This window comes from Haliotis cracherodii, unplaced genomic scaffold (assembly GCF_022045235.1).
Source record: "Haliotis cracherodii isolate W230 unplaced genomic scaffold, xgHalCrac1.p SCAF_1, whole genome shotgun sequence".
Classification (NCBI taxonomy): domain Eukaryota; kingdom Metazoa; phylum Mollusca; class Gastropoda; order Lepetellida; family Haliotidae; genus Haliotis; species Haliotis cracherodii.
In genome coordinates, this window is record NW_027266264.1 from 38,501,598 (window position 1) to 38,573,686 (window position 72,089).

Sequence of the window (72,089 nt, forward strand, 5' to 3'; positions counted from 1 at the left end):
ATATTACAGTTCAACAAACCACAGTCTCATGCATCTAACACTACTTCTGTGTCAATGCTTATACGCCCATCCTCCAACTCGACTTCCATTGGAGTTTTCTTTTTTGTTGCGTAAGCCACACAAACACGTGCTAACTTGTTCTAGAACTCCCTGTAATCTGAATAACACAAATCCTCTAGTTCCTGTAGTGTCATACGAGTGTGATCTCGCTTAGCCCACTGGAAGGCTTTATCAAGAATCCAACGTTGAGATATATAAATTCTGTAAAAGTAATTCTCACGAGATCATTTACATTTACACCAACATGTTTCGGCCTCACACATGTCGTTCCTTAACACATATAGATTGTCATTCCACCAATCTTTTTTTCAAATTTGGATAAATGTTCATAGTTTTCCCAGGGAGACTCCATTGCATTTCTTTAGTCACAGTATCAGCAAATACATCATATTACCCATGAACTAATGTTTGTTAACTCTGTTCAACACTCGACGCGTCTAGTTTCTGTATAACTTGGGCTAGTGTTTCTGCCTACCCGCGTGTGTATCCGGAACTGAGGATGTGTCTTACCTAATAAAGGATTTACCCGTGTATCTCTCTGACACTTCCGTATCCTGATAAGTAATATATTCTAAATCTACAGCCCAGTGGTCAAACGTCAACAGTGTGCCATCAAGGTGTCGTGCATGCATCGCCCAACGTAGTGGACACACCAGACGTTGATCTACACGCCCGAAATTAATTTTTTCAGACATTTATCATTTCAAATTAACTATCATTACACATTCACTACCATTCAATTCGCGTCCTTTATTTTATGTCGGTAATGTATATGTCCATACCCCTAATGCCTTGAAGGTTACAACATCAATACAACACTCCTTGTAATTAACCTTTTCATTGAACCAGTATGTGCTACTATATGTTCATCAATAGGGGAATAAATATATACATGACGCGGCATCAGCATAGTCCATGGCACCACGTTCTTCTGCCATTATACTTGGCTTCAAATCAATAGGTCACAGCTCCAAATCACAGCACTTCCTTTTCTTTGGTGGTTAGGCGACAGCGTATGGAATTTCGTTGAGTTTTCGTTCTGTTCTTAGAAAATATGTGATGATATGATTCACTTCAACACAGACCTGAAGTTGGAAGAAACTTATAGTGGAATTGCCGATTTGTCATAGTGCAAATGATAATTCTCAGCGGATGCTGCATATATCCCCCGAGTTGTGTCTTTATTTGAGTGAATTCGCAAACTATCTGCCACCCAAACACAATCCTTACAATCACTCCCTGTTTGGGTAAATTGATTCACTACCTACCACTCAAACACAATCCTTACAATCACTCCCTGTTTGAGTAATTTCACTCACTACCTACAACTCAAACACACTCCTTACAATCACTCCCTGTTTGAGTAAATTCACTCACTATCTGCCACTCAAACACAGTCCTTACAATCATTTTTCACCCACTATCTACCACTCAAACACAATCCTTACAATCACTCCCTGTTTGGATAAATTCACTCACTATCTACCACTCAAACACAATCCTTACAAGCACTCCCAATTTGGGTAATTTCACTTACTATCTGCCACTCAAACACAATCCTTACACTCACTCCCCGTTTGAGTAATTCCACTCAAACACAATCCTTACAATCACTCCCTGTTTGAGTAATTCCACTCAAACACAATCCTTACAATCTCTCCCTGTTTGAGTAGTTTCACTCACTACCTACAACTCAAACACAATCCTTACAATCACTCCCTGTTTGAGTAGTTTCACTAACTACCTACCACTCAAACACAATCCTTACAAGCACTCCCTGTTTGAGTAATTTCACTCACTACCTACCACTCAAACACAATCCTTACAATCACTCCCTGTTTGAGTAATTTCACTCACTACCTACAACTCAAACACAATCCTTACAATCACTCCCTGTTTGAGTAGTTTCACTAACTACCTACCACTCAAACACAATCCTTACAATCACTCCCTGTTTGAGTAATTTCACTAACTACCTACCACTCAAACACACTCCTTACAATCACTCCCTGTTTGAGTAGTTTCACTAACTACCTACCACTCAAACACAATCCTTACAATCACTCCCTGTTTGAGTAATTTCACTCACTACCTACCACTCAAACACAATCCTTACAATCACTCCCTGTTTGAGTAATTTCACTCACTACCTACAACTCAAACACAATCCTTACAATCACTCCCTGTTTGAGTAGTTTCACTAACTACCTACCACTCAAACACAATCCTTACAATCACTCCCTCTTTGAGTAATTTCACTCACTACCTACCACTCAAACACACTCCTTACAATCACTCCCTGTTTGAGTAGTTTCACTTACTACTTGAGTGAACGCCGTATCCTTATTTCTGCCATTCATTCACGCTCCCTATTTGTGAACTATTTCGTCACACTACCCAGTGTTCTTATCCCCAAACAACATCCTAATAACATCAAGCAATATATGAGGCTTTTCAGTGTAATCATAGTGGTAATTAAGGCCCCGCTCAACATGTGGCGTGCATACCTGTCGTTGCTGAATTTGCCGATCATTCAATGTTTGCCGAATGTGTGTTGTTCAATGTAAGTTCATAGATAGCTGTACATTCACAGAATGCTGTTAACTGTCACTGTGAGTCTAGGATATCGATCGTTTGTAATTTACATGCCTTCGTTTTGTTCACCGTTGTGGGTCATAACAAAGGTATCCCGACATTTTGTATGTTACAAACAAGAATTCAGTGTCAATAAATGTTCATAAGCAAGAAATGAATTTTTCAAACAGTTCCAAAATGACGGATAAAACACACTTCCTTGGCTTGAGATTGCTAGAAACGTTAAACATGAGGGTAAGGGAAACAATGAAGGCCCTGGAGTTTACATTTACTCCCAAACTCATGGAGGAGTGTTTATAAAATCTGTACTAATTGTGACCAAGACGAAAAGCATTTTCAAAATGATAATTATTGCTTTTGTCAATAATACACAAGATCCAAAAATGATACTATTAATGCAAAATGCTTCATCTTTCGACGATTTAGTCAAAACGTGATTTAGAAATGTTGCCCGTCGAAAATGCTTTTTAAACATTGTTCAGCCAAATAATGTTACCAAATTTCTTTTTAATAGCTATATCAAAAATATAGAAATAATGTGTAATATATATTTGTGTCTCCTCTGCCTACATTGGCCTTGCATAAAAATGTTTTATGATGTATATATTCATTCATTGTTAGTCTGACTTATAAAAAGACGAATAGCGATCAAGTATGTCTCAATAAATTTAGAATATAGGTCAAATATCCAACAAAAACAAATACTCTTGTTGTTTGTCCAATATATAGAAAAAGACACCGCCGGCGTTTAGTTAATTGCTCAGCGCAAGTGTCTTGTGTCAACAACGTCAGTCTTTTCGTTAATGTTTATTGAAGTAGTTGACGTATAAGAACATGCAATATATATAATAGTAACTGCCGTGTGCACGTACGTGATAATAAGGTAGATGGCAGCATTTTGACATTTTAGTAGTTTTGTAATTGGTACAATATCTTCAATAGACAATCCTATATTTAATGGAATTCTAAACAAACAAAGACATGCTTTTATACATTTCATTTTTACTGTTTGACATGAGATCTCTATATATCTAAATAAAGCGTCAAAACCCTTTCAAAATCCAATAGAAATCTCTGTATAAAGCAGAACCGATTTACAATTCCGACTATATCATGAGCATGTGTTTATGAATCACTATCAAATAGTAATGATACCAAGGGCGTACCCTGCACTGCCGGTGTCACCGTCACAAACACACGCAAAGGCAAGTGAACTGTTCACCCGAAAAAACAACAACATGGGAACATATGGTACAAGTCATAACAGAAAATAGCATCGGACACTGATGCGTCAAATTTGGAAATGTCCTCAACGTGTCTACCATAAAACTTTTTGAAAGCTTTACTAAGGCCTTGAATGTTGTAACCTTGATCAAACAACTTCTAAGCAAGAGTCGTATGTCGCTCTTTGAAATCTTAGTAGAAAGAGCATGCTTGGTTGTCTCTCAAAAGTTGCCAGATCTAAACACCAAAGGCTGGAGCTGCTGGAATATTGCGCGACATGAAGGGAAAGTTGAAGTCATCCCTCTATTCATACAGATATCATTTGATATACTAGTCCAGACTTGTGTTTGCCTACAAACAGCATCATTCACGTCTGTATGACTGAAAGCTATCAGAATACAAACTGCATCATTCACACCTGTATGAGTGAGAGCTATCAGCATACAACAACATCATTGACGTCTGTATGACTGAGAGCTATCAGGATGCAAACAGCATCATTCACACCTGTATGACTGAGAGTTATCAGCATACAAAAAGTATCATTCACGTCTGTATGACTGAAAGCTATCAGGATACAAACAGCACCATTCATGTCTGTATGACTGCGAGCTATCAGGATAAAAGCAGCATCATTCACGTCTGTATGACTGAAAGCTATCAGGATACAAACAGCATCATTCACGTCTGTATGACTAAGTGTGTGAGTGAGGTTGATTTAACGCCGCTTTTAACAGTATTCCAGTTACATCACGGCGTGTCAGCTTAATGTGGGAGGAAAGCCCGAAGTGATGCAGGTCTTAGACGTTTACCACTTCAGTGAAACCCACGAGCACGGGTATGGTGCTGACAAACCTAGAAACATAATTGGGGCGAACCGGGATTCGAACCGACAATCATAGGTTTCTGGCGTGTCCAAGGGACGCAACTCTGCACAGCGAATCGCGGCGCCTTAGACTACTGGGCCACCTGTGACCCCCCTGTATGACTAAGAGCTATCGGGATACAAACATCATCATTCACGTCTGTATGATTGAAAACTATCGGGATACAAACAGCATCATTCACGTCTGTATGACTGAAACCTATCAGAATACAAACTGCATCATTCACACCTGTATGAGTGAGAGCTATCAGCATACAACAACATCATTGACGTCTGTATGACTGAGAGCTATCAGGATGCAAACAGCATCATTCACACCTGTATGACTGAGAGTTATCAGCATACAAAAAGTATCATTCACGTCTGTATGACTGAAAGCTATCAGGATACAAACAGCATCATTCACGTCTGTATGACTGAAACCTATCAGGATACAAACGGCATCATTCACATCTGTATGACTGAAAGCTATCAGGATACAAACAGCATCATTCATGTCTGTATGACTGCGAGCTATCAGGATAAAAGCAGCATCATTCACGTCTGTATGACTGAAAGCTATCAGGATACAAACAGCATCATTCACGTCTGTATGACTAAGTGTGTGAGTGAGGTTGATTTAACGCCGCTTTTAACAGTATTCCAGTTACATCACGGCGTGTCAGCTTAATGTGGGAGAAAAGCCCGAAGTGATGCAGGTCTTAGACGTTTACCACTTCAGTGAAACCCACGAGCACGGGTATGGTGCTGACAAACCTAGAAACATAATTGGGGCGAACCAGGATTCGAACCGACAATCATAGGTTTCTGGCGTGTCCAAGGGACGCAACTCTGCACAGCGAATCGCGGCGCCTTAGACTACTGGGCCACCCGTGCCCCCCCCCCCCCCCCTGCATGACTAAGAGCTATCAGGATACAAACATCATCATTCACGTCTGTATGATTGAAAACTATCGGGATACAAACAGCATCATTCACGTCTGTATGACTGAGAGCTATCAGGATACAAACTGCATCATTCACGTCTGTATGACTGAAACCTATCAGGATACAAATGGCATCATTCACATATGTATGACTGAAAGCTATCAGGATACAAACATCATCATTAACGTCTGTATGACTAAAAGTATCAGGATACAAACAACACCATTGATTTCTGTATGACTAAGAGTATCCAGATACAAACAGCATAATTTATGTCTGTATGACTGAAAGCTATCAGGATACAAACAGCATCTTTCACGTCTGTATGACTGAAACCTATCAGGATACAAACGGCATCATTCAAATCTGTATGACTGAAAGCTATTAGGATACAAACATCATCATTTATGTCTGTATGACTGAAAGTATCAGGATACAAACAGAATGATTCACGTCTGTAAGACTGAGAGCTATCAGGTTACAAAGAGCATAATTCACGTCTGTATGACTGAAAGCTATCAGGATACAAACAACATCATTCACGCCTGTATGAGTGAGAGCTATCAGGATACAAACAGCATCATTCATGTCTGTATGACTGAAAGTATCAGGTTACAACCAGCATCATTCACGCCTGTATGACTGAGAGCTATCAGAATAAAAACAGCACCATTCACGTCTGTATGGCTTAAAGCTATCAGAATACAAACAGCATAATTCACGCCTGTATGACTGAAAGCTATCAGGATACAGCACCATCATTCACGTCTGTATGACTGACGTATCAGGATAAAAACAGCATCATTCACATCTGTAAGACTGAGAGCTATCAGGATACAAAGAGAATCATTCACGTCTGTATGACAGAAACCTATCAAGATACAAACAGCATCATTCATGCATGTATGAGTAAGAGCTATCAGGATACAAACAACATCATTCACGTCTCTATGACTGAAACTATCAGGATACAAACAGCATCATTCACATCTGTAAGACTGAGAGCTATCAAGATAGAAAGAGCATAATTCACCTCTGTACGACTGAAAGCTATCATAATACAAACAGCATCATTCACACCTGTATGAGTGAGAGCTATCAGCATACAACAACATCATTCACGCCTGTGTGACTGAGAGCTATCAGGATGCAAACAGCATCATTCACGTCTGTATGACTGAATGCTATCAGGATACAAACACCACCATTCACGTCTGTATGACTGAAAGCTATCAGGATACAAACAGCATCATTCACGTCTGTATGACTGAAAGTAGCAGGTTACAAAAAGCATAATTCACGTCTGTATGACTGAAAGCTATCAGAATACAAACAGCATCATTCACACCTGTATGAGTGAGAGCTATCAGCATACAACAACATCATTCACACCTGTATGACTGAGAGCTATCAGGATACAAACAGGATCATTCACGTCTGTATGATTGAAAGTATCAGGATATAAAGAGCATCATTCACGTCTGTAAGACTGAGAGCTATAGGGATACAAACAACATCATTCACGTCTTTATGACAGAAATCTATCAGGATACAAACAGCATCATTCACGCCTGTATGACTGAGAGCTATCAGCATACAAAAAGTATCATTCACGTCTGTGTGATTGAAAGCTATCAGGATAGAAACAGCACCATTCATGTCTGTATGACTGCGAGCTATCAGGATAAAAGCAGCATCATTCATGTCTGTATGACTGAAAGCTATCAGGATACAAACAGCATCATTCACGTCTGTATGACTAAGTGTGTGAGTGAGGTTGATTTAACGCCGCTTTTAACAGTATTCCAGTTACATCACGGCGTGTCAGCTTAATGTGGGAGGAAAGCCCGAAGTGATGCAGGTCTTAGACGTTTACCACTTCAGTGAGTGAGTGAGTGAGTTGGGTTTAACGCCGCTTTTAACAGTATTCCAGTTATATCACGGCGTGTCAGCTTAATGTGGGAGGAAAGCCCGAAGTGATGCAGGTCTCAGACGTTTACCACTTCGGTGAAACCCACGAGCACGGGTATGGTGCTGACAAACCTAGAAACATAATCGGGGTGAACCGGGATTCGAACCCACAATCATAGGTTTCTGGCGTGCCTAAGGGACGCAACTCTGCACAGCGAATCGCGGCGCCTTAGACGACTGGGCCACCCGTGCCCCCCAACTTCAGTGAAACCCACGAGCACGGGTATGGTGCTGACAAACCTAGAAACATAATTGGGGCGAACCGGGATTCGAACCGACAATCATAGGTTTCTGGCGTGACCAAGGGACGCAACTCTGCACAGCGAATCGCGGCGCCTTAGACTACTGGGCCACCCGTGCGCCCCCCCCCCCCCCCCCCCCCCCCCCCCCTGTATGACTAAGAGCTATCAGGATACAAACATCATCATTCACGTCTGTATGATTGAAACCTATCGGGATACAAACAGCATCATTCACGTCTGTATGACTGAAAGCTATCAGGATACAAACAGCATCATTCACGTCTGTATGACTGAAACCTATCAGGATACAAACGGCATCATTCACATCTGTATGACTGAAAGCTATCAGGATACAAACGGCATCATTCACATCTGTATGACTGAAAGCTATCAGAATACAAACAGCATCATTCACGTCTGTATGACTGAAAGTATCAGGATAAAAACAGCATCATTCACATCTGTAAGACTGAGAGCTATCAGGATACAAACAGCATCATTCACGTCTGTATGACTGAAACCTATCAAGATACAAACAGCATCATTCACGCCTGTATGAGTAAGAGCTATCAGGATACAAACAACATCATTCACGTCTTTATGACTGAAAGTATCAGGATACAAACAGCATCATTCACGTCTGTAAGACTGAGAGCTATCAAGATACAAAGAGCATAATTCACCTCTGTATGACTGAAAGCTATCATAATACAAACAGCATCATTCACACCTGTATGAGTGAGAGCTATCAGCATACAACAACATCATTCACGCCTGTGTGACTGAGAGCTATCAGGATGCAAACAGCATCATTCACGTCTGTATGATTGAAAGTATCAGGATACAAACAGCATCATTCACGTCTGTATGATTGAAAGTATCAGGATACAAACAGCATCATTCACGTCTATAAGACTGAGAGCTATCAGGATACAAAGATCATAATTCACGTCTGTATGACTGAAATCCAGCAGGATACAAACAGCATCATTCACGCCTGTATGACTGAGAGCTATCAGCATACAAAAAGTATCATTTACGTCTGTATGACTGAAAGCTATCAGGATACAAACAGCACCATTCACGTCTGTATGGCTTAAAGCTATCAGAATACAAACAGCATCATTAACGTCTGTATGACTGAAAGCTATCAGGATACAAATAGCATCATTCACGTCTGTATGACTGAAACCTATCAGGATACAAACGGCATCATTCACATCTGTATGACTGAAACCTATCAGAATACAAACAGCATCATTAACGTCTGTATGACTGAAAGCTATCAGGATACAAATAGCATCATTCATGTCTGTATGACTGAAAGTATAAGGATACAAACAACATCATTCACGTCTGTATGACTGAGAGCTATTAGGATACAAACAGCATAATTCACGCCTGTATGACTGAAAGCTATCAGGATACAGCACCATCATTCACGTCTGTATGACTGAAAGTATCAGGATAAAAACAGCATCATTCACATCTGTAAGACTGAGAGCTATCAGGATACAAACAGCATCATTCACGTCTGTATGACTGAAACCTATCAAGATACAAACAGCATCATTCACGCCTGTATGAGTAAGAGCTATCAGGATACAAACAACATCATTCACGTCTTTATGACTGAAAGTATCAGGATACAAACAGCATCATTCACGTCTGTAAGACTGAGAGCTATCAAGATACAAAGAGCATAATTCACCTCTGTATGACTGAAAGCTATCAGAATACAAACAGCATCATTCACACCTGTATGAGTGAGAGCTATCAGCATACAACAACATCATTCACGCCTGTGTGACTGAGAGCTATCAGGATGCAAACAGCATCATTCACGTCTGCATGACTGAAAGCTATCAGGATACTAACAGCACCATTCACGTCTTTATGACTGAAAGAATCAGGATACAAACAGCATCATTCACGTCTGTATGACTGAGAGCTATCAGGATACAAACAGCATCGTTCATATGTGTATGACTGAAAGCTATCAGGATACAAACAGCACCATTCATGTATGTATGAATACCAGCTATCAGGATACAAATAGCATCATTCACGTCTGTATGACTGAAAGCTATCAGGATACAAACAGCATCATTCACATCTGTATGATGGAAAGCTATCAGGATACAAAGAGCACCATACATGTCTGTATGAGTGAAATCTATCAGGATAAAACACCACTATTCACTTCTGTATGACTGAAAGTATCCGGATACAAACATCATCATTCACGTCTCTATGACTGAAAGCTATCAGGATAGAAAGAGCATCATTCACGTCTTTATGACAGAAAGCTATCAGGATACAAACAACATCATTCACGTCTTTATGACAGAAAGATCATGTTACAAAAAGCATCATTTACGTCTCTATGACTGAGAGATATCAGGATACAAACAGCATAATTCACGCCTGTATGACTGAAAGCTATCAGGATAGAAAGAGCATCATTCACGTCTTTATGACAGAAAGCTATCAGGATACAAACAACATCATTCACGTCTTTATGACAGAAAGATCATGTTACAAAAAGCATCATTTACGTCTCTATGACTGAGAGCTATTAGGATACAAACAGCATAATTCACGCCTGTATGACTGAAAGCTATCAGGATACAGCACCATCATTCACGTCTGTATGACTGAAAGTATCAGGATAAAAACAGCATCATTCACATCTGTAAGACTGAGAGCTATCAGGATACAAACAGCATCATTCACGTCTGTATGACTGAAACCTATCAAGATACAAACAGCATCATTCACGCCTGTATGAGTAAGAGCTATCAGGATACAAACAACATCATTCACGTCTGTATGACTGAAAGTATCAGGATACAAACAGCATCATTCACGTCTGTAAGACTGAGAGCTATCAAGATACAAAGAGCATAATTCACCTCTGTATGACTGAAAGCTATCAGAATACAAACAGCATCATTCACACCTGTATGAGTGAGAGCTATCAGCATACAACAACATCATTCACGCCTGTGTGACTGAGAGCTATCAGGATGCAAACAGCATCATTCACGTCTGCATGACTGAAAGCTATCAGGATACTAACAGCACCATTCACGTCTTTATGACTGAAAGAATCAGGATACAAACAGCATCATTCACGTCTGTATGACTGAGAGCTATCAGGATACAAACAGCATCGTTCATATGTGTATGACTGAAAGCTATCAGGATACAAACAGCACCATTCATGTATGTATGAATACCAGCTATCAGGATACAAATAGCATCATTCACGTCTGTATGACTGAAAGCTATCAGGATACAAACAGCATCATTCACATCTGTATGATGGAAAGCTATCAGGATACAAAGAGCACCATACATGTCTGTATGAGTGAAATCTATCAGGATAAAACACCACTATTCACTTCTGTATGACTGAAAGTATCCGGATACAAACATCATCATTCACGTCTCTATGACTGAAAGCTATCAGGATAGAAAGAGCATCATTCACGTCTTTATGACAGAAAGCTATCAGGATACAAACAACATCATTCACGTCTTTATGACAGAAAGATCATGTTACAAAAAGCATCATTTACGTCTCTATGACTGAGAGATATCAGGATACAAACAGCACAATTCATGTCTGTATGGCTGAAAGTATCGGGATACAAACAGCATCATTCACGCCTGTATGACTGAAAGCTATCAGGATACAAACACCATCATTCACTTCTGTATCACTGAAAGTATCTGGGTACAAACAGCATCATTCATGTCTGTATGACTGAAAGCTATCAGGATAGAAAGAGCACCATTCACGTCTGTATGACTGAAAGCTATCAAGACACAAACAACACTATTCACTTCTGTATTACTGAAAGCTATCAGGATACAATCAGCATCATTCATGTCTGTATGACTGAAAGTATCAGGATACAAACAGCACAATTCACGTCTGTATGACTGAGAGCTATCAGGATGCAAACAGCATCATTCATGTCTGTATGACTGAAAGCTATCAGGATACAAACAGCTTCTTTCCCGTATGTATGACTGAAAGCTATCAGGATACAAAGAGCACAATTCACGTCTGTATGACTGAAAGCTATCAGGATGCAAACAGCATCATTCACGCCTTTATGACTGAAAGTATCAGGATACAAACAGCACCATTTATGTCTGTATGACTGAAAGCTATACAAAGAGCATCATTCACGTCTGTATTACTGAAAACTATCAGGATACAAACGGCATCGTTCACATCTGTATGACTGAAAGCTATCAGGATACAAACAGCACCATTCACGTCTGTATGACTGAGAGCTATCAGAATAGAAAGAGCATCATTCATGTCTGTATGACAGAAAGCTATCAGGATACAAACAGCATCATTCACACCTGTATGACTGAAAGCATCAAATAACATCATTCACATCTCTGTGTCTGTATGTTGCCTATGTTCAAATAACATAATTTCCTCCTTTATGTATTAGTTATCAGCCGCATATGACTTATCGACTGTGTCACGATAACACGCACAACAGAACAGTTTCGTGAGAGACAATATTGTGAAATAATTATACGAAATCGTCATAGTGTTGAAATCGAATGCTAAACGTTTAGCTGCCAATTACTGCTGACAGTACACTGAACGCTGTCTCGTCAAACATGCATCCACAATTCACACATGATCATATGGTTTCATACCAGTTTCTTAGTGGTCAGCGCGCGAGTAATATGTGAATATAGTTTTATGCCGCTTCTAGAAATATCCCAGCAATATCACGGCGGGGGACACCAGAAATTGGCTTCATACAGTGTACCCACGCGCGAGTAATCCTTTCTTAATGATTTCTTTGTTTTGAACCATATTTGCATGGATATCTCATTTACACACTGTATGCGTATGTTCCTGTGTCTTAACAAAAGGTGGAAATTATGTTTTCTGTTATCCTGTATCACGTCCTACATACCAGTTATCATAATGCCAGTTGTCATATCAATGAGTATAGAAAAATTATTTGAGGAGTGAATTTTGCTGTCTGTACTTCTCAGTTTCATATATGTAAAGAATTTCTTAAGTACATTCTGTGTACACTCCTTGCATCTCGATATATAGATGGTAATGGCGATATATATATATATATACAAAAATGAGGTAAATGTTCACTCGGTGTACATGTAATATATAATAAAATAATACAGTCCACGTTAGGCCATCATCTTCTTTATATCAGTTTCATACATAGTACTTTCGCTGTCTCATGGCAGCTCTTCAGTGTAACTGAGTGCAAAGGCTACATTTTGATATATGACAACACGGTATATTATATTGCAGTGTAGGTCATGCCAATCATTATAGGCGCGAGGTCTTGAAGAATGGGCGAGCCTGTGCATGTGAGATATGCCTCATTCAGACTCAGCATATATATACTACTATGGAGCCCCGTGAGGGACATGCACGTCTTTCTCAATGAACCAACGTCTAGAATCCAACATCCAATCCTGTAAAGTACGCGTCAGTTACAGTTACAAGAGCTCATGTTCCGGGTAAAGAACATGCACCATCTCTGTAATTCTCTCATGACCGCTGGGTGTTAATGAATACCGGTTTCATATTTTCATCTTTTGCTCAGTATATTTCTCCCTCTATGTTGTTAGTCTTACAAAGGGCGATTCATAACAAGTATAAGTTTAAAGAAGAAATACGTCACGCCAAAGACCAACAATGCCTTAGACCAGAGGGAAGTATTCAATGTTGGTAATGCATTACTCTTTAACAAAAAAACAGACATGCCACTCTGCCCCCTCGAACAACAACCGAGCAGCTTGCTAGCAAAGATATCATCTTCTTTACGGGAGTCCAAACATCCAAGGTGGTCTTGGTTCATCTGAGGACAGTATGAAGTCAAATGTAGCGCGTGAAGTAAAGCTACCAAAGACAGATGTGACTCACTTGACATCCTTTGTTCTCACCAGTTAGTGAGTATGGTTTTACGCCGCTTTTAGCAATTATTCCAGCAATATCACGGCGGGGGACACCAGAAATGTGCTTCACACATTGTACCTATGTCGGTAATCGAACCCGGGTCTTCGGCGTTTTGAGTGAGTGAGGGAGTGAGTATGGTTTTACGTCGCTTTTAGCAATATTCCAGCAATATCACGGCGGGGGACACCAGAAATGGGCTTCACAGTCAGTCAGCAAATCCATCATCACTTCAAGATATTCTAAAACCTAAAACCAGCATGTGTAGCACTATCCGATTAGTTTGAATGGATTTACTCTGACGTACCAGATAGGGACCTTGAACTTTGACACTCACCTCCATATCCCCACAATGGCTGATGAAAACCTATCCGTGGTTCTTTATGGAAAACAAGATCTGCGACTGGTATGTAAGTTGTAGCAGTATGATTAAGTGTGTTTTCATAGAAGGCGTCAAGGTTGTGTAAATATATTGGACGCTTTGGAGGTAGACAAGCAATGTTTACTGGGGTCATACGCCCATGGCGGTAATGTCACGGATGCACAACATGCATGACTTGCCTCGTAATACATAGTTTATCGCTGTTCTTGGTATTGTTATCGAGTGTTGCTTTTGTAGAGAGTTTCATAAATACATGTCTTGCCTTTTTTGATAGAAATACATATATTTAACTCGTATATCGTGTCCTTACTGCCATGTGGACTCAGCAACGAACTGATGTATGCATGATCATGATTTCTCTCGCCATTACCGCGGAGAAGTACAAGTATGAATGACTGTGTATCTCATTGTGATTGTGTATGTCATTAGGATTGTGTATGTCATTGTGATTGTGTATGTCATTGTGATTGTGTATGTCATTGTGATTGTGTTTGTCATTGTGGTTGGGAATTTCTTTGTGATTGTTCTTGCCATTGTGGTTGTATATGTCATTGTGGTTGTGCATGTCATTGTATTTGTATATATCATTGTGGTTGTATTGACATGAATAGATTTTGAAGTGTTTACATGGGTATGGTATGTTGTGTATGTATTGTTGTAGTTGCTATGTATTAAAATGGCTATATTGCGGAGTGTTGATATGAATATACTGTTTTGTGCTTACAACTTCTTTGAGAGGCATTTAGAAGTTGGAGTACTGAGTAAGGATAAGATATATGGATAAACAACTTATCATTACAATTAGGGGCGACGTTTCGGTGATGACATCATTTGCTTGATAACGGTGTTAGAACCTATGACTATAGTGTGTCGTGCTAACATGTCTATTGTGTCCGGTGTTTTTATTGCTATTGTGGTTAGTGTTGACATGTCTCTTGTGTGTAGTGTTAACATGGCTACAGTGTGTAGTGTTGAAATGACTATAGTGTGTATGGTTGATATGTCTCTTGTGTGTAGTTTTGACGTGGCTATATTGTGTAGTGTTGACGTGGCTATATTGTGTAGTGTTGACGTGGCTATATTGTGTAGTGTTGACGTGGCTATATTGTGTAGTGTTGACATGGCTACTGTGTGTAGTGTTGACGTGGCTATAATGTGTAGTGTTGACGTGGCTATATTGTGTAGTGTTGACGTGGCTATATTGTGTAGTGTTGACGTGGCTATATTGTGTAGTGTTGACGTGGCTATATTGTGTAGTGTTGACATGGCTACTGTGTGTAGTTTTGACGTGGCTATAATGTGTAGTGTTGACGTGGCTATATTGTGTAGTGTTGACGTGGCTATATTGTGTAGTGTTGACGTGGCTATATTGTGTAGTGTTGACATGGCTACTGTGTGTAGTGTTGACGTAGCTATAATGTGTAGTGTTGACGTGGCTATATTGTGTAGTGTTGACGTGGCTATATTGTGTAGTGTTGACGTGGCTATATTGTGTAGTGTTGACGTGGCTATATTGTGTAGTGTTGACATGGCTACTGTGTGTAGTTTTGACGTGGCTATAATGTGTAGTGTTGACGTGGCTATATTGTGTAGTGTTGACGTGGCTATATTGTGTAGTGTTGACGTGGCTATATTGTGTAGTGTTGACATGGCTACTGTGTGTAGTGTTGACGTAGCTATAATGTGTAGTGTTGACGTGGCTATATTGTGTAGTGTTGACGTGGCTATATTGTGTAGTGTTGACGTGGCTATATTGTGTAGTGTTGACGTGGCTATATTGTGTAGTGTTGACGTGTCTATATTGTGTAGTGTTGACGTGGCTATAATGTGTAGTGTTGACGTGGCTATATTGTGTAGTGTTGACGTGGCTATATTGTGAAGTGTTGACGTGGCTATAATGTGTAGTGTTGACGTGGCTATAATGTGTAGTGTTGACGTGACTATAATGTGTAGTGTTGACGTGGCTATATTGTGTAGTGTTGACGTGGCTATATTGTGTAGTGTTGACGTGGCTATAATGTGTAGTGTTGATGTGGCTATATTGTGTAGTGTTGATGTGGCTATAATGTGTAGTCTTGACATGGCTATAATGTGTAGTGTTGACATGGCTATTGTGTACGGTGTTGGCGTGGCTATTGTGTGCGGTGTTGGTGTGGCTATTGTATCTCGTGTTGACGTGGCTATAGTGTGTAGTGTTGACATGGCTATTGTGTGCTGTATTGGTGTGGCTTTTTTTTCTCGTGTTGACATGGCTATTGTGTGGAGTGTTAACATGGTTATTGTGTGCGGTGTTGGTGTGGCTGTTGTATCTCGTGTTGACATGGCTATAGTGTGTAGTATTTACATGGCTATTGTGTGGAGTATTGCCGTGGCTATTGTGTGGAGTGTTGACATGGCTATTGTGTGGAGTGTTGCAGTGGCTATTGTGTGCGGTGTTGGTGTTGCTATTGTATCTCGTGTTGACATGGCTATAGTGTGTAGTGTTGACATGGCTATAGTGTGTAGTGTTGACATGGCTATTGTGTGGAGTGTTGCCGAGGCTATTGTGTGCGGTGTTGGCGTGGCTATTGTGTGCGGTGTTGGTGTGGCTATTGTATCTCGTGTTGACGTGGTGATCGTGTGTAGTGTTGACATGGCTATTGTGTGCTGTATTGGTGTGGCTTTTTTTTCTCGTGTTGACATGGCTACAGTGTGTAGTGTTGACGTGGCTATTGTGTGGAGTGTTGACGTGGCTATTGTGTGGAGTGTTAACATGGCTATTGTGTGGAGTGTTGACATGGCTATTGTGTGCGGTGTTGGTGTGGCTATTGTATCTCGTGTTGACATGGCTATAGTGTGTAGTGTTGACGTGGCTATTGTGTGGAGTGTTGACATGGCTCTTGTGTTGAGTGTTGCAGTGGCTATTGTGTGCGCTTTTGGTGTTGCTATTGTATCTCGTGTTGACATGGCTACAGTGTGTAGTGTTGACGTGGCTATTGTGTGGAGTGTTGACGTGGCTATTGTGTGGAGTGTTGACGTGGCTATTGTGTGGAGTGTTGACGTGGCTATTGTGTGGAGTGTTGATATGATTTTTGTGTTAAGAATTTACATGGCTATGGTATGTAGTGTTAACTTGGCTATTGTGTGCGTAGTTGGTGTGGCTATTGTGTGCGTAGTTGGTGTGGCTATTGTATCTCGTGTTGACATGGCTATAGTGTGGAGTGTTGGAATGGCTACAGTGTGTTGTGCTGATGTGCATTGTGTTCAGTTTGAGTTTAAAGGCGATGTTTTGTGACCAGATGGTAGCCAGTTCCATCGGTTGATCGTGGATGTTGAACATTGCGGATGAAAATGGCGTCTCCACTGAATGCACATTTAAAAGCCGGAGATCTGCAATATCTTGTTTGTTCGTACGACACGATAGAGTCGCAAAGATGACCAGCTCGAGATGTAACCAAGATTAAAAGAAGTGTAATGACAGCATCTATTGTTCAAAAACTGACTCTCAATGATAACTAACATATACATGAGGGAAAGGTAGAATCTGGCTAATACATTGTTGTTGGGTCATTTTCCAAGATATGTTGTATCATATATTATTGATGTCTTCTTTGTTTCGTAGGAGGATCGCCCGAAACCTGTACCAGGATACGGAGGTAACTAGACAGTTTATCCGCGTGGAAGACTATTCCCAGCATAGCTTTAGACACATTGTGTATATCAACAGTATTATCCATTAGGAATGACCGATATCAGAGAAATGTGCATTTATCAATCATAAGCTTTACAAATTGTCTACACCAACTAGTGTATATGAGCATAGCATGTGTGTGTGTGTGTGTGTGTGTGTGTGTGTGTGTGTGTGTGTGTGTGTGTGTGTGTGTGTGTCTGTGTCTGTGTGTGTGTGTGTCTGTGTGCGTGCATATATTAACGCATGATAGAGGTGTGAGGTTAAATACTACTGACGACGATTACGTATGTCTATGTTTCCAGAAGTGCAAATCTGCATCCACGATGTGGGTATATGTGGTTCTGATGTCAGCTACTGGCAGAACGGTTGTATTGGCGACATGGTGGTAAGGACACCAATGGTCATGGGACACGAACCCAGCGGAGTAGTTTCGAAAGTCGGGAAGGGCGTGGAAACTCTCAAAGTTGGTAAGTGTCCAACGTGAGTGAGTTAGTGGGTGATAGCTTCATCATCAATAGGATAGCTACTAATTGCTGATTGTAGAATGTTAACAGCCTGCTTCAGCAAGACACTCTATTGAATTGTGATGACACGCTATGTTAACAATTCGATTTCACGGCTACAACCTGCGTGTTTGATTGGTGACATAGAGCCGGGTGTTCCGTGTTGCACGTGTGGGCAGTGTACGACAGGCCGCTACAACCTGTGTATCTGATTGGTTCTACTTCACGTGTGCAGGTGACCGGGTGGCCATAGAGCCGGGTGTCCCGTGTCGCACGTGTGGGCAGTGTAAGACAGGCCGCTACAACCTGTGTGGGAAGATGAAGTACTGTGCCACACCACCCGACCACGGTACACTCTCCAGGTACTTCGTCCATGCTGCAGATTTCTGCTTCAAGTAAGTCCCTCAAACTGCAAGATTGCATTCTTTACAAAACTCATGGAAAATGTTGAATTTTGAAAGGATAGGCAGATACCGATGGCGTAATGCAGAACTGCTATCCCATACCTCTGTTATGTTGTGCTGTGCTGTGCCCTGCTGTGCTGTGCCCTGCTGTGATGTGACACGCTGCAATACGCTGGGTTTTACAACCCAGAAGTAACTAGAAGTCCGAACAAGGTCAGTTGTGATGTGTCACAAGCAGGTGACGTCACATAAAATATTATGACATCATGACATCCATCCATCCATCCATCCATATTGCCAATCAAAGAACTATTATTTAACGTGTAATGATAATAATACCACACTTTGTTTTACAACCTAGACTTCCAGACAACGTGAGCATGGAGGAGGGAGCCATGTTGCAGCCTCTGGCTGTTGCTGTCCACGCCTGTAACCGTGTCAACGTCCACCTGGGAGCTACAGTGCTCGTGTGTGGAGCAGGTAGGCGATGTTGTGACCACCCCAAAGCCACACACTTGTTAAAGGTTGGCGATGTTGTCAATCGACACACCTAAATAAATAAACGTCGTTTTCTCTTCCCTATACAACTGCAATGCGTCACGTGTATTATCTTCAGCTTGTCTTCGTTTCTTTGTCCAAGTTAGACTTCGTTGTTTTATAGGTGGAAATATATACAAGGAAAACAAAGGACCATAATGACATTGGTCAGGCAGTGATTTGAATGAAATGCCGAAATAGGTCCTGATCCCTGTACGCTTTCCTTGAAGTGTATGGACAGATGTACGATTTCCTTGAAGTGTATAAACATATGTTTAACGCATGCCATTGCAGGGCCTGTTGGTCTTATCTGCATGTTGACGGCACGAGCACGAGGAGCAGCAAAGATAATAATAACAGGTCTGTTGTTAAACATGTATCTCCACAGAGACACGGATATAGTTGGAAATATTTTCTCATTGAGCATTTTACTTTTTGCTTTATGCTGATTGGCTGGTTTTCGACAGTTGTTCCACTGTTTTGCAAAGAGGCCCATAGCTACGTGTCGAGATATCAACACATTGTCGTAAAAGTCTGAATCTGACGTCGTCCATTGTTAATGACGTCATGTACGTTTTTATGTGACTTCGTTTTACTGAGCTAATATTTTCATTTGAGATCGAGAAACCAGCATGTTTCTACCTTCTCTCAGATGGAATGGCTGAGTGAACGATGCTGTGAATGGAGTACCAAGCCAGTGACAGGGGCACGATGACACGAAATCAAAAAGTTACAGAGCCTAATCACCATATCCATTTAATCGAATCTTTCTACAAGCTAAGCACAGGTTACTTGGGATTAATTCTACACCGGGCAAGACTATGGGTAATATAATTAAACAACCTGCTCGCATATCCCGATTGACGGATTAGTTATTCTTTATTTTGAAAATATGGAATAAAGGTAATAGTAATAGCTTGAGATTGTTTTGAGATCCTTTCGCGTTCAGTCATGATGACTCTGGGTCATGTTGGATTAACAGTGCTTTGTGCAGTTTCTTATTGTCGATATCGATGAAGACTCATTACATAAAAGTGCATCAAAAGACACGTATGTACTTTCTTATTGCAGATATCAATGAAGACAGACTGAAGTATGCAAAGAGGGTGGGCGCCGACCACATTGTTCTGGCGGGAGACCCACAACAAACAGCACGTACCATCCAGGATTCACTTGGAGGTGCTGCTGATGTTACCATCGAGTGCAGTGGCGCGCCGTCAAGCGTCACCACAGCCATATATGCAAGTGTAACCGTACGTTATAGCATTGCGTAGAGGGTCACCACAGCCACATATGCAAGTGTAACCGTACGTTGTAGCATTGCGTAGACGGTCACCACAGCCACATATGCAAGTGTAACCGTACGTTGTAGCATTGCGCAGAGGGTCACCACAACCATATGTGTAAGTCTAACCATACGTTGTAACAGTGCGCAGAGGGTCACCACACCCATATATGTAAGTCTAACCATACCTTGTAACATTGCGCAGAGGCTCACCACAACCATATATGTAAGTGTTACCAAACGTTGCAACATTGCGCAGAGGCTCACCACACCCATATATGTAATTGTAACCATACGTTGTAACATTGCGCAGAGGCTCACCACACCCATATATGTAAGTGTAACCATACGTTGTAACATTGCGCAGAGGGTCACCACACCCATATATGTAAGTCTAACCATACGTTGTTACATTGCGTAGAGGGTCACCACAGCCATTTATGTAAGTGTAACCATACGTTTGACATTGCACACGGGGACACGACAGCCACATATTTAATTGTAACCATAAGTTGTAACATTGTGTAGGGGGTCACCTCCCTCAGACATGTTTTGTTGCCATACGCTGCTACACTAAGTAGAGGGTGACTACAGACATATATGTAAGAGTTGCTACGCAGAGCATAATATATCTGAAAGGGGAGTCCACAAAGCCATAGATTGTGATACATATGTGCGTGTTGCTCATTCTGCAAGACGTCATGTACGAGCGAGGGCAATTTATGTAGACGTAAGTATATGTGTTATCTTCCCCAGGCCACGGCAACAGGAGGAAGGATTGTTCTTGTTGGACTGGGCCCAGCAGAGCTACAGCTGCCACTAATCAGCGCCCAGTGTAGAGAGGTCGACATCCTGGGAATGATAAGGTTTGCCAATACGTAAGTAACGGTCTTTGTGGAGTAACCAAGAATATATAGCGTTACAAAATAAATGTATGATTGACATATATTCACTCAGTAGATGAACTGTTGCACGAAATATTTTTTTCGGATATGATAACTAAAATCTAAGCTAAACGTTGCATCGTCATCGTTTGGGACTATCGTCACTTGCTATTTTATCACCCATTGCTGTAAAGCTGAGCGCTTTTCTCCAGGTACCCTGCAGCTCTGGCCATGGTGACCAGTGGTCAGGTGGACGTGAAGCAGCTTATCACTCACCGATACAGGCTGGAGGAAGCGCTTGACGCCTACGAAGCAGCGAGACGCAGAGAGGGGGTTAAGATCATCATCAACTGTCAGAGAAAGTGACGCAACCATACACTGCGTCAGTCTGCGTTTCACACCAGGAAAGGTTCCCATGGTGGACAGAGGCATTATACACTGAAAGGCAAAAGAAACGTCAAATGGATGTACCATATAAATATCTTTATTTTCAAATGCTTATATATGTGAGTAAAGACCTCGGAGAAAGTCTGGGGAATGATTTTGCGAATTGTGAATTTGGGGAGGCACCAGAAGGTTCAAAATCAGTACCTGGTGTGGCCACCACGGGCGTTGACCACAGCCACACATCTCCTGTACATGGAGTGGACTAGCCTGTTGATGAAGGCCATTGGGATATGGGCCCATATCCTCAGGAACGCTACAAGCTGTTCTGCTGCAGTTGTCGGCCTTGGGCGTACGTCGTTGAGTCGGCGTTGGATCTCATCCCACAAGTGTTCAATGGGATTCAAATCCGGACTGAGGGCAGGCCAAGGCATGATATGGATGTTGTGCTGCTTGAGGAAGTCCCTGATGACTCTGGCAGTGTGGAGATGGGCGTTGTCTTGCTGAAAGTCGTGGTTTTGATGACGGGCAAAAAAAGGCACGATATGGGGTGTGAGGACTTGGTCAATGTAGCGGAGAGCTGTGATGCCATTACCCCTGCCTGGTCCAATATTCTGAAAGACCACAGGTCCCGCTCTCTGGTTCAGTCCTATTCCACCTCAAACCATGATCCTTGGGCCGCCCCACGGGTCTCGTTCCATAAGACTAGCATCAGCATAACGTTCGCCCCTCCTTCGCCAGACACCTGACTCTGCCATCAACCGTTGAAACACAGTAGCGACTTTCATCAATGAAGATGATTCTTCTCCATGCTGTTGACGCCAGTTTTCATGCTGCCTGGCCCATTGCAGTCGGGCCTGTCGGTGACGATCTCTCAGGATGGGTACACGAGCAGGACGGTTGTACGAGATGTTATTGGCAGTTAGGCGACGTCGGACTGTACGATCACTGATGGCACGCTGGTGGTTGCCAATGGTTAGCCGAACTGTTTCAGTGGCCATTCGGAATCGGTTCTGCAGATGTTGGCGTATCATGAACCGATCTTGTCTGGGAGTAGTGACTCTGGGACGACCACTACGCGGTCGGTCGTGGGTGGTGTTGGTGGTGTTGTGTCGATGTTGCAGACGATATATTGTTCTGACGTTGACATTGACTGCATTTGCAACGACCTGTGCACTCTGGCCAGCTTGCAGTCTTCCTATAGCTTGTTGTCTCTCATTTCCTGATAATCTTGGCATGGCTGATGAATCGAAATAACGAAAGCCAGCTTTACAGTTTTGGGTGTCTTTTATACCTCTACCATCCACGATATGCACGTGCATCATGTTTTTGACAAGACTTTTCCGCAACTGAGTCCCATTGCACTTTTGTAGGCTGCGTTTGGGCAAAGCACTCCATTTTAAACTCAGTTGTTAAATGGACTTTAAGGCAACAAAAAGAAGCAGTAGAACGATAAATGAGTTTGTTGACCACAGAACATGTAACTGCCAGTGTCTGTTAAGTTTTATCAGTGTTTTCAGAAGTGACGTTTCTTTTGCCTTTCAGTGTATGTAACCAGTTTTATTATACCAGTATTACCAGAGCAGTATATTACACTACTTTACACTGAAAAACTAACTGAATCACGTAAACTGCATATACCATATATCATAATGGTAAATTACCGTTAGAAAGAAGTCAAACTGCCACCAGTTTTTCACCCAAATTATACGATGGTTTGTGAGATAAGCTTAGTGTCTTGCAATATTTTAATTTAAGTAGCCAGGAATCGGACATCAATATCACAGTATTCAGAGATGCTAACTCGTATATTTGAGAAATTCCCTACTTCTAATTAAACTTGACTATTGGAGTATGAATGATGTATAGGTACGATGTGTTAAGCACAATGTTTTAAGGTCCGTCAAAGACAGCTGCATTTTGTATATATTGATGTATGTTGCTATTCGATGTTAAATAAATATCGAGTTTGATTTTTCTGGCAATGGCCTTATTCGTTTCCATCAGTATATAAATGTGTCATAAGGCAGTGGTGACACGCGGGTAATATCAATGTGTAGTATACATGTATGTACCGAAGTTTCGGTTAAAAAAAGCTGCAAATGAATTAAGCATATCAACTTGATAAACACAAATAATTTATGTTCACTATTTCATAATTGTATCAAAAGACTGTAATTCGTAATGGCATGTTTCTAAGAACGTGGCTCAACCTACGTACAATATGTAGTTTTCTAGCCCGTGAAATATAGTTGATCCGGTGGTATGTATTTTCATTGTACATTGATATATGAATTGCAAGTGATTCCATGGCATTTGATTGGCTAATCAAGCAATATTGTTTGCGTTTATGATTTCATAAATCGAATAACGTAGGCCACGCCCACTAGCGGGCTACTGCTTTCTGATTTGCATATACAAGATTGGGCGGGGTGTGTGTTGCATTATTGCGCTGCACGATGTCACTGATTTTTTATCATTGTCTACAATTCTGTGTGTTCATGATTAAATAAGTAGTGTGTTAAGTTATCATGATTGATTAATTTATTTATTAAAACTTTAACCTATTTTCTTTTTGCGTTTTTAAAGGAACAAACGTAGACTCCGGTGGGCACATTTTGCGTAAAACTGGTACGCGGTGTTACAGAGTGTGAACACCGGATTTTACGTTTGTATCTCCATAAACGCAAGAAAAATAGTTTAAAGCCAATTGTTAACTATGTCTATGATTTTGTACGCGAAGCCTTATCACATACTCAGGTGGTACGTTTCCTATAAGCTATCCTAGAAATTCATCTTTATATCGACATTTTTTATCGCGACATACATATCTTCAATTTATAACAAATATACTCGAAGAACTTCATACCAGTGAAGGATTCTATCAGATATACCGTATATATGTTACAGTCAATGTCTATAATCAGGCAACACGTATATTGACTGATTTACTCGGGCAATGCACATATTGTCTGAAAAATACGACTGGATGTTAGACAGATTGACTTAAATTAATTAGACTCCTTAATTTAATCTCATTTTAATTTTGATCTATTTTGATGGACAGGATGGGTTTAACAATTACGGTAATACAATTTGAGTCAATATACAAATTGCTTTATAATAGACATTGACTGTGTATATGCATATATGTATATGCATACTGACCTGAAGATGACCTGGTGACAGACGTGGTAATATGGCAAGTCTATGATTACGAGAGTGGTTTCTACTCTTTATAATTAAAGCATGCTTCTCTGATCACATGCCTCATGTCTTCATGATTTATTCATGCTAGACAAGATCGTATTCACCATCACACACTGTACGACCCTCTATGTATAATAGAGAGAGCTGGACAGAAAGCTAACTGTAAACTTTGACACTGGCCTCCCTATCCCGATAATGACTGATAGAAATCTGTCCCTGGTTCTCTATGGCAAACAAGATCTACGACTGGTAAGTTACACTCTTGTGTCGGTGACAGTACGTTTGAATGTAATAAAGTACATGTTTTTTGCGGTCTTCGAGAAACACCAAAGTTGGTTAGGAATGAGCATCTTTCTCTTTTTGTAAATGATTAACCGGTTCACTTTTGATGCAAAGATGAGTCCAATGCTTATAAACTAGTCATTCATATAGAGGTGTATCCTGATGTATAGAGACAGGAGGGCAACCAGTTAACTCAATAATAAACGTACAGCGACGAGAAAACAAATCAGCCTCATCATGGACTGGTTTGTCTTCGACACAGCTTGCCAAATTGTTGCCTCACTACCATACAGTGAATGTACTGCTATACCGGCAATGCATGACGACCGCCAGTAAGTAGTGGCAAATCAATCATGTATGGTCAACACATGTATTGTACATCTGTGTCTGCCTGTGTACATGCGTCCTAAGCTCTGGGTAAATGATGAAACCATTTTTATTATCAATTTCTAAATTATTCCAGCAGTTTAATAATTTATCAATGTCGTGTACTATTGCTTTTTCAGAGAGGTGACTTGGATACTAGAACGGAATAACATGTCATTATTCTAATCATAACTTCTTATTCTTGTGGTCTGTGAAAAAAGCTCTTGTGGAGAGAATCGTCCTATATACAACCCATCTCTTCATTGGCAATGTTTACGCACGATACGTATTTCTTCATGACACGCACAGATCCACTATATAGCAAGTGGTCTGTAGGTGTGAACGGCCTACACATGTACCAGATGGTCTGTGCATGTAGCAAGTGGTCTGTGGATGTAGCATGTGATCTGTGCATGTACACAGTCCACACATGTAGCAGGTGCTCTGTCGATGTAGCAAGTGGTCTGTGGGTGTTCACAGCTTAAAATGTAGCATGTGGTCTGTGGATGTACACAGCCTAAACGTGTGGTCTGTGGATGTACACATCCTAAACATGTGGTCTGTGGATGTACACACCCTAAACATGTAGCATGTGGTCTGTGGATGTACACAGTCTTAGATGTAGCATGTAGTCTGTGGATGTACACAGCCTAAACATGTGGTCTGTGGATGTACACAGCCTAAACATGTAGAATGTGGTCTGTGGATGTACACATCCTAAACATGTGGTCTGTGGATGTACACAGCATGTCTCCAATATGCATTTATTCAGTTGTGCAGTGATACTTTGTTACAGATGGATTGTCCTATTCCTGAACCAGGACTCGGAGGTAAACAGTTCACATAAGTGACATAGATATATCTTATAACGCCCTAAATCTTGTAAAGCAAGTGGTACTAGTTCCGTAACACCTAACATCTTCTATAACAAGAGGTACTAGTTCCGTTACACCCTACATCGTATATAACAAGAGGTAATAGTTCTGTAACACCCTATATCTTGTATAACAAGTGGTACTTGTTCCGTAACACCCTACATCATGTATAACAAGAGGTACTAGTTCCGTAACACCCTACATCATGTATAACAAGAGGTACTAGTTCCGTAACACTCTACATCATGTATAACAAGAGGTAATAGTTCCGTAACACCCTATATCTTGTATAACAAGTGGTACTTGTTCCGTAACACCCTACATCATGTATAACAAGAGGTACTAGTTCCGTAACACTCTACATCATGTATAACAAGAGGTAATAGTTCCGTAACACCCTATATCTTGTATAACAAGTGGTACTTGTTCCGTAACACCCTACATCATGTATAACAAGAGGTACTAGTTCCGTAACACTCTACATCATGTATAACAAGAGGTAATAGTTCCGTAACACCCTATATCTTGTATAACAAGAGGTACTAGTTCCATTACACTCTATATCTTGTATAACAAGTGGTACTTGTTCCGTAACACCCTATAGCTATATCTTGTATAACAATAGGTACTCGTTCCGTAACACCCTCCATCATGTATAATAAGTTGCACTAGTTCCGACCTGTACTGTACTGACTACCAAAAAGCTTTTACCTGCTTACGTAAAGTTGTGGAAGACATATCTGTTTTTTCCTTTCCAGAAGTGCAAATTTGCATCCACGATGTGGGTATATGTGGTTCCGATGTCAGTTACTGGCAAAACGGTTGTATTGGCGACTCAGTGGTCAGGACACCAATGGTCATGGGACACGAACCCAGCGGAGTCGTTTCCAAAGTCGGGAACGGCGTGGAATCTCTTAAAGTTGGTAAGTGTCTGGATAGTACATCACAGATGGAATAGGCGGTCTTGTTAGTCACTGTAGTCAGTGTAGTCATGCTAGTTGTCTTATTTCATTGTAGTATTCTAACTTCCATTAAATGGTGATGGTACAGGTAGAGCGCAATGCATCCTCACGGTGATATAATGTACCATTACAACGTTTCAAAACACAGACACACACACACACACAGACACACACACACACACACACACACACACACACACACACACAGAGGGAACCATCTGTTGTTATGCATCCAGACCTACACGAAAAGCATGGGAACTATAGATCAATTCCGCCTCGAAATCCCCACAAGGATTAGATCCATTCTGAATCATTTAACCTCACAGAAGGAAGGACAAGTCATGAGTTCCGGAAAGAGAGTTCATGAAGTCATCATTTTGCAATATTGGTAAACGTGGCATAAGTCCAGTCACTCATGCTGCATGCAATTGCATATCCAATATTATCAAAGATCCACACACGTCGTGTAAGTAAAAATATAGAAATATCATGTTTCTGACATAATGCAATTGTAGTTGACAACCTGTGTATCTGATTGGTTCTACTTCACGTGTGCAGGTGACCGGGTGGCCATAGAGCCGGGTGTCCCGTGTCGCACGTGTGGGCAGTGTAAGACAGGCCGCTACAACCTGTGTGGGAAGATGAAGTACTGTGCCACACCACCCGACCACGGTACACTCTCCAGGTACTTCGTCCATGCTGCAGATTTCTGCTTCAAGTAAGGCCCTCAAACTGTCACATTGCATCTTTTATGCTCGGTGTCTTGGTCAATGCATGTCGTCGGATCGTCGGTTGTCACTGGATCGTCTGTCCCCGGATTCGAATATTTACATATCGCCGTCATATAGCTGGAATAATTGCGGCTTTAAACAACAAACAGCAAAAAATTCGTGCAAAAGGTTTAATCTTAAAGGGACAGTACGTCGACGGTTCTGTGTGGGTTTTTTAAATCATGCATGAAATAATTTCCGAGAGTGACGTCACACCTTTAGTGCATTATTCAACTCACAAACCAAAACAATAGAGCTCCGCACAATAACTGACTTCGATCAATTTTTTTTTTGCGGCAAAACGAAGAGAAATCATATCTGTTTTTCTTACGGATGAGTTACAAAATACAAATTGCCAGCTTGATTGGATTAGTTTTGTCAGTGTTTGTCGAAGCCTAGCTTACAATATAAATGCTCCGGTCATTTGAAGCCAATCACCCTCCTTGCGACTTTCCTTGCGGCCAGCACATCGTCACATCTTACACAGTCCAATCAGTATATGTTTTTCATCTTGGACGAATCTACACATTTAGATAAACTTGTCATGAAACTTTCATTGAGAAAATGTCCTAAAATGTGAAAAACTATTTCCATTTCCGTATGTATCCTCCACTTGCTGTCATCGAAGCCCTTCGGAGAGCAAGAGAGTCGATCGCCTTGAAGAGTAAAACTATATTATCTTGCACTTCACTGTGGCAGTTGTTCTATCATATATATATATATATATATATATATATATATATATATATATATATATATATATATATATATATATATATATATGTTTAAAACATCCATGTTAACAGGAGACAGATTTAGAACGACACGTCTTAAAAGTGGGGTGGTGTAACAACTTAATTTAAAATGTCAGTATCGGGTGTGACCACAATTTGCGTCGATACAGGCGAGGCAGCGGAGACATTTTGAAGTCACCAGATGATTGAGAACAATGTAGGGGATATGGCTCCAAAAGTCAACCAAAAATTGGTCTAACTGAGCACGCGTTACAGGTTGGTTTTGGTCCTGTCGTAGGCGCCCCTTCTCATCCCAGACAGGTTCTATGGGGGAAGGTCTAACAGCCTCAAAAAGTCTAGTACAACACGTGCAACATGTGGGCGGGCATTAACCTGATGCAACGTAACGTTACGCCCCTGAATTTACCCAAAGGGTAGAATATGATCTCGAACGATGTCGTTCCAGTATACTGTCCCAGTCTTGTCTTCTGAACCTCATATGCTACAATTTGCAAACCATTAAGTAAAGTGCACCCAAAGGCTTTTATTACTTTAGAATAATTGCGTTTTTTACAAACAAGAGAAAAGTCAGCTCACGTGATATTATATGAGCAGAAACCTCTCGAGCGGAATATAGCGAGCAGAGCCGAGTAGAATTGGTAGGATACACCCAACTTTACTTATGAGTAAAAGTTATGGTCTAAAGGCCATGTAGATATGCTCTGATAGTTACAAGTCTACCCAGTGAAGAATGGACTGGACCATATTGTATTCAACAAGAGACATAACTGTGGGTATTAATGTGAGAGATTATATTATTTATGAAGCAAAAATAAATATACAAAAATGATCATGATCTACCAGATAACAAGAAGTATCAAAGTTTATTTATAGTTTCGAGTGACTGGGCAAGTTACCTTCAAAGTCACTTCAGTTCAAGTTACAATTGTTCGAAATCACTATCAAAGTAACCATCCAACTTAGCTCCACCCTTAGATATTTTTGTATATTCGTATTGAATACTATTGTCCTGGAGTTTGAGTATCTGTCGCTGATGGCTTGAAGTGCACTCAGCGAGTCTGATAGGATGACTGCCTTTGCTTCCGGCATTTCCGGTATGAGTTTGAGAGCATGATGAACTGCCTCAAATTCAGCAGTAAATACCGACTGAAAATCAGGCAGGCGAACCGAATGTACTTGGGGCTTGGAGCTATGGATATGGATCCCGTGACTAGCAGTGTTGTTGATAGGATGCATGGATCCGTCAGTGTATATATGACCCCAGCTGTCACAGGTAGTTTGAATTTTAATGATAGCTTCTTATCGTAGTAGGGTTGGGTTTTCCATTTTAGTGACTTCTGATGTTAAAGCAGTGTCAACTTTGGGAGTTTTTAAAGTCCAGGGAGGGTGTAACCCTTTGTAGTGACTTCCTGGTGGCTGAATGTCATCACAATCGTGACTTCGGGTGAGTTCACGTACTAATATCCTAGATGGCTTTAGCGAGGGAGTTTTCAGAGCTAGGGCTTCATCTCTGGTGTTTTTGTCTTGCCATATCTTTTTCACCAAAGGGTTTGATAGTATTGCCAGCTCTCTTCTTTGTTTCCATCGGAGTTCTCCTGTTTCTACTTGTAGTGCTTCTAGGGGAGTGCCTGTTTCTGCAGCTGTGGGCAGCATTAGGACTTCATATTGTATTCTGCGGCTCAAGACAGTGTTTGATGCTGAGTAAAAGGCCTCAGAACCATGGTCTATTTTTGATCTGATAAATGATTTGTAAAGGTTCGGCTGAGTGTCCACCGAGATGCCCCAAGATATGTCTGAAATTGCCAGTAATACGTTCAGGTCTTTTTGACATTTGTTTTCCACATATCCTATATGTTTGTTAGAAGTGAGGTTTTGATGTAGGATCACCCCTAGAAATAATGCGGATTTTTTAAATTTGTTGGTTTGCCTTTTACGGATAGATGGGTATCAGAGAATCGTCGCCCCTCTCATAGCTGTCTTGGACAAGGATGATTAGCACTCCATCCTTGTTGACAGACATAAGTATTTTTCAGTCTTTTCTATATTGGGTGTACCCAGGTGGTGTGAATTTGGCTTTTTTGCTGAGTATCTCCTGTATTAAGATGGCATGCGACTTTATCACCTGTTTTTTTAACGAGTCCATGGTTGTTAAGATGAGTGCTCATTGAATGTCAGGGCATACCCTATTTTGGAACTGTTTCTTTGTTCCTTTGTATATCAGTGTTTTGGAAGCAAGTTTGAGGACGCAGGTGACCATGGGTCATTTTCCTGCTTGTAATTTGGATCAATGCAGTGGCAATGATCTCTACAACTTTGTTCGTGATCTGAGCCTATTGTTGGTTGTGTACCCAAGTTTGAGTAGCAGAAGCTATGAGGTTTGATTTGGAGGCTTTGGTCTTATTCCCCTTGCGTTTAGCAGTGGCTCTTTGCCTGTGTGCAGGCGGATCAGTGCTCACAGATTAGATTGTTTGCTCAGTAGAGTGATTATCACGCGATATGCCAAAGGAGGCACAGGCTACCAAACTGCTCCCAGAATCTTCCCCCTTTCCCAGAATCTACCCCCCGGGGGTATAATCTGGGAGTTCCCAGAATCTACCCCTGTTTTGATAATAATAAATTGTTATCGGCTCCAAAAATTCAATATGTTGTTTTACACATGCAAAGAAGAAATATATATTGCGTAAACTAATAAAAATGTCTTACAAATCACATTCACTCATTTTAGTCATCATCATTTCGAAAGTTCGAAAGTTGGTGTTGAGGATTGTGTGAGGAAATGTCTTACACTTATGTTATTGAATAAGCTTTACTATGCTTTGTGAATAGACCTACCTACTTTTGATTGCATCTGAAATCATTTTGAAACCAATTATAAGTATGCACTTGTGTCTGTAAGGACCGTTGTTTGGGGAGTCATGTATCACAGTATTAAGATTATATTCTTGCTATAAAAGACATCACATCATTAAAAGCATCTAATTATTTGTCCATTTACATTCTTATTCTTCTAAATATAGGTAGATAGGTGTAATACATTTCACGAAGCAATAGTCATTTCTTAGTCAGAATTTTTAGATTATTATCAATATCAAAGAGAGAAAACTAACATAAAATATGAGAACAATCTTATTCTGAAAACCAATATAGGGGGGTAGATTCTGTGAACTCTGTAGTGGGAGTCTACCAGCTTCTTGCCTCAGAGTGGCCATATGCTGCACGTGATAGGTGTGGGGTTCTGGTCTGTGTATGGTGCTGCCGCCCGGTGGCGGAATGGCGGGTGAACTTAAACCAAGCCTTACCTGCTGGTTTGCAAAGGCCAGACCGGGCGCTCAATGTTCTAGTAACTGGAGTAGTTTTTCTAGTTGTTGGTTTACCTGGCTACCCGAGTTAGTAGCCTGCGTGACATTTATAGGCCGTGCAGATTTTAAGTTAATTGCGTTGTTGGGAGGAAGCCTGGACGTGCCACCTTCGTTATTCCCGTTATTTGAAGACTCACCATCAGCTGTTGCCACCTGTACTATACATACTCGCTGTGTTTCTCTCCCGGTTGTCCTTGCCTGCTTTTCTCCTCTCACAAGTTTATGGTTGATGGCTGCTCTTCTCTTGGGAGGCATCACATAATGTCGAGTTGATAATCGAAAGGTAAATCTCCCTGGGTTGAACTTCGAGCGCAGAGCGAAATAAATCCGATACAATTAGTGCTGAAATGGATGGTTCTTGAAGCGAAAGCGATTAGATACGTCGACACGTGTGTACGTGAAGAGAGACTATAGACGATGGAACGATGTAGGGATGACGCTTATGGCCCCACAGTGCAAGATCTAGTGCCCTGGGCATGGTGCAGGGTGCTGACCCGGGGGACATTTAGTTACAGGTGTGATTGAGTTACAGCAGTAAGTAGCCTATGGTTTGGATAAGCGCAATATAGCCATTTAGTAGTTAGTACTAAATGCAATAACTAGTCGCTTGTTTTTTTTGTTTTTTTACCTCAGTGAGTTGAATAGATTTGGATACAGATTGCTGAGTAGGCGTATTATTTATGCGTTTGCTGATGAGCAAGCGTTTTGGACATTTCGGCGCCAAGGATGAATGACCCTTCTTTTTGCAGTTGTTGCAGTTTTCTTTGCAAGAGCATTTGGGTGGCTGGTTGCATGATGTTTACAGTTTGTACATTGGGTGGGCCTTTTCCTGTATGCCATAGTTTCTATGCCCTTACGACCTAGGTTAAGGCGGTCTGGGACTGACTGACTTAGTAATGTGAGGATTACTACTCATGTGCATGTCGTGCCCATTGATTTGATCCTGAACGCGAATAGGATTGTTGCTTGACTGATTTTCTTTCTGGCTTGACGGACAAGTTTTTGTCCAGGTTTACAGCGCACTTTGGGGTATCCCATTATAGTTTGATTTCATTAATGCTTTTGGGCATGTCAATTGATTCTGTAAGGTTGTCCCCAACAACAACGTAGTCTCTCCCACGCTAATTTATTCTTATAATATATTTGTGCTTCAGGTCTTTGGCAATACCTTGAGCTGTTAGAATCATATTAAGACCTTGGGAGAAGTTTGTGCTGAAGCTTTTTCCTCCTTGGTTTGTGGTCTTCTGTTCTGTTCTGTCTTCGACTCTGATGAGACCATTCTTTGTCTTTTCTGTTCGATTTTAGCCTTGGGTGGGTTGTATTGAGGCTGTTTTCATTTAACCATGCCTTTGAGCCCAGGAGCACTAGAATCGATTTTTTCTTTGTTTTGAGTTCCGGAAAACGTGAATCTGTCCTGAAAACGGCCAGGGACATTTACTGTGGCTTGACTATCAGTTATGTTTTATGGCAGTTTTTCTGGTGACCAGAGTGAAGGGACCTCTACAAATCACTTTTAAGATAAAGGCCTTTCCCCCAGCATCAAATACATAAAAATCGCACAGGTAAAATGTAGTTCACTGAACCTGACTACACAAAACATCCGGTATATACATTGAATGAGTGAGTGAGTGAATATTTATAGTCACATCGGCAATATTTCAGCCATATCGTGACTAAATCAAGTTAGACAATAATAATACATACATTTTTATCATAAAAACTGTCGTCAAAGGACAGTAAAATAACTAGATTATCACAGATGTACATTTTAAGACTAGTATGGAACCATAAAAAAGTACTACCATAAATAACAATACAGTATAAAAACGGGGCTAGGAATCGCCAGCAATTAAAAGTAGGACACCATACTAGGAACCGTGGGGACTTACAATACTTCTGCTACCTGCACGGTTCCCCAGCAGGATTTACACCATCCCTTAGCCGCTGGCGATTATCATCAAGTTTAGCCAAATTAAAACAAACAAGTATACTACGACTAAAACGGTAGTAGGAATAAATTTACCTCGAATGATGTGGACTTACATACCTTCTCGGGGGGACAATAATTTTACAGTACTTCAACCCCCTTTGAAGATACAGCCACTAACAAACTCAGTTACAAGTTAAACACTACTATACAGTAAAAAGGTAACTATGTACACATATTCAAAATTTATCTACTAGTTCAATTTCTTTTAAAAAACTAATTATTAAATGAGAGGACACATTATTAAAAAGATCCATTATTGATGTTGCACTGAAATATTTATCCCTTGTGATGGAAAAATCAGTACAGTCAAGCAGGACATGCTTGACTGTGATTCTCTCATCACAAGGGATACAGAATGGAGGATCCTCACCTTTCAATATATATTCATTTGTATATCTTGAATGGCCAATACGACATCGTCGTATAATGACCTCATCAAATCTGGACTGACAACCCAAGTAGGTATAACCGATATTTGGTTTAATTTCATGTAATTTATTGATACCTACTTGGGTGTCCCACTTCTTTTGCATCAGATCCCTGATGTAACATCTGATCACTGGTTTATAATCACTGTATGGAATTTGAAGTGGTGTCACAGATTTGTTGAGGGCAGCTTTTGCAGCAGCATCGGCCATCGTGTTACCAGTTATGCCAACATGACTGGGTAACCAACAGAAAACGATGTCGTATTGGCCAGTAGCAAGAACATTATATAATTCGACAATTTCTAATAAAAGTGGATTATGACATGCATTATTTTGAATGGCCTGAAGACATGAAAGAGAATCAGAAAATATGATAAATTGATGATATTGGGATTGTTGATGAATGTATTCAAGAGCTGTTAGAATAGCTTTAGATTCTGCTGTAAAAATGGAACAAGCATCAGGTAATGGTATATACATTGGATATATGTTATTGGAAAATGTTGGTGGCCTGATATTCGACAAACGGTGCGTCAAAACGCAGCCATTGTCGATTTGTAATATCCTTAACGGCATTGTTTTCACACTTGTTCAAAAATGTCATTGAGCAAAACAGTAAAGCAAAATGCACGTGCAAGTCATGGCATTCGTAACTCGCGGTTGTGGCTATAAAAAGGCAAGCATAAGCCAGTAATGTGTCATTCAATTGTCAACATTCTTCAAATTCGAAAATGCCGAGAATCATCCCTGCCGATCGGAGCATCGCCATAGGACGTATCCCAAGAGTTGAATCGTAGTCTTGCACGCCACTTCAACGTCCACCACAGCACCATTTGCCGCCTTTGGGATCGATACACACAGTTCAATTCTTCTGCAGACCGTCCGAGAACCGGCCGACCAAGAGTTACCATGATCGCTACATTCGACTGTTCCACCTACGTCATCGCAATGCCACATCTACGGAGGCTGCGGGTCTCATCCCTGGTTTGGGGAGAATATCGGACCAGACTGTCAGGAGCCATCTTCGCGAGGCTGGAATCCGACCCAGAAGACCCGTTACGGTCCCTGTTTTGTAACAGATCGATCAACAGCGACGATTGCGTTGGTGCCATACCTTACAGACCTGGAATCTGTGAAACTGGAGACGAGTGTGAGTTAGCGATGACTCGCGATTTCTTCTTCACCGGCGAGACGGAAGACAGCGTGTTTATCGTCGTCGAAATGAGCGTTTGCCCCACACTGTGTACGTGAATTCGACAATTTCGGTGGCGGTAGTGTCATGGTGTGGGGGGCCATATCCTACACCACGAGATCTGACTTGGTTGTGGTTCAAGGAAATTTGACAGCAAATCGCTACATGAATCAAATTCTTCAACCTCACCTTCTTCCAATCATTGACCGCCAGAGGGAGTTTCAACATGACAACGCTCCACCGCACACAGCTCGTATCACGGTAGACCACCTACTTAATGCCAACATCAACGACTTGCCCTGGCCGTCGAGATCTCTAGATCTCAACCCAATCGAACACCTCTAGGATGAACTCGATCGATGTGTACGTTAACGTCGGAACACGCCACAGACACGTTACAAGCAGAACGGCGCAGAATTCCGCAGGACAGAATTCGTACACTTATCCAGTCAGTGCCGAGGAGATGCAGAGCCGTGATTGCTCTCCGGGGCGGTCACACGAGATACTGAGTACCGCGCTACCCTGTGGCCTTATGTGACATGACAGTGATTAGTTTTCAATGCCTTTGTATAACGACAACATGTGACTATCGATCTCCAAAATTTGTATCTATGATATTAGATTAAATATATCGACTTTATTAGGTACAATACATTTACTAAAAATCTACCAGTGCGTTTCCTTTTTTTGAAAAGTGTATATAAACAGAGCAGTCAAAGATAAAAATGAAATCATATCAATACATAAACAGAAATTCTGTGAATACTAAATTTCGCAATAGATATATGTACCCTACTCACACACATGAGTCCCAAAGAGGGACAGCTCCGGCGAAATTGCTATGGCAACCTCTAAAACACTTGAAGCAACAACAACAACTAACCCCTACTTACACTGCTATGAGTTGTAATGCTACTTTTTTCACTTGACGAGGTGAATAAACCTGTGTACCATGAGACCTTCTGCTGTAAAATATATCTCATTAAAACCAGATGGACATCACGTCAAAACGACCTTTCGCGAACTTCAAATCCTGACTCCGCTTTGAAATAAATACTTCCAGCTTGGCCATCCGTCCGTACAGACCGGTCACTTAGAAGACGGTGTTTAGTCAGTCAGATAGCTAGATGTTTAATAGCTCTTCTGGTACGAGTTACATGTGTCTAAAGCTGAAACGTCTTTCAGACACAGTAGACCGAAGTAAACCTTCTGCTGACACAGTTCAAAGTAACCATGAATAGGTAACCACCTTACAATGAATAAGTAATGATTACTTCAGTGTATGTTACAAGAACTATCTTGAACTCGCAATCGAACTCTCACTTTGGTAACTAGAAGTCCGAACAAGGTCAGTTGTGATGTGTCACAAGCAGGTGACGTCACATAAAATATTATGACATTATGACATCCATCCATCCATCCATCCATATTGCCAATCAAAGAAGTATTATTTAACGTGTAATGATAATGATACCACACTTTGTTTTACAACCTAGACTTCCAGACAACGTGAGCATGGAGGAGGGAGCCATGTTGCAGCCTCTGTCTGTTGCTGTCCACGCCTGTAACCGTGTCAACGTCTACCTGGGAGCCACAGTGCTCGTGTGTGGAGCAGGTAGGCGATCTTGTTACCAAACCTGAGCTACACACTTGACGCAGGTAGGCGATGTTGTTACCACCCCAAAGCCTTGCACTTCACGCAGGTAGGCGATGTTGTTACCAGCTCAAAGCCACAACTTGACACAGGTAAGCGAAGCTGTGACCAAACCCGAGCTACACACTTGACACAGGTAAGCGATGTTGTTACCACCCCTAAGTCACACACTTGATACCACAGGCAGGTAGCTCCAAGCCACATACTTGACACAGCTGGTCGATGTTGTTACCATATCTAAGCCACGCACTTGACACATGGAAGCGATGCTGTTACCAGCCCCAAGCCACGCACTTGACAGGGTAGGCGAGGTTGTTACCAGCTCCAAGCAACGCACTTGACACAGGTAGGTGATGCTGTTACCCGTTCCAAGACACTTACTTGACACAGGTAGGTGATGTTGTTACCAGCCCCAAGACACTTACTTGACACATGTAGGTGATGTTGTTACCACCCCAAAACTACACACTTGACACATGTAAGCGATGTTGTTACCCGTTCCAAGACACTTACTTGACACAGGTAGGTGATGTTGTTACCAGCTCCAAGACACATACTTGACATAGGTAGGCGATGTTTTAACAACCCCAAGCTACGCACATGACACTTGCTGGTCGATGTTGTTACAACCTCAAAATCACGCACTTGATACAGGTAGTCGATTCTGTTACCAGCTTCAAGCCACATACTTGACACAGCTGGTCGATGTTGTTACCAGCTCTAAGCCACGCACTTGACACATGGAAGCGATGCTGTTACCAGCCCCAAGCCACGCACTTGACAGGGTAGGCGATGTTGTTACCACCCCAAAACTACACACTTGGCACATGTAAGCGATGTTGTTACCCGTTCCAAGACACTTACTTGACACAGGTAGGTGATGTTGTTACCAGCTCCAAGCAAAGCACTTGACACATGTAAGCGATGTTGTTACCCGTTCCAAGACACTTTCTTGACACAGGTAGGTGATGTTGTTACCACCCCAAAACTACACACTTGACACATGTAAGCGATGTTGTTCCCAGCCCCAAGCAACGAACTTGACATGGGTAGGCGTTGCTGTTACCAGTTCCAAGACACATACTTGACACAGGTAGGTGATGTTGTCACTAGCCCCTAGCCGTACAACTTGACACAGGTAGGCGATGTTGTTACTAGCCCCTATCCATGCAACTTGACACAGGTAGGCGATGTTGTTACTAGCCCCTAGCCATACAACTTGACACAGGTAGGCGATGTTGTTACTAGCCCCTAGCCATACACTTGACACAGGTAGGCGATGTTTTTACTAGCCCCTAGCCATACAACTTGACACAGGTAGGTGATGTTACCAGCCCCTAGCCATACAACTTGACACAGGTAGGCGATGTTGTTACCAGCCCCTAGCCATACAACTTGACACAGGTAGGCGATGTTGTTACTAGCCCCTAGCCATACAACTTGACACAGGTAGGTGATGTTGTTACTAGCCCCTAGCCATACAACTTGACACAGGTAGGCGTTGTTGTTACTAGCCCCTAGCCATGCAACTTGACACAGGTAGGCGATGTTGTTACCAGCCCCTAGCCATACAACTTGACACAGGTAGGCGATGTTGTCACCAGGCCCTAGCCATACAACTTGACACAGGTAGGTGATGTTGTTACTAGCCCCTAGTCATACAACTTGACACAGGTAGGCGATGTTGTTACTAGCCCCTAGCCATACAACTTGACACAGGTAGGTGATGTTGTTACTAGCCCCTAGCCATACAACTTGACACAGGTAGGCGTTGTTGTTACTAGCCTATAGCCATACAACTTGACACAGGTAGGCGTTGTTGTTACTAGCCTCTAGCCATGAACTTGACACAGGTAGGCGATGTTGTTACTAGCCCCTAGTCATACAACTTGACACAGGTAGGCGATGTTGTCACCAGCCCCTAGCCATACAACTTGACACAGGTAGGCGATGTTGTTACTAGCCCCTAGCCATACAACTTGACACAGGTAGGTGATGTTGTTACTAGCCCCTAGCCATACAACTTGACACAGGTAGGCGTTGTTGTTACTAGCCCCTAGCCATGCAACTTGACACAGGTAGGCGATGTTGTTACCAGCCCCTAGCCATACAACTTGACACAGGTAGGCGATGTTGTCACCAGGCCCTAGCCATACAACTTGACACAGGTAGGTGATGTTGTTACTAGCCCCTAGCCATACAACTTGACACAGGTAGGCGATGTTGTTACCAGCCCCTAGCCATACAACTTGACACAGGTAGGTGATGTTGTTACTAGCCCCTAGCCATACAACTTGACACAGGTAGGCGTTGTTGTTACTAGCCTCTAGCCATACAACTTGACACAGGTAGGCGTTGTTGTTACTAGCCTCTAGCCATGAACTTGACACAGGTAGGCGATGTTGTTACTAGCCCCTAGTCATACAACTTGACACAGGTAGGCGATGTTGTCACCAGCCCCTAGCCATACACTTGACACAGGTAGGCGATGTTGTTACCACCCTGAAACCAGACACTTGACAGTATTACTGCATCCATTAACTATAAGTCCCACACCACATGCCATCATATGTTTGCCATTGTAAATATAACAAAGCAGGAATAGGCAACAACTTGGCGAAAACATAAACTTTCTAGTTTTGACAAAGGAGTGATGCGGCGATCAGTATATCGACTGCTGTCGCAACAGAGAAGACATACAAGATTCGATCAATGCTCCCCCAACAGCCCTCAAAATAGCCCATCAACATCATCTACATCAACATCGCCCTACACGAGTTGGGTTTTCAATACAACGCACGGGGTAATGATATATGTGTTTTCAGAATGACATATTCAATTCTTTATGTGACTTCACATTACCTCACATTACTCGCTCCAGCCATACAGAGGTCGGTCAAAGCTGATTCCAATGAGTCAAAGGCCCGCTATTGATTTAATATTATTGGCCATTTGATGTTTTGCGAGTAAGTTCCCTATCATTACATATGAGAAACAAGATCCTTGACCTAACACTAATAGTTATCTTCTCATAAAACGTTTGTGCTGTACATCCCATGTACGCTGCTAGTGTGTTTGTACTGTACATACTATGCATGGTGCTAGTGTGTTTGTACTGTACATACTATGCATGGTGCTAGTGTGTTTGTACTGTACATACTATGCATGGTGCTAGTGTGTTTGTACTGTACATACTATGCATGGTGCTAGTGTGTTTGTACTGTACATACTATGCATGGTGCTAGTGTGTTTGTACTGTACATACTATGCATGGTGCTAGTGTGTTTGTACTATACATACTATGCATGGTGCTAGTGTGTTTGTACCATACATACTATGCATGGTGCTAGTGTGTTTGTACTGTACATACTATGCATGGTGCTAGTGGGTTTGTACCATACATACTATGCATGGTGCTAGTGTGTTTGTACTGTACATACTATGCATGGTGCTAGTGTGTTTGTACTGTACATACTATGCATGGTGCTAGTGTGTTTGTACTATACATACTATGCATGGTGCTAGTGTGTTTGTACTGTACATACAATGCATGGTGCTAGTGTGTTTGTACCATACATACTATGCATGGTGCTAGTGTGTTTGTACTATACATACTATGCATGGTGCTAGTGTGTTTGTACCATACATACTATGCATGGTGCTAGTGTGTTTGTACTGTACATACTATGCATGGTACTAGTGTGTTTGTACTGTACATACTATGCATGGTGCTAGTGTGTTTGTACTGTACATACTATGCATGGTGCTAGTGTGTTTGTACTGTACATACTATGCATGGTGATAGTGTGTTTGTACTGTACATACTATGCATGGTGCTAGTGTGTTTGTACTGTACATACTATGCATGGTGCTAGTGTGTTTGTACTGTACATACTATGCATGGTGCTAGTGTGTTTGTACTATACATACTATGCATGGTGCTAGTGTGTTTGTACTGTACATACTATGCATGGTGCTAGTGTGTTTGTACCATACATACTATGCATGGTGCTAGTGTGTTTGTAATGTACATACTATGCATGGTTCTAGTGTGTTTGTGCTATACATACTATGCATGGTGTTAGTGTGTTTGTACTGTACATACTATGCATGGGGCTAGTGTGTTCGTACTGTAATACTATGCATGGTGCTAGTGTGTTTGTACTGTACATACTATTCATGGTGCTAGTGTGTTTGTACTGTACATACTATGCATGGTGCTAGTGTGTTTGTACTATACATACTATGCATGGTGCTAGTGTGTTTGTACTGTACATTCTGCGTGTGCTGTACTTTCATGTCAACTCCTATATCACTGCAGGTCCTGTTGGCCTTCTCTGTATGTTAACGGCACGTGCACGTGGAGCAGCCAAAATATTAATAACAGGTTTGTTAAAATCCTTGGTCTCCAACTTCAGTCTATTAAGACCGATTCCGTGTTCTAGTGGTAGAGAGTCCATCCAGAGAGCGGAAGGTCGGGGTTCGATCCCCGGCGAAGATGGTACTTGGTGTTACCCTGCCTGACACTCGCCATTAAGTGGCTAAAACAAGGAATGGTCGGCTCTGAGTCAGTATACTGTGTCTGAGTGTCAAACTGCGGCATTATCAGCGAGCTAGCACTATAAAATCGGCATCCGTCCGGACTGGTACAAGCCTAAAAACCACCAGTTGGTACATTGTATACCAGTATATCGGTACCCATGAATAATGAGTTGTGGCTAACACTGCGCGGGGTTCCGAATTCGGTCGTGAGTCGTTTTGTGGTTCACAATGTAATGACCTGCACCACTTTGGGCTTTCCTTCCACACAAATCTGGAACATCATGATGCAATTGGAAAACTGTTCGAAGTGGCATTAAACCCGACTCATTCAGTCACTCGCTCTTCACAAGTGCATCAAAAGATCGTATGTACTTTCTTATTGCAGATATCAATGAAGACAGACTGAAGTATGCAAAGAGGGTGGGCGCTGACCACATTGTTCTGGCGGGAGACCCACAACAAACAGCACGTACCATCCAGGATTCACTTGGAGGTGCTGCTGATGTTACCATCGAGTGCAGTGGCGCGCCGTCAAGCGTCACCACAGCCATATATGTAAGTGTAAGCACACGTTGTAACATTGCTCAGAGGGTCACCACAGCCACATATGCAAGTGTAACCGTACGTTGTAGCATTGCGTAGAGGGTCACCAAACCCATATATGTAAGTCTAACCATACGTTGTAACATTGCGCAGAGGGTCACCACACCCATATATGTAAGTCTAACCATACGTTGTAACATTGCGCAGAGGGTCACCACACCCATATATGTAAGTGTAACAGTACGTTGTAACATTGCGCAGAGGGTCACCACAGCCATATATATAAGTGTAACCAAACGTTGTAACATTGCGTAAAGGGTCACCACAGCAAGATATGTAAGTTCAAGCAAACGTAGTAACATTGCGTAGAGGGTCACCACAGCGAGATATGTAAGTGTAACCATATGTTTGACATTGGGTGGGGGGTCACCACACCCATATATATAAGTGTAACCATACGTTGTAACATTGCGTAGAGGGTCACCACAGCCACATATGTAAGTGTAACCATACGTTGTAACATTGCGTAGAGGGTCACCACAGCCACATATGTAAGTGTAACCATACGTTGAAACATTGCGTAGAGGGTCACCACAACCAAATATGTTAGATAAACCATACGTTGTAACATTGCGTAGAAGGTCACCACAGCCAATTATGTAAGTGTAACCATATGTTGTAACTTGGCGTAGGGGGTCACCATACCTATATATATAAGTGTAACCGTACGTTGTAACATTGCGTAGAGGCTCGCCACAGCCAGATATGTAAGTGTAACAGTACGTTGTAACATTGCAAAGAGGCTCGCCACAGCCAGATATGTAAGTGTAACCATCTGTTGTAACTGTGCGTATGGGGGTTACCACACCCATATATGTCAGTGTTACCGTACGTTGTAACATTGTGTAGGGACACAGGACACTTCTGTTACTATACGTTGCGACACTGAGTACAGGGTTGCCACAGGCGTATATGTGAGTGTTACCATGCGTTGCAACACTGAGTACAGAGTTACCACAGGCGTATATGTGAGTGTTACTATACGTTGCAACACTGAGTACAGAGTTACCAAATGCGTATATGCGAGTGTTACTATACGTTGCGATACTGAGTACAGAGTTACCACAGGCGTATATGTAAGTGTTACTATACGTTGCGATACTGAGTTCAGAGTTACCACAGGCATATATGTAAGTGTTACTATACGTTGCGATACTGAGTACAGAGTTACCACAGGCGTATATGTAAGTGTTACTATACGTTGCGACACTGAGTGCCGAGTTACCACATGCGTATATGTGAGTGTTACTATACGTTGCAACACTGAGTACAGAGTTACCACATTTGTATATGTAAGTGTTACTATACGTTGCGATACTGAGTGCCGAATTACCACATGCGTACATGTAAGTACTATACGTTGCGATACTGGGTACAGAGTTACAACATTTGTATATGTAAGTGTTACTATACGTTGCGATACTGAGTGCCGAATTACCACATGCGTATATGTGAGTGTTACTATACGTTGCAACACTGAGTACAGAGTTCCGAAATGCGTATATGTAAGTGTTACTATATGTTGCAACACTGAGTACAGAGTTCCGAAATGCGTATATGTAAGTGTTACTATACGTTGCAACACTGAGTACAGAGTTACCACAGGCGTATATGTAAGTGTTACCATACGTTGCAACACTGAGTACAGAGTTACCACAGGCGTATATGTAAGTGTTACCATACGTTGCGATACTGAGTACAGAGTTACCACATTTGTATATGTAAGTGTTACTATACGTTGCGATACTGGGTACAGAGTTACAACATTTGTATATGTAAGCGTTACTATACGTTGCGATACTGAGTACAGAGTTACCACAGGCGTATATGTAAGTGTTACTATACGTTGCAACACTGAGTACAGAGTTCCGAAATGCGTATATGCGAGTGTTACTATACGTTGCAACACTGAGTACAGAGTTACCACAGGCGTATATGTAAGTGTTACCATACGTTGCAACACTGAGTACAGAGTTACCACAGGCGTATATGTAAGTGTTACCATACGTTGCGATACTGAGTACAGAGTTACCACATTTGTATATGTAAGTGTTACTATACGTTGCGATACTGGGTACAGAGTTACAACATTTGTATATGTAAGCGTTACTATACGTTGCGATACTGAGTACAGAGTTACCACAGGCGTATATGTAAGTGTTACTATACGTTGCGATACTGGGTACAGAGTTACAACATTTGTATATGTAAGCGTTACTATACGTTCCGATACTGAGTACAGAGTTACCACAGGCGTATATGTAAGTGTTACTATACGTTGCGACACTGAGTACAGCGTTACCACATGCGTATATGTAAGTGTTACTATACGTTGCGATACTGAGTACAGAGTTACCACATGCGTATATGTGAGTGTTGCGTCATAGGGCACTTCTAAGTCGATATATAATCAGGGTTCACATTTTTGTTGCAAAATCAAACGCAATTAAAGTGCTTAGTGGTGTAAGAAAATAAACGATCTATATTAGCGCTTTTATGCCTGAAAAGTGTTTTACTTATTGTCATCCGGTTTGGTCTAAAACTCATCATAAAAATTCCATTGGCTACAGACACTACAAAATGATATACTCACATGCAAAAGAAACGCAAGTGGTTTTAAGCAAAAAGGTAACAAACACGGAACCATAAATTGATACGAGTTTTAGCATGTAGTGAAGCCTGATGGTGTTAACAATATTTTTGGTTGCATTTTGGAAGCCCCGAGTAAAAACAAAACATAAATAACGAATCGCCAAAATGCACCATTTCAATGAATATGTGGGTATCATGCACCCATTTCTCGCGAAATCGAAAATGCACGAACTGTCACGAACTGTAGTGGGTATAAAAATAGTGGCCGATTCTTGGCCCTACCACTCCTTGGTCAACAATGCCACGCCTCACTCAAATTCAGAGAAACCAGGCTATTGGACGTTTGGAAGCTGGAGAGTCTGTCCAAGATGTTGCCTGTCATTTCAACGTTAACATAACCACAATTTACCGTCTCCTGCATCGATACAATGCTACACAGACCACAGATGACATTCCTCGGAGCGGTCGTCCTAGGGTCACCACATCTCGACAAGATCGGCAGATAACACGTCAACACCAGCGACATCCGCTCCTAACTGCAAGTGAAAGTGCTCGACAGACCATAGGAACACATAATCGACCCATTAGCCGGGACACTGTGATCCGACGTCTCCGTTCCAACAACCTCAGATGTCGCCGACCAGCACGTTGTCCTGTTCTCCAACCACGGCATCGACAAGCACGACTTCAGTGGGCACAGGGTCATCACAATTGGCATCATCGTGAGTGGAGGCGTGTCATCTTCTCTGATGAAAGTCGCTTTTGTGTCTCAAATGCAGACGGAAGAGTCAGAATTTGGCGGCGTCGAGGTGATCGTTTCGCTGACAGAAACGTTGTGGAAAAGGATCCATTGGGTGGACCTAGCGTCATAATATAGGCAGGGATTGGACTTAATGCGAGACTTGGACCCATGTGCTTTCTGAATGTTGGTCAAGGTCGGGGACACGGCGTCACTGCTCAGCGGTATATCGACCAAGTGATCAGACCCCACCTTGTTCCATGTTTTTGCACAACATCAACAACACATTTTCCAGCAGGACAACGCTAGTCCCCATGTTGTCAGAGCTACCATGACTTTTCTGCAACAACACAACATCCGTGGCCAGCCCTCAGCCCTGATCTGAACCCCATCGAACACTTGTGCACAACTGCTCTGGATGTCTGCAGGAGGATCCCTAGGGCCTTCACAAATCGTCTGATCCACTCAATGTACAGGAGATGTGTGGCAGTGATCAAAGCTAATGGTGGTCACACCAGGTATTGACTGAATTTTGGGTATTGACCCGAAACTGTGTAAGCCCTTAACATTTGAATTTTTTTTTTATGTCATCTGCCTTTTAATCCATTAAACTGTCTTCAGTCATTTTTTTGTCAATCTTGCCCTATTAGTATTTCTTGTCTTTACTGTTGAAAATAGATAACATGTATACTGCATACTCGACTTGCGTTTCTTTTGCGTGTGAGTATAAAATTGAAGAAATAAAAAGTCTCTTGAAGTAGACAGTTTATTACAAAAAACAAAGAGGGCGGGTATGTGTTTTGACAAAGCAGCCTTTTTCCTGTCTGATAAAGTAGACGAAACATGATTGAAAATAACGTAAATAAACTGAAAGTAGCAGGGGTTTCTTTCTGAAAATACATGGTAATCAATTTCAAGTAAGTTTTATCAAATCCTTTCAAAACATATAGATACTAGTATCAAGAACAATAAGTGAAATGATAAATATCTAGGCAACAGACTCACTTTCTTTTTATTTGGGGCTACGGACGCTACATTTTGCAAAGTGTCTAATTGGTGAACAGACGAACTTTAATACGAGTGAGTGAGTGAGTGAGTTAAGATTTATAGTCACATCGGCAATATTTCAGCCATATCGTGACTAAATCAAGTTGGACAGTAATAATACATAAATATAGACATTAAAATCTGTCGACAAAGGACAGTAAAAACACTAGACCATCACAGATGTAGATTGTAAAACTAGCATAACAGAATAAAATTTGTAACAATTCATAACAATACACAATAAAAATGGGCTATAGATCACCAATAGCCAAAGGTAGGTCACCATACTAGGTACCATGGGGACTTACGATACTTCTGCTACCTACATGGTAACCCTGCAGGATTTACACCATCGCTCTGGCTACTGGTGATTGTCAGCAAGTTTAAGCCAAATCAGTTAAAAACAACAAGAATTCTACGATTAAAAACATGGAAAATGAAAAATACTTTGAATGAAATAGGACTTATGTACCCTCTCAGGGGGACAATTATTTTACGCTACTTCAACCCCCTTTGAAGGTACAGCCACTAACAATCACAGTTATATAATCATTTTACCAAATTAAAAGCACATACTTTATACAATACATATCAAAATTTATCAATCAATTCTATTTCTTTTAAAAAAGCAATAATAAGATGAGAACTTACCTTAAAAAGATCCTTCATAGATGAAACCTTGAAATAATTGTCCCTTGTGATGGAAAAATCAACACAGTCAAGCAGGACATGCTTGACTGTGATTCTTTCATCACAAGGGATACAGAATGGAGGATCCTCACCTTTTAACAAATATTCATGAGTATAACGAGAATGGCCAATACGACATCGTCTTAATACGACTTCTTCAAATCTGGACTGACAGCCCAAGTAGGTATAACCAATATCTGCTTTAATTGCATGTAATTTATTTATACCCACTTGAGTGTCCCACTTCTTCTGCATTAGGTCTTTGATATAGGATCTAATAACAGGTTTATAGTCACTGTATGGTAGTAGAAGTGGTGTCACAGATTTGTTGAGAGCTGCCTTTGCTGCAGCATCAGCCATAGTGTTACCCGTGATTCCAACATGACTGGGCAACCAGCAAAAGACGATGTCGTATTGGCCAGTAGCAAGGTCAATATACAATTCTAAAATATCTAAAATGAATGGATGATGCGAAGAGCTCAGATTTGATTGCCTGTAGACACGATAATGAATCAGAAAAGATGATGAACCGTTTACAACTGTACTGTTTTGGGATATATTCTAAAGCAGTTAATATTGCCTTGGCTTCAGCAGTGAAAATGGAGCTATGGTCTGGTAAGCGAGATGAGACGGTTTTGGATCCAATGACAGCAGCACTTGAGACTGTGCTGCCGTCCTTGGATCCATCTGTAAAAATAGAACGGTCGGATTCGTATTGAGCTCTAACTTGTAAATATTCTTGCTGATATACTAATTGATTTGTGTCTTGTTTTTTAAATTGTGTGAGAGTCAAGTCCACCTCCGGTCTGATAAGTTGCCAAGGAGGGGAAGACAGAAGCCTGAAAGGAGAAATATTATCTAAATCAATATGTGCAGCTGTAATGTGGGGTTTGATCCGAATGCCTAGTGGTGGGACCAGCTTAGGCTTACTATGAAAAAGGTCTTCGTAATGGGGTTGAAATATACAGTTATATGCAGGGTTTGACGGGTTAGAACGTAATTTTGCAATATATTGAAGCGATAATTTGATACGCCGCTGCTTTAACGATGGTTCATCAGCTTCTACATATAAGCTTTCTACAGGAGACGTTCGAGAGGCGCCAAGACATAGTCTTAGGCCCTGATGGTGAATAGAATCTCATTTTTGTAAATTGCTCTTACAGGCTCCACCATAAACGATGGAGCCATAACTAATTTAGAGCGGATTAGAGACCTATACAAGTGTAGGAGAGTTGATTGATCACCTCCCCACTTCGTGTTGGCAACAACTTTCAACAAATCTAGAGCCTTCAGGCATTTAGTTTTAAGATAGTTAATATGCGGTTTAAAAGTTAAATGGTGATCGAAAATGAGACCCAGGAACTTGGCCTCCTTTACAACCTTGATAGGAGTGCCATGTAAAAGTAGTTCTGGGTCTTTGTGGTGCTTGTATTGTCTACAAAAATGAATATAATTGGTCTTAGCTTTTGAAAACCTAAAACCATTTTCAAGACACCATTTTTCGATTTTGTTGAGACATAGCTGTAACTGTCTCTCGATGGTACGCATATTTTTACCACGACATGAAATATTAAAATCGTCCACAAAAAGTGAACCATCAATGGAATCATTTAAAACCTTTGACAGACTATCAATCTTGATGCTAAACAGAGTTACAGACAAAATACTGCCTTGTGGGACACCCTGATCCTGATTATAATGGTCAGACAGGGTGGAACCCACACGAACCTGAAATTGTCGGTCTGTTAAAAATTTGGATATAAATTGAGGCAAACGGCCTCTTAACCCCAAATTATGTAGATCTTTTAAAATACCATGCTTCCAAGTGGTATCATACGCTTTTTCTAAATCAAAAAAGATTGATACTGCATGCTGATTATTGACAATTGCATTTTTGACAAAGGATTCTAAACGTACCAGATGATCAATGGTACTTCTATTCTGACGGAAACCACATTGTATGTTACTTATAAGATTGTTAGTTTCCAAGTACCACACCAGTCGATTGTTTACCATTCGCTCCATGGTTTTGCACACACAGCTAGTTAGTGATATTGGTCTATAATTAGAAGGATCACTATGGTCCCTACCAGGTTTAGGTATGGGGACAACTATAGCATTACGCCATGAAGGAGGAAAATTTCCTGACGTCCATATCTGATCAAATATATCAAGAAGCGTCTCTAAACATGAATTAGGTAAAAGCTTTAGGAGCTGATAATGAATATTATCATCTCCCGTTGCAGTGTCGTGCGCTTGACCAAGTGCAGTATTTAGCTCGTGTAGCGAAAATACCTCATTATAATCTTCTCCATTTTGAGAAGTAAAATCAACCCTCTTCATTTCCTGCTGTTTCTGATATGTTTGAAACTTGGGATCGTAATTCGTCGAGGAAGAGTGTTTGGCCAGCGTCTCGCCCAATTTATTAGCAATGTCCACTTTATCAGTTAATAAATGGTCACCTTCCTTGAGATGGTGGACAGTCGATTTTGAGCCTTTACCTTTAATTTTAGCAATCATGTTCCAAACCTTGGATATCGGCGTGCGAGAATTAATTTTAGAGACATAATTTCTCCAAGACCTACGCTTATTCTGTTTGAATGTGCGGCGTGCCTTGGCATTTGTTATTTTAACATGATCTAGATTATGTACAGTTGGATGTCTGCGGAAATATTTCTCCGCTTTTTTCCTGCACTTCCTAGCCTGTTTGCAGTCTTTATCAAACCATGGTTTTCGTATGTGTGGATTTGCAGAGGACTTTGGAATGGTTATGTTGGCAATTTCGTTTAAAATATCAGACAACAGCTGAATAGGATCAGTGATATTCCTGAACACATCAGTCTTCAACCTGTCAGTACAGAGTTCCTGAAAGGAAGGCCAGTTGGCTTTGGTAAAGTTCCACCTTGATGTGGGTGGAACGTCAGATGGATTATTTGCTGTTAGGATGGAAGGAAAATGGTCGCTGCCACACAAGTCATCGTGGACCGACCACGTAAATTCGTTCAAAAGATTTGAATCTGTTAGTGACAGATCTAAAGCGGAATAGGTTCCAGTAACAGGATGTAAATAAGTATTTGATCCATCATTGTAAATGCATAAATTATTGTCAGAAATAAAATCTTCAAGTACTTTCCCCTTAGGATTAACGTTAACACTTCCCCACAGAGGGTTATGTCCGTTTAAATCACCCATGATAATGCAAGGCTTAGGGAGCTGATCATATAAGGATTGAAGCTCTGATCTCTGAAGCACAGAGGAAGGAGAGATATACAGAGAACACAAAGTAAAGGTTATGTGTAAAGTCAGTCGCACTGCAACAGCTTGGAGATTAGTACGAAGTGAAACAGGGCTGTGGATCACTCCCTGCTTCACCAAAACAGTAGATCCTCCAGTAGCTTTAACACCTGGTGGAGAAAATGAATTATAGGAACTGTACCGGCGCAAATCAAAGGTGTCGGTTTCTTTGAGATACGTCTCTTGGAGACAGATTGCTGATGGCGTAAAATCTTGAATTAAAAGGTGTAACTCGTTAAAATTGGTCCTGAGACCTCTGCAATTCCACTGTACTAGTGGATGGGAAATGGTCATGTTACTGGTGGGTGAACGGGAGATCTATTTCTCCCACTTCGTGGCGACTTACTTCTGTTGCGCCCTTGGAGATGAGGAGAGACATCCATGTCCTCCAGAGTCTGAAAACGATTGTATATCTGAATCGGGTCCCGATGACCCTTTGAGACACGATCTGAAGTTTTGGAATAATCAACCTTTTTGATGGCATTTTTAACAACAGGGGATGGATTTGGATTTGGAGCCGGAGCAAGTTCCGGCGCTGACACCTTGAACGGTGTTGACACAGTTGCTGATGGTGATGAAGTATCAGTTTGAGAAGAAGAACTGGATTGTATCAAGGAGTAGTGTGCTGTGGAAACCCAAGTGATGTCTGTCTGGCACTGAACGGATGCCATGGATTTTGGATGTGTGCGAGACACAGCAGCTGAGTAGGATACAGCTGCAGGTGTAGAGACAGTAGCCATGATTAGCCGTTTAGCTTCAAGGAAGGTGATATTCCTTTCATGTTTTAATTTCACAATCTGATGCTGGATTTTAAATTTGGGACAGGACTTCGAAGAAGCCACGTGGTCTCCTGAACAGTTTGCACATTTAGGTGTTTTGGTACACCTCACCTCACTTTCGTGATCATGTTCTCCACATTGGTGACATATCTTGCGGTTGTTACAAGATTGTGCACCGTGTCCAAACTGCTGGCACTTGTAACAACGAAGCGGATTTGGGATGTACCTGTCCACTTCGATGTGAAAATAACCTGCTTTTATATGTTTTGGAGGAGCTGATTTTGAAAATGTCATCAGATAAGTGTTGGATTTAATGATTGATTCTTCTCGTTTGTATGTGAAACGTTTCACATGTGTCACACCTTGATCTTGTAATTCATCAGCAATTTCACTTTCAGACATATCATAGCGACAACGGTCCCTATCTCTGACAATCCCTTTGCTGGAATTTAGACTTTTATGTGGGGAAATGAGTACAGCAGTAGAAACCAAAAGATTAGCAGCTTGTAATGTTGTAGACTGCTTTTGAGTCTTGCATTCAACAAGCAGTAATCCAGACCGAAGTTTTTTTAACATCTTTGACATCACCAGCAATGCCATAAAGTGCTTTGGAAATGGCAAAAGGATTTAGTTTCAATGGTGAACCATCAGCAGCGGAAACGACTAAAAATCGAGACCAACTATTAGAAAGATTCTTTGGAATGGCATGTTCCTCATCAGAGGAATCATCTAAAGAACGTTTTGTTTTTTTGGTTTGAGCCATGGTGAAGTTGTATATGGTTCACCATCCCAGCTCCCCACCCACCATGGAGTATCACAAGGACAATGCTATAAGCCAGTGGATTTCCAACTGGCAGCACCAAGGATACTGGGATGGTATACTCAAGTAGATTAACGAAAATTCAATTAATCCACCGGATTGGCCCATGAGCCACCGCCTTCTAGGCATACGACTCTAGGCAATTTATATTTTCCACAATCAAAATACCAGATTTGTCACAATTTTTATTGGCCAAGTCCTTAAGTAGAAAGTTCAATCAAAAGTGATATAAATACAATACAGTCACATCGGCAATATATCACAAACACAATAAGTGCTCAGGGCTCGGCATGACCAGCCGATTGATAGGACCGGGCCCATCCTACCACCCGTCTAGGCGAAGTAAGGGTCGAAGTGGTGTATTGGGCAAAGGAACGCTATTCCTGGAACCAGTGCCCTCAACCACCAGACTCCCGTCCTCCGCCGACACAGGGACGCAACCAACGGCAAACAGGTTGCCCATTTTAGTCGCCTCATACGACCAGCAATGGGAGGCTGTGGAAATATTCTGCCCCGGTTCCACACGGGGGAAGAGCTATTAGCGTTACCCAGCACTCACCACGAGGAGGTTGCTCTTCACGAGTGCCACTTTAATACGATAAAATCGAATGTTAAATGTCAAATGGACGACTTTTTTCTTTGGAAATTACTAAATAGATTGGGATAACCTGTAACATATAAAATAAAGCACAAACAGGCATCTGTTGACATTACAAAACATATGCAGAAAATACACTCTTCAAAAAAAGAAAAGCATAGTTAGAAAATAAGGATATTTATAAAGCGGATGTAAAAGTATCTACACAGAATATGCGTTAACATAATCAAATGAAATTAGACACAGTGATCGACAAAAGTGTTGTCGTCATTGTCAGCATTAATTCAGTTCAGTCATAGCACATGTGTAGCCACAAGGCGGCGTCATGGTCAGTATCTGGTCGCAACACCTCTTGAAGCCGTCACTGCTCGACACCTCCTTTGCACAGATTGCACAATTGTACAAGTCGTCGGATTATTTCGTGGGGAATTCTTCGCCATTCCTCCTGTAAGGCGTTGGCGAGTTGTGCCAGTGTGTTGGGACGCTGGTGACGTTGACGGACAGCGTCGATCAAGTTCGTCCCACAAATGTTCAATCGGGTTGAGATCAGGCGATTTGGACGGCCATGGAAGGACATTCGATGTTCTCATTAACAAGGAAATTAACTGTTGCACGTGCTGTGTGGGGCCGAGCGTTGTCATGTTGGAACAGCTCCCTCTGGCGGTCCAAAGTTGGGAGGAGGCGAGGACGCAGAATTTGGTCTATGTATCGGTTTGCTGTAAGATTGCCTTGGACAACCACTAACTGTGATCTACCCGTGTGGGATATGGCTCCCCACACCATGGCACTCCCTCCACCAAATCGGTCCACCTGTCGAACGCAGTCCGGCGCAAAACGTTCATGTCGACGTCGGTATACACGTTGTCTTCCATCCCGTTGTTGAAGAAAAAAACGTGACTCATCACTGAACCAAACGCGTTGCCAGTTCCTGAGATCCCATGTCTGTACTCTGTTGCACCGCCGGACACGTCGTTGACGGTGTAGACGTCGCAAGACAGGTCCAACTTTTGGTCGTCTCGCTCGAATTCCCCCTTCCCTCAGGTGATATTTGATGGTTTGGTCGGAAATTCTTCGCATACCAGGCACTTGTCCTGCAGTTTCCGTTGCTGTAGCATATTGATTCCGAAGGTGATGCAACCGGATGTACCGATCTTGAGTTAAGGTGGTCACTCTTGGTCTTCCACTTCTGGGATGATCTTGAGTCGAATTAGTGCGGGTATATCGATCCCATGGTCGAGATATGGTGCTTTGGTGAACGTTGAAGTGTCTTGCAACGGCAGACTAGGACTCCCCTGCTTCCAAACGTCCAATGGCGATATTTCGGTCAGCTGCAATTAATCTTGGCATTTTTCGATCTCCGTTCACGTCAGAAAATTTAGAATTTTGTACGGTCTTTTATAGTCAGTGTCTCTACTCTTGTTTCCAACACTTTGCACGTGCATTGTGTCGACAACTTTTTCTGAAAGCAATTTTTGCATTTTTGCTGATAAAAGTTTACAAAAAAAGATTTGAGATGTGTTTGCGCGTAATGCACAACAAACATGACATGATTAACGGGAATCAAACATAAGAATCGTCTTTATGACGATTGCTGGGGAAAAAAAATCTAATTGGAATTCTCAAAACACCTATGCGGTTGTTTTTTTGAAGAGTGTAGCAATGTTTGAGACTCACCTGCTTACATAATCAAGATCTTACCTGATACTCTTGCCATTTTTCACAAAGTTGGTATTTCGAATGTTGGAAAAACAACAACAAAAAAGCAATGCTTAAACACAATTTCTTGACACATGAAAAGTTACAACGCCATGTTTGTTCATAAACACTGAAAGTAGTCCCTCTTTGACATTTGATATTTGCATCACTATTCGCATGTGACCCAATCGGATATAATTTTTATCGGTTGGCTTTATCCTGCCAGGAAGCCTAACCATTATATGTTACAAAATATTGTATGTAAAATTCAGGAAAATAAAACAGAACACGTCCCATTTTAATTCTGGAAACCCAAAAGTCCAGAAACTCTACGGTCTTTTCCCAGTCTCGGTCAAAGGTATTTACAAAAATAAGCATGCTGTTTTCATGGGAACATACTAAGGAAGAAAAAATGAAAAGAAAATAGGAAAAAAAATCAATATTTACACCATTTTCCTTTACTCAAAACTCATGTTTTTCTTTCGCAAATACTTAACTTGTATTCCATCAAGTATCATACACAAAATGTAACTCATTCTAACTTAATTCAACGATTTTATAGCGATATTGAAATAGTTCGCCCATGGGCAAGAATAGTTTCCATTACACAAAACTTATGTGTTTGTTTCGCAAATATATTTTAATGCATTCCTTCACGTATCATGACACAAAATTTAACTCATTTTAACTTAATTCAACGATTTTATAGGGATATTGAAATAGTTCGCCCATGGGCGAAAAAAAGCTTTGGCCCATGGGCGAGAATATTTTCCTTTACTCAAAACTCATGTTTTTGTTTCGCAAATATTTAACTTGTATTCCATCAAGTATCATACACAATATTTAACTCATTTTAACTTAATTCAACGATTTTATAGCGATATTGAAATAGTTCGCCCATGGGCGAGAAAAAGCTTTGGCCCATGGGCGAGCATATTTTCCTTTGCTCAACAGTTTTAGTTTCGCAAATACATTAAGGGATTATAAGCATGACACATCTCATTTTAACTTAATTCAGCTAATTTTTGGCGTTATTAAAATATTTCGCCCATGTTTTCGTCAGTCCCTTTAAAGAATTAACTAATTGTTTACAAAGTATATTGTATCATGTGAAACACACTTTGTATTATATCATTACATTACTATTTTAAAAGGGCCTTTGGTTGGATGTTTCCTTTGCAGAAGTTTTACAAATTTCACCTTTTTTACATATTACAACGATCTTTAATGAACCCGGCCTTATCTCTCAAAACGTTTTGACAGTTTATCATACAAATTCATGCGCGTGTTCACCAATATATTGGCGTTATTTTCCAACGAATTAAAGTTTAGTTTGTTTCTTTTTCACTTCCCATTTTATGTCTCATTAATACATGACACTGGGAAATTAAGTGACAATAGATATACAATATACAGGTACATGTGCGCGTATTTAATGGGGAAAAAAACCGATTCGTCTTTTATTGCATAACGTCTAGCTTATCGTTGAATTAAGTTAAAATGAGTTAAATTTTGTGTATGATACTTGATGGAATACAAGTTAAATATTTGCGAAACAAAAACATGAGTTTTGAGTAAAGGAAAATATTCTCGCCCATGGTGTAAATATTGAGTTTTTTAACCTTTTTTTTCATTTTTTCTTCCTTAGTATGTTCCCATGACAACAGCATGCTTATTTTTGTAAATACCTTTGGGCCTGCCCATGGGCGAGATGGTGTAAATATTGAGTTTTTTAACCTTTTTTTTTCATTTTTTCTTCCTTAGTATGTTCCCATGACAACAGCATGCTTATTTTTGTAAATACCTTTGGGCCTGCCCATGGGCGAGATGGTGTAAATATTGAGTTTTTTAACTATTTTTTTCATTTTGTCTTCCTTAGTATGTTCCCATGACAACAGCATGCTTATTTTTGTAAATACCTTTGACCGAGACTGGGAAAAGACCGTAGAGTTTCTGGACTTTTGGGTTTGTTTTGGGGCGTGTTAAAGGCAAATTTTCAGATACAAATTTGAGATAAGCCTTCAAGTGAAGATTTGTATGCTAATGTAGAGAAATGTAATGCATTTTGTAATTCTAACAATCAAGCTCAATTAAAGTTAGTGAAAATTTAGGTTGCAATTTATTACGAAAAATCTAATGCCAAATGAAACCTGAAAGTAAATAACGTCACGTCAAGACAGTACAACTACAAGATGAAAAAGTATATATGACCTTCTTTTCATCCTGTAAGTAATCATATAGGTCCTTAACAAGCTTGTCTAAAAAAGATGACCCATGATTGTGACCAGGCCGATATGTGTTATCTTCCCCAGGCCACGGCAACAGGAGGAAGGATTGTTCTTGTTGGACTGGGCCCAGCAGAGCTACAGCTGCCACTGATCAGCGCCCAGTGTAGAGAGGTCGACATCCTGGGAATGGTTACATTAGCCAACACGTAAGTATCACCTGAGCCGATTTTAATTTTATTAAGATGTCAACGATAAACACTAGCGACAATGTCTGTAACAAAAATGAGTAAATATACATACATACATACATACAGACAGACAGACAGACAGACAAACACCGTTGTGTCGAACTAACGATTGTCTCGAAGTAAAAGCATGGTCCCAGCTGCGTATTCCTTCTTTATTAATCATTTCGGTAGTGTCGAAGTATTTACGCAGGTCCCTTCAACGTCGACACAACGGTGTTTGACTGTAAATAGCAAATAGGCAAGTAGATTAAAATTATGCACTAATTAAAGCTGTCATGCCTTTGGCTCCTGAACATGAACCTATGTGTCTTCTTGTTAGCTACTACCCTCAAACAGGCATCCCCACATTAAACCTGGGGTTCTTTCCAGGTACCCTGCAGCTCTGGCCATGGTGACCAGTGGTCAGGTGGACGTGAAGCAGCTTATCACTCACCGATACAGGCTGGAGGAAGCGCTTGACGCCTACGAAGCAGCGAGACGCAGAGAGGGGGTTAAGATCATCATCAACTGTCAGAGAAAGTGACGCAACCATACACTGTGTCAGGTGTCTTTCAAAGTCATTATTTCCAACCAGGAATCGGCTACTGTACTCAGCATCTTGCCCATGTTGTACAATAGTAGTCCATATGAAAACGTACACGAATTACTCAGTGATCAAATCCGAATAGGTGTTTTATGTATCATGAGGGAGTATGGGTTAACGCTGCTTTTAGCAATATTCCAGCAATATCACGACGGGGGATACCAGAAATGGGCTTTACACATTATACCTAGGTGGGGAATCGAACCCGGGTCTTCAGAACAGAACAGAACAGAACTTTATTACGCCCAAGGCTACAAAAAGTAGCATGTTGAGGTTTAACAGGAGATGCGATGTATAATAGTGATGGCAGCTTTAATAGTTATTTAAATGTAGCCATTACTATTTTACAATATTTTGATAATTTCTTCAAGAAGATATATTTTTACAATGAAACATCTGTTGAAGTTTAAACATAGATGGATGTACAATAAGAGTCTTTGGTATGTATAATTGTCTTATTTCTTTAAAATATTCACATTAAAAAATATAATGATATTCATCCGCAATGTCTTGGCTTTTACAAACAGTACATTTTCTATCTAATAAAGGGGTGTGATTCCATCTTCCACATTCAATCGGTAAATAATGGCAAGAAGTTCTGAAAAGTAGTAGTGGTATGTACACTCGTTTTGGTAAATTGCACAGATATGTTTCCAGTGAGATATTATCTTTAATGACTTTATAAAATTTTCCTTTAATTGAATTTGTGACATCAGAATTCCACCGTTGTATAAACTGATCTTCCAAACAAGTTCTAATCACACATGTAGGCAATCAACTGATGAAAATGACTGATTTATCCAAACATCGTTATTACCTGTCATAACAAGAATATGTTTAACAAACTGTAGCCAATTTTGGTGTTGATTATTTACAGTGTAGTTATAATACAATTTTTTTTACACAATTAATGAAAGTTTGGTGGCTTTTCCAGATAGCAATCTTCCCCAAAAAGTGATGATTCTTGTCATGACAGTGATATACAGAGGTTTTCGGCCTGTTTCGCCGTATATCATATATAAAGGTGTACTTTTCTTTACAGGAATTAGTTTTCTTAAAAAACATAAATGTACATTTTCAATCATTGATAAATTTTCAAAACCCCATACTCCACATCCATATATTAAACTTGGTAGAACAATAGCATCAAATAGTTTTAACTGACAACTTATAGTTAAGTTATAATATCTAGATTTTGTTAAGATAAAATGGACTGCCTTTGCTGCCTTCTCACACAGTTCTTGCTTGTTTACATTAAATGTACAGTTTTTATTAAATATAATACCTAAGTATTTGTATGATTTAACGTTTTCTAAATGTTTATTGCACAGAGAGAATTTGGTTTCGTAGTGTTTCTTGATTCCTCCAAAAATTATTACTTGGGACTTTTTTACGTTAAGTTTCAATTACCAGTGTTTACAGTATTGTGGGAATCCATCTAGTAGCTTCTGTAGGTCCTCCTTACAGTTTGCTATTAGTACTGTGTCATCGGCGTATAATAATGCAAAAAGAACTATGGATGTAGTTATAATTGATTCTTGGCAGTCATTATTAACAGTTATACCTGCACAGTCTTGAGATATAAGAAAAGGTTCAAGGTCATTTAGGAAGATGGAGAAAAGAAGAGGTGATAAGTTCTCTCCCTGTCTGACACCTTTAGTACATGAGAACATTGGACTTGTTTCATCTTTGTTAGTCACACATGATTTAATTCCTTTATACATATTTAGGATAACTTGTAGACATTTACCGTGTATACCTTCTTTAATAAGTTTACCCCAAAGTCCAATTCTCCAAATATTGTCAAATGCTTTTTCAAAGTCAATAAAACAACAGAATAATTTTTGTTTTCGATTCTTCAGGATGTCTAATAGGCGTGACGAGCAAACGCTTTAACCACTAGATTACCCCACCGCACCCTATGCATTGTCATAAAGCAAACACTTGCTTAATAATTCATATATGAAAATATAAAAATAACATATCACATAAATGGCAGTAACACACGTAGGTTGTAAAAATATGCCGCGAGACTCAATTTAGACAATAGATGCCAGCTTGCGTTACAGTTCCCGGCTGCGTGTCACTTCCAGATTGACACGCTGACCAATAACGGTAATCCCTATACAGTAGTAGTAAGTAGTAAAATGTTTATTAAAGTGTCACACGCACAACATGTACAAAAAAAATCGATGCACATAAAACAAAAGGTGTGTATGGAATGCGTCCAGCCAGACATTGGCTTATGATACACTATATACAATATAAACAAAATACACGTATATGCATAATATATATAATGTGAGAGGTGGAAAATTTAGCTACGAAATGAAAAGACACACAGGAAACAATAACAAACTCCTCGATTCAACAACGAAAGAAATAGAAAGGGTAGATAGAGAGAGAGGTAATATAATAATCATGGCGACAACTCTCTTCTTTTAAACATTATAAAAAGCGTTGCGGCAAGCAATTTTTGTAAAACGTTTGAATTCATTAAGTAAACAAATTTCTCTTCTTCGGATGTCACATTAAAATTTCGATATTTACATAACCTCTCCGATAGTGGTATGGAAGGCTTTGAATATCTGCCTGTCTCAACAAAGGTAAAATTCCACACCTAAACTAGGCTAAAATACGGCGGTGGTCTCTATGCAAAATATTTTTAACATAGAAATCAACAGAATATGTACACTTATATTTTCTGTAAGTACGTAACTTATTTCGATTTACATTACCCGTATCATTCCAAAGCGAAGTGTGCCAATTAACTGCGTCATCTTGAAATAAAACATTTTAATATACCCAACACAGCGTTACTATTCCGTCTGATCTCCAGTAAGTGAGTACAATTATATTGGTTCAAAGGGTTCTTTATTTTACTATCCCAAGATGTGGTAAAACATTCAGACCATCGGTGAATAATATTAGGCAGGCGCTCTTGCTGCATAGATTTAAGTCTGAAAAGCTGAAACATTCTATTTTCCGAGTAACCAAAACTGAGCACCAGCCCCTATCCCCTCTACTTGCAAGAACAGGAGCATATTTATTTAAACCAAGAAACATCCTGGCAGCCCTATTTTGCACAACATCAACTTCTTTAACACTACGTAAGCCCCATATACTGGCACCATAAAACAAAACTGGTTCAACCAGCGATTTATACGACTTCGTAAAAACATCATATGACATTCCACCAGCATAAATATATTTAGTGTACAGAGCAGATAACGCTCTGCTAGCGGACTTACAAAGCTCTTTCGCGGTCTTGTGCATGTCTAAATATTCGTTTAAACACAATTCTAGATAACGATAGGCGTTATCATAACAAATGTGAGTATTGCCACACGAAAACCGATAACAAGATCTCACAACAGATCTCTTCCGAAAATGGACAATTTTGGTTTTGTCATCATGAATACTAATACGCCATTTTAAACACCAAGTACTTACGATATCTAACATATTTTGGAGATATGTTTCATTTGGGGCTAACAACGCAATATCACCAGCGTATGACAAAATGGATAACATTTCGTTATCCAATGGTACACCCCCTTTGAGATTCGTTATCTCCGTGGCAAGATCATGTATATATATATTAACACCCTTGGAAACGTTAAAAGAGTCTATTATATAGTCATCCACGCCTACTGCACACCTCATATCTTGATATAGGACTCGTACAGCTTTCAATATCTTCCCTTGTACTCCAAAAGACATAGGTTTATACCATAGACAATTGCGGTCTACAGTGTCAAATGCTTTCTTTAAGTCTATAAAACACACATAGGTTGATAGTCCAGCAGATTTCGTATCATTTATCACATTATATAAAGTATACAAATGGTCGATACGGTTTCTGTCCGAACGGAAACCATTTTGTTCCTGAGACAATATATTGTTCTTCTCAAGCCAGTTCCTGATTCTATTGTTCAGAACGCCTGCATATATTTTACACGGTATTGACACTAAATTAATACCTCTATACGACAGAGGATCAGTCGGGACACTTTTATCTTTTGGTATGGGGCTAATAAGACCTTGGCTCCACTGTGTAGGTGATACAGAATAATCAAACCAGTAACTGACTACATGCAAACTTTTATGCAGTGAGAGTTCTGTAAAACTTCAACTGGTACACCATCCAGACCGACAGCTGTGACTTTTCTGGTGTGTGAAACCGCTCGTTCTACTTCCTGGTATGAAATGGGCATGTTGAGCTCGAGCGTATCCACCTGCGCGTGCTCTGTACCGTTACCTACACGTTCACACACTTATGGTGAAACGAGCTGTTATCCCTACCGTTATAAAGCGTGTTGTACGAGTCCCTCAGGTGTTCAAGCACGGTGTTAACACCACTTTCTTGTGAGCCGTCACATCCTGTAGGTTCCATAGGAATAACGTTGAAGGATTTTCTGTCATTAGCTAAACCTAAACGACCAATTTTCTTCCAAAAATCTCCTCCGTTGTGACTGTTATGTCAGTTCAAAAGTTCTGATTGTTGTCATAGCTGCAGTAAACATTTAGCTTTTCTGAGTTCCTTATCATATATTATATTTATATCGTTATATATTTATCCACGTTAGTCCAACATCTTCTTTTATATCAGTTTCAGAAACTGATATAAAGAAGATGTTGTACTAACGTGGACTTTATACCAGTAGGATTAAGATCTACAAGTCGGCGGTCAGTCTGAAATGCTGCCGGCTCATAAACGTCAGCCTTTGTTTTTTTATTACCTTAATCCACTGTAGGTAGACATAAGTAAGGTAACCTATGATAATATTGTATCAACCAGGTACAACACATGAAATAACAAAGGAACTAATGGTGACAATTAATTAAAATAATGTCTCCAAAATTTAACCAATCAGAGATTGCTACTCTAAAAGATGCCTGAAGAGGTTCACAAAATGTACTTATACATGACTTTGTTGGCCCAAACCATATTCCTTACATAAGCTTATTAGTTTTGGACTTCCTTTGTTTGAATGGGAGTTCATTAACCATCAAATATACTGGCCACATGGACATTTGTGAGCTTTTAAACAACGGAACCCCTTCAGTATTGAAAGTAAATGATATGTTGTATGGATGCTTTTTTTGAAAGTGGACCATCATTGACAACAAATTGTTGATATACGTTTGAATCATATATATCCTCAAAGTTTCTTGCATTTTTCTTCCGGCGGTTGAATCGGTGGCCTAGACCAGATACAAAAGTTTGGTTTTTGGAAAAGGAACGCAACTGATGGTAAAGCGAAAACACAAGGAAGAAACTCTTAGAACAAGAAGCTAAGAGGGACTTGGAACAAAAAGTGTTTGGGCAAATTTCTTCTTTTGATACTGGTGAGTGACAGTTGATGCAATAATAGGATCTCTGCAGGGGAGATTCGAAAGAAGCAAATGTCTTTCTCAGCATATACACACTCTGCAGGGCTTTAGGTTGTGACATACAGTGCAAACATATCAATACCAGTAAATCAGCCAACATAGCACCGGTATCAGAGGGACACATAGCAAACAATGATAGCAGCATGATGCTTAAGCCTATGGACATCCAATGTCCATCATATATGGGCTGGTCCATTTCTGACTTGGGCTCAGCCTGGGTGCCATTCGGTGGTGGAGCGGAAGTGGGGAGTGGTGTTTTGGGGAGGTGAGTTGGTTTGTTGTTTTTACTGGGGTGAGTTGTGTTTAGGAGGCGGAGGAGGTTGCGGTGGTTATTTGTTGTTGGTTTTAGTAGGAGGGTTTGGGAAATGGATTAATTATTAAAGATTTATTTTGTTGCTGGAAGGCTGGGTTTAGGAGATTTAGTCGAAGGAGTGGAGGTATGTGAGTGGTGGGCGTGGGTGGTGAGTAGGAAAGAGCGTGCGTTGTGTTTAGGAGAGGGGGGGGGGGGTAGGTGTTTGTTGTTTTTAGGAGTTGGGTCAAAGGGTGTGTTTGAGTGGTGGGCGTGGGTAGTGAGTAGAAATGAGTGCGAGCTGTGTTAGGGAGATGGGGGAGGATAAGGTGTTGGTTATTTATAAGAGTTTGAGATGAAAGGGTGTGATTGAGTGTTGTTGTTTTTAAGGATTTAGGGGTTTTTGTGATTAATTCGATGAGAGTGATTTTAAGAGTATGTGAATAAGGATGAAAGGATGAAAGGATGAAAGGATAACGTGAAGTAGTCAATCGTGATAATTACCGATGATGGAATTCTCCTTGGCTGGCTATCGGGCAATGCTCTGGGCTGGCTTGGGAGGTGTTGCTCGCTTGGAGTACAAACTGCAACTGGTTCGAATTGTTACTTACTTACTTTGGAGATTTAACGTGCGCTTTCCGACTGAGGCGTATTTCGCACTCGGGCCCGGCCAGGCCATTTAATGTGTTTCCGAAAGGGGCGAAAGTGGTCTGTGCAACCCAAGAGGGCGGTTTAGGGGTTGCTTATATAGAATTTGGGAATTTTGAGATTTGGAAACAAAAAAAACCCTAATACTTACCTACTCCCTAAGTGGACTGCAAGCCCTCCAAAACAAAAATACCAAAAACCGACCTAAATTAATAAATCAAATACTTAAAAGCTCCAACGACCTAACTAAGGCAGACAAACAAATAACCTTCTTGTGGATACCCGCCCACGTAGGAATATACGGTAATGAAAACGCAGATAAGGCAGCCAAACTATCCCTCAAAATCCCAGAAATAAGCTTAAACTTACCCATCTCAAAATCAGAAATTAAATGCGTAAACAAGCAAAAATTTACCAAAAAATGGCATAACCTATATCTAAACTCAAATAGCCAAATCAAAAAAGTACTCAGCAAACCAATAACCAAACCAAAAATTCTCCATCCATCAAAAAAATCGACAGGGTAATCACTAAACTCCAAACAGTAAACAACAACCTAAATAACCACCTAAAAAAGTATTAAAAAAACACACTACAGGTAACTGCAAACAACTAGAAACCCCAGAACACGCACTCATCCACTGCACACATTACCTAACACATCGAACCGCATTACAAACCACCCTCAATCTAAGCAAGGCTCTCATTCTAGAAGCAATACTAAACCCACAAAATAAACTAGAAAACTTCAAGGCCTTAGGCGAATTCTTAATCAAAACGGAACTAATAAAACTCATCTAAAAACACTATAATCTACCAAATCAAAATCAAATAACAAACAAACATCCACCATACCCAGCTCCCTTAGTTCTACTCCCCAACCCCATCGGCATCTATTCCAAATCTCAAAATTCCCAAATTCTATATAAGCAAGCCCTAAAGCCCCCTCTTGGGTTGCACACACTACTTTCGCCCCTTTCGGAAACACATTAAATGGCCTGGCCGGGTCCGTGTGCGAAATACGCATCAGTCGGAAAGCGCACGTTAAATCTCCAAAGTAAGTAAGTAAGTAAGTAAGTAACAAGCACTTGCATATGAATAGTTTGGCTTTTTCCGTCAAATGTGATCAGTCTGCTCGCATCCTTCAGTACTGCCCAATCTATCGCTTTCGTCAAATTTGTGAGATCTGTCAGCTGTCTACATTTTAGATTTATATATTTGTTTAACATTAATATATTTTATAACTTATTGCCCCCTACATTGTCTACATACCAATTAGGCTAATAAATCCACCGAAACGACCCCCATTCAAACCAGTTCTCACTTAGATATTGAGCTAAATGTTAGCGTGACCTGAAAAAGAAATCTTTTTCAATGTCCATTCATGAATCGTATATTTATGTTCTTAATTTTGGAACCTCAAACTGAAATGGAAAAACTTTTTTTTGTTGTAATAAATATGGCTGAAATCATAAAGTTTAAGAAACTTTTTTAAATGTTGAACCTTTTATTCATATAATTTACGACTGGCCCTGACTATTCAATAAAAAAATAATAGGCGTAGATGTATTTGCTTGTAATATTGTGCCGGACTTCCAGATTTCACGTTTCAATCACATCGTGCTTCGTTAAATTTACAGAGAGTGGCGAAGGGTGGATTGAGATAAATAGTATTTTCCCAAAACAAATTATGTATCTGGTCACTGAAATGTGAAATATGATCGCATACTGTAGTGTATGTTTATGAAATTATTAAATTATTAGATAACAATATATATTTGTTTTATTTTAAACTCTATTTGCCTTAAGCCTTTTTTATAAAATGAAACTTCGTTTGCTTTTGTACACACAAATGTCCATAGCTGTATGGCACCAGGTTGTTGTAATATTTGTAGTAAAGTTATTGTCAACTTTGACTAACAGTTTTAGTTTTATGTTATTAATGCATGCAACTTTTCACACTCCCTTCCTAGTGGTGCAGTTTGAAGATAGAAAGGAAAGATACATCACAGACTTGGGAGAAGTAACAACCAACCTGATGATGAGCCTCTTACGTGGGAGGGGGTTAAGGAGAAGATGCCAGTTGCTGCCTGGTGGCCAGATACAGGAGGCTTTTATGAAGACACCATCAGCAGTGTGGTACTCCAAGGTCAGTTGTTTTTTTAAGTGTCAGGGGGTACATTTAATTTTAGGTTAAAGGAACTGTTACTAGATCTAAAGAAGTTATGAAACTAACTAGACCTCATACTTACAAAGTGCACACACACTTGTAAGGTAAAGATTTAATTTTAAAATTTAATGTTCAATTATGACAACACTCAGAATCATAGTAAGGAATAGAGGTGTGTTACAATATAAATAATCTTTCTGTGTTAGGTAGTCTACAACCTCTGCATTATGGAATAATTCACACTTGAGTGTTTGAGCACTGAGTACTTGTAAATTGCAAGACCATTTTTTACATTATTCTAGAACACATTTAGATTTGAGTGTGTAATGATTTTGGTCAACAAACATGGACATCATTATTAACTGACTGTCTAATCACAAGATCTCAACTAACTGATAACATTTAAAATCTAGTTTTGGTACCTGCTTTATTTGTTGTTGTTTTCCTTCAGAATCTCCATCCAAGAGGAACAAGAAGACCAGGACAGCATCAGCCAAGTCACAGACTAGTGGTATGTTTTGTAGCTGTTAAATCATTATACATTTGGACTGGAACTATTTCACCTTAGTGCTTTTAATGCTCTTTTTGCAATTTATTTTTACTGTATCATGAATTATGAAGCATTGATTTATCATCCTGTATAACATGTATTCTTTTTTCAACAGTTCTGAAAGCGGCAAAGAAAAGTCAACAGGAACTTCGCTCCAGACTTGCTAACCAGAGGGCAAAATCTTTGTTCGCTAGCAGAGCACTCCAGCCTTCCCCATCCACTAACTCCCCTCAGCCTTCACCATCCACTAACTCCCCTCAGCCTTCCCCATCCACTAACTCAACCCGGCCTTCGCAGTCGCTTCACTTTATCTCTGCCTTGTCTCTCACACCAATCTTCCCAGCCTTCCCAGTCACTGCACTCTCATCAGCCTTCAAACCACTCCCATAGTTCTCCCCGGCCTTTGACAACTTTACAACCCCCCCCCCCCCCCCTTCATTTCCTAACCAGCCTTGCCTACCCCAGCCTTCCCCAGGCTTCCTGACCCAACACCTCGCGCACAACAATGGCCTATCGCAACCTACAACCCCTTTCAACATGTATGGCAACAGTCCCCCACCCCTCAACTAACTGCCCTGCTCAACCTATGGAGGGACCGAGCCCTTAAGGCCGAAGAAGAACTCTGTGAACTTCAGACAAATGTGCCAGGTATGTTGAAACAAAGATGCTTGAAAATCATCTTTTAAAAAAATATTCAGTTGCTATTCTTATTATATGCAATACCAGTATAATAAATGGAAATGTTAAAATAAAATTAAATGGTAAATAAATAAAATATATAAATAACAAAAAATAGATTTTAATGCATCTTCTTGACATCCTATAATTTTCATTATAATTTTGTCACAGATTAACAGTAATATTTGATCCCATTTCAGCCCCTTGAAGATTGCCTGCTTGTCGTTAAGATCCGGGATAGTCTTCAGAAACCCATGCTTGCCGTAAATGGTGGCTCATGCTCTGTTGGTGGTGGTACTCATGCGGTGGTACTTCCTCCACCGAAACTGTCAAATTCTGGTATGCAGCATCTGGTGCCATGACACCCATTCCACGCTGATCAGCTCATCTCTCCTTTGAAGTAGGAAACAGGATTCATCACCCAGCCAAACACTTCGCCAACGTTGGTGAAGCTGCTGCTGATGTAATGGACACATCTGCTAAAGTTGTAAATGCCGGTCTTAAATAAAAGTCAAATCAATTTGCTGAAAGAAAAACATTTTCTTCTTTCGTGAAAGATTTCACACAAAGTGCGCAGATAATTCAGCAAGAGTGAGTGAGTGAGTGAGTTGGGTTTAACGCCGCTTTTAACAGTATTCCAGTTCACGGCGTGTCACCTTAATGTGGGAGGAAAGCCCGAAGTGAAACCCACGAGCACAGGTATGGTGCTGACAAACCTAGAAACATAATTGGGGCGAACCGGGATTCGAACCCACAATCAAAGGTTTCTGGCGTGCCCAAAGGACGCAACTCTGCACAGCGAATCGCGGCGCCTTAGTGAGTGAGTGAGTTGGGTTTAACGCCGCTTTTAACATTATTCCAGTTATATCACGGCGTGTCAGCTTAATGTGGGAGGAAAGCCTGAAGTGATGCAGGTCTCAGACGTTTACCACTTCAGTGAAACCCACGAGCACGGGTATGGTGCTGACAAACCTAGAAACATAATCGGGACGAACCGGGATTCGAACCCACCGCGGCGCCTTAGACGACTGGGCCACCCGTGCCCCCTTATTCAGCCAGAAATGGAATCACAGGAGATCCTGAACTTCTGAGAACTTCAAATAAAGAGAATACCATGCATCTTTGTTATCTCATTTTTGACAGTACAGGTTGGGCAAGGATGTTTCAGAGGCTAGATTATGATGTAAGCACTGTATTACTGAAAATGATGAAAAGGTAAAGTGTCTCTGAAACACCTTTGTAATGGGGACTTCCTAAGAAGGTTTGCCAGGATGTTTCAAAGCATATTTAATTTCTCATGATAGGTTAGTGAAGACGCTTCTGAGACTTCCTTGCAAATGTTGCGGGGATGCTTCAGAAACATCTTTAATTACCTAATAATAGTGAGTGAGTGAGTTAATATTTAAAGTCACATCGGCAGTATTTCAGCCATATCGTGACTTGAACAAGTTATGCATTTATATTATAGATTTATATAAAAAACTGTCAACGAAGGACAGTATAAGAACCAGCAATATATCACAGATCAGAAGGGTAAAACTAGTTTTAGAGCAATAAAATGATTTTTTTTACAACAGACGACACATTATAAAAACAGGCTATTAATCACCAACAACTAAAGTTAGGCCACCATACTAGGGACCAAGGGGACTTACAGTACCTTAGCTACCTACAAGGTTCCCTAACAGGATTTACACCATTCCTTTAGTTATTGGCGAATGTTGACGAGATTAGCCGAAAAGTAAAATATACAAATATTCTACGTTTAAAAACAGTGATAGATAAATTACTTTGAATGAAGTGGTCTAACATATCCTCTCAGGGGGACAATAATTTTACACTACTTTAACCCCCTTCGAGGATAAAGCCACTGACAATCTCAGTTAATTATTCGTACTATCAATAGTAAAAGATATTTATTTATTTACAATACATAGTCATCCAAATTTATCTATCAATTCAATTTCCTGTAAAAAAGCAAGTATAAAATGTGGACTTATCTGATTAAAAAGATCCCTTAAGGATGAGACTTTGAAATACTTATCCCTTGTGATGGAAAAATCAATACAGTCAAGCAGGACATGCTTGACCGTGATTCTTTCATCACAAGGGATACAGAACGGAGGAACTTCACCTTTTAAAAGATATGCATGTGTATATCTCGTGTGGCCAATACGACATCGCCGTAAAATGACCTCTTCAAATCTGGACTGACAACCCAAGTAGGTGTAGCCAATAGTTGGTTTAATTTCATGCAATTTATTTACACCTGCTTGGGTGTCCCACTTCTTTTGCATAAGGTCCCTGATGTAACATCTAATAACAGGCTTATAATCAGTGTATGGAAGAAGAAGTGGTGTCACAGATTTGTTGAGTGCTGCTTTTGCAGCAGCATCAGCCATTGTATTACCAACAATTCCAACATGGCTTGGCAACCAACAAAAGACGATGTCGTATTGGGCAGTGGCGAGAACATTATTCAATTCTAAAATATCAAGAATGAGTGGATGATCTGAAGAACAATTATGGATGGCCTGAAGGCATGACAAGGAATCAGAAAAGATGATGAACTGTTGAGATGATTGATGTTGAATGTATTCCAATGCTATAAGAATAGCATTGGCTTCAGCTGTAAAAATAGAGCCAGTGCCAGGAATTCTCGAAGACACTCTTTTAGATCCAATGACAGTGGCACTTGAAACTTTGCCACCATCCTTTGAACCATCAGTAAAAATAGATCGATGAGAATCATATTTGGACCTTAATTGCGCATATTCTTGTTGATATATCAATGGGTTAGTGTCAGATTTCTTTAGGGTAGTTAGTGTTAGGTCTACCTCTGGTTTAACTAGTTGCCAAGGAGGTGTAGACAGTAGCCGGGAAGGTGAGATAATAGAAAGATCAATATTAGCTGCTGTAATATGTGGCTGAATTCTGATCCCTAGAGGAGGAACAAGTTTTGGTTTAGATTGAAATAACTTGGCATACATGGGATTAAACACACATTCATATGCTGGATTCGAAGGGTTTGAGTACAATTTAGTCACATATTGTAACGAAAGTTTGATTCGACGTTGTTTTAGAGATGGCTCATCGGCCTCTACATATAAGCTATCGACTGGTGATGTTCGAAAGGCTCCAAGACAAAGTCTCAGGCCTTGATGATGTACTGAATCTAATATTTTTAAGTTGCTTTTACAGGCCCCACCATAAATAATAGAACCATAATCGAGTTTGGAACGGATGAGAGAGCGATATAAATGAAGGAGAGTAGTCTGATCCCCTCCCCATTTTGAATGAGAAACGACTTTCAACAAGTCAATTGCCTTCAGACATCTAGTCTTCAGATATTTTATATGTGGTAAAAATGTTAGATGATTATCAAATATAATACCCAAGAACTTGGCTTCCTTGACAACTGTAATAGGAAAACCAGCCCAAAATAGTTCAGGGTCTTTATGCGGTTTATATTTGCGGCAAAAATGGATACAGTTTGTTTTGACTTTGAAGAACTTAAACCCATTCTCTAGACACCATTTCTGTATTTTATTGTAGCTGTCACTCAATAGTATGCATATTTTTACCACGACAAGATATATTAAAATCATCTACGAAAAGTGATCCATCCACTGCATCACTTAAAACCTTGGAAAGACTATTGATTTTAATACTAAATAGAGTAACTGACAAAATACTTGCTTGTGGGACACCCTGCTCCTGATTATAATGGTCAGACAGGGTTGAACCCACTCGGACTTGAAATTGCCTGCCGTCTAAAAACTGTGATATAAAATGTGGTAAGCGGCCTCTCAGACCAAACTCGTGTAAATCTTTTAAAATGCCATGCTTTCAGGTAGTGTCGTAAGCTTTCTCAAGATCGAAAAATACTGACACTGCATGTTGTTTGTGGACAATAGCATTTTTTACAAACGATTCCAATCGTACTAAATGATCAATAGTACTACGATTTTTGCGGAAACCACATTGCATATTTGTTAGTAGATTATTGGTTTCTAAGAACCAGACTAATCTATTTTTTACTATTCGCTCCATGGTTTTACAGACACAACTGGTTAAAGATATAGGACGGTAATTTGCAGGATCTGTATGATCCCGACCAGGCTTTGG

At 40.6% G+C, this 72,089-nt stretch overlaps 2 protein-coding genes across 2 annotated transcripts; both read left to right on the top strand.

The window, feature by feature from the left end:
• Window positions 1-14,231: 14,231 nt before the first annotated feature.
• LOC139464358 (sorbitol dehydrogenase-like) lies at window positions 14,232-21,910 on the top strand. The gene is made up of 9 exons (XM_071245891.1): window positions 14,232-14,285; window positions 17,863-17,896; window positions 18,234-18,398; window positions 18,670-18,829; window positions 19,200-19,318; window positions 19,670-19,735; window positions 20,447-20,616; window positions 21,417-21,538; window positions 21,757-21,910. Exons 1-9 carry the CDS (start codon window positions 14,232-14,234, stop codon window positions 21,908-21,910), a joined length of 1,044 nt encoding a protein of 347 aa, XP_071101992.1.
• Window positions 21,911-25,333: 3,423 nt separating this feature from the next.
• LOC139464370 (sorbitol dehydrogenase-like) lies at window positions 25,334-58,169 on the top strand. The gene is made up of 9 exons (XM_071245902.1): window positions 25,334-25,387; window positions 26,583-26,616; window positions 27,420-27,584; window positions 28,182-28,341; window positions 37,614-37,732; window positions 42,093-42,158; window positions 42,699-42,868; window positions 57,483-57,604; window positions 58,016-58,169. The coding sequence occupies exons 1-9, from the start codon at window positions 25,334-25,336 to the stop codon at window positions 58,167-58,169; spliced, it is 1,044 nt and encodes a 347-aa protein (XP_071102003.1).
• Window positions 58,170-72,089: the final 13,920 nt, after the last annotated feature.

Excerpts from the sequence above, each read along its gene's own strand:
- LOC139464370 (XM_071245902.1), top strand. The coding sequence starts at position 25,334 with ATGACTGATAGAAATCTGTCCCTGGTTCTCTATGGCAAACAAGATCTA. Across the intron at positions 25,388-26,582 it reads GCAAACAAGATCTACGACTG|ATGGATTGTCCTATTCCTGA; the intron begins GTAAGTTACACT and ends ACTTTGTTACAG. Across the intron at positions 27,585-28,181 it reads CGTGGAATCTCTTAAAGTTG|GTGACCGGGTGGCCATAGAG; the intron begins GTAAGTGTCTGG and ends TCACGTGTGCAG.
- LOC139464358 (XM_071245891.1), top strand. The coding sequence starts at position 14,232 with ATGGCTGATGAAAACCTATCCGTGGTTCTTTATGGAAAACAAGATCTG. Across the intron at positions 17,897-18,233 it reads ACCTGTACCAGGATACGGAG|AAGTGCAAATCTGCATCCAC; the intron begins GTAACTAGACAG and ends CTATGTTTCCAG. Across the intron at positions 18,830-19,199 it reads GCTGCAGATTTCTGCTTCAA|ACTTCCAGACAACGTGAGCA; the intron begins GTAAGTCCCTCA and ends TTTACAACCTAG.